A 61783-nucleotide genomic window follows, 5' to 3' on the forward strand; every position below is an offset into this window, starting at 1 on the left:
CGCACACACGCGCGCACGCACACACGCGCGCACACACACACACACACACACACACAAGCACACACACAAGCACACACACAAGCACACACACACACACACACACACACACACACACACACACACAACCATATACACACACACACACACACACAATAAAAAAATTAATAATAATGTATATATATATATCTATATATATATATATATATATATATTTATATATATAAATATATTCAACAAAAAAAGAAAATACACACACACACACACATACATGCATGTTTGGACACACACTTGAATGTACATGGATACACCTAAAACTTCTTTGGATACAAACGTTTTCGAAACACTGTGTGTATCTGTGTGTGCTTGCGTGCGTGTGTGTGTGTGTCTGTCAGGTGGACACCAACGCGAAACTCGAGGAGTATATGAACCGGGTGCGGCAGGAGAACGAGGACTACAGAGCCAGGATGAGCAAGCACGCTGCGCTGTCCAAGTACGTGTGGTATATAGTGTATAACAGTGTGTGGCGCCCCCTACAGGCAGCTGACCAGTGAGCAGTATATAGTGTAAATAACACTGTGGCGCCCCCTACTGGCAGCTGACCAGTGAGCAGTATATCGTGTGAATAACACTGTGGCGCCCCCTACAGGCAGCTGACAAGTGAGCAGTATGTAGTGTAAATAACAGGGTGGCGCCCCCTACAGGCAGCTGACCAGTGAGCAATATATAGTGTATAACACTGTGGCGCCCCCTACAGGCAGCTGACCGGTGAGCAGTATAAAGTGTAAATAACACTGTGGCGCCCCCTACAGGCAACTGACCAGTGAGCAGGCCCTGCTGCAGAAGAACCTACAAAAGGAGTCGAAGGTCAACAAGCGTCTGTCCATGGAGAACGAGGAGTTGCTATGGAAACTGCACCACGGCGACCCGCTGGGCAGCCCCCGCCAGCTCTCGCCTACCTCACCCTGCCACTCGCCGCCGAACTCTCCCCACTTTCCCACGGCCCCGCCTCTGTCCCCAAGATAACCCCGCCCCCCTCTCACACACACACACACACACACAAGCAACACAGTCCCCGTGTGCTGTGCACGTCAGACATTCCCATCGACTTTTTGTCCTTCATCATCATCACGAACCCGCGAGACTGCTGCTTTGCATCCCACGGGAACATTCAGAAACCAGACTGGAATTCACAACAGACTTAACCCTCCCTCTCTCTCTCTCTCCCGCTCTCTCTCTCTCTCTCTCTCTCTCTCTCTCTCTCTCTCTCTCTCTCTCTCTCTCTCTCTCTCTCTCTCTACCAAGCGCCAGGTGTCTCTCGCCCCTCGGCCTACTCAGGGTCTGTACATACGTAGTCTCTCGTCCTCTCCTCTCGGTGTTGATATCTTTACCTCTTGTGTTTTGACTTGCTGCCATTCCCAACATACCTGGGTGTGTGTGTGTGTGTGTGTGTGTGTGTGTGTGTGTGTGTGTGTGTGTGTGTGTGTGTGTGTGTGTGTGTGTGTGTGTGTGTGTGTGTGTGTGTGTGTGTGTGTGACCGACACGGCCTTGGCCAATGGGAGCGGGGCAGCGTGGTATCCATGGCAACCTGTCTGGGCGTGGTTGTCCTCCCTGGGAACGGACAGAGCCTTCCTCTTCCCATGCCGCCCTCAAAGACTTCGTATTTTCTTTTTCTCTTTTTACAAAGAGCGACAGCCAATCAACAGACTCATGGACTGACTGCGTTTTGTCCGTAAATGGGCGAACAGGAAGGACACAACCTTCACGGAGAACAACGAATGTAAAGGCTCTTGCAAAAACCCTGCTTCCCTAACCCTAACAGGGTCAAGACCCCAAACTACCATTAATCCCTCAAGGGACACGACCCCAAACTAACATAAACCATGGAACCCTTGTGGGGTCACGACCCCAAACGACCATGAAACCGAGAACCTTTGTGGGGTCACAACCCCAAACTACCATGAAACCTAGAACCCTTGTGGGGTCACAACCCCAAACTACCATGAAACCTAGAACCCTTGTGGGGTCATTGCCCCAAACTACCATAAATCCTAGTGCCCTTGTGGGGTCACGAACCCATACTACCACAAACCATAGAACCCTTGTGGGGTCTCAACCCCAAACTACCATGAACAATAGAACCCTTCTGGGGTCATTGCCCCAAACTATCATATACCATAGAACCCTTGTGAGTTCACGTCTTACTTTTGGTTTTGCTGAACGCTTGGTTGAACCCTCTTAACTCCCGGGGCGATCAGAGGATGCTGGGCTGTGGGTCCTCCCCTCATGTTAGTGTTGAGCTGATAAAGAAGCCGCTGACGCCCGGCCTGAGATCGAGGTCAGTCCCCGCTCTGTGCCTGTCCGGCCTCGTCTCTTCTCTTGCCTTGGAAACCTCTGCTTTACCCACAATGCCGCAGTCCACCCTGCTCCTGCTCCGATCAATAATAAACGCAGTATACGATCCAACCGGCTGTGTGTCTTTTTTTTTTAATCAGATGGGACATATTTTGAATCTCTTATGGGGTCATGATCCGATTTTTTGTTTTGCGTCATCTGATCGGTTATACTGATCGGCCTTTATAGAGAGCACCGATCAAACACTTTAAAATTAATATCTGCCGATTACGATCGGCGGCTGATCGATGGGAGCATCTCTGATGGTTTTAATCATTAATAATTGAATTATTAATCAGAGAAGGGTTGGGTGTGGATAATGTATACTTCATGTACACTTGGTGTGAAAGCAGATAATACAACTGTGTTGATTAGTTGCGATAACAAATACTGATTTCTTGTTTAGATCAACACAACCACATTGATGGTTGGATGACGGCACGCGTTGATTTGTTTTAAATAAATGATGCTTTCGCAAATAAATACAGAAAAATCCCAAAAGTCATTTAAAGGAAACCTTTATTGAGTGGTTTTCTACTCTAACACATCATCAGCCACGTCTCCAGCCTCCCTCGTCAGCCTCAGAACGCCAGGCTGGACCGCCTGGGGCCTCCTCCACCGTGTTGTCAAGGAGCGGCTGCGGTTGCCACGGCAGCACGGGGGCGTCGCTAGGGGGCGGGGCCTCCATGTCCGCGGCGCGCACCATCATGACCACGGACTTGATGGAGTACCACCAGCCGTGCCAGGTGTACCACACCACCCCGTCCTCGGCCATGGCCTCGTACGGACCCTTGTAGTAGTGGCCGTTCAGGTTCCCCGCCTCACACCTGCACGCCGGAGGACCAGCGAGAGCTGGGGTTAGGTAGTGGTAGGTGGGGTTAGATAGTGGTAGGTGGGGTTACGTAGTGCTAGGTGGGGTAAGGTAGTGCTAGTCGGGGTTAGGTAGTGCTAAGTGGGGTTAGATAGTGCTAGGTGGGGTTAGGTAGTGCTAGGTGGGGTTAGGTAGTGCTAGGTGGGGTTAGGTAGTGCTAGGTGGGGTTAGATAGTGGTAGGTGGGGTTAGATAGTGTTAGGTGGGGTTAGATAGTGGTAGGTGGGGTTGGATAGTGGTAGGTGGGGTTAAATAGTGGTAGGTGGGGTTAGATAGTGGTAGGTGGGGTTAGCTAGTGGTAAGTGGGGTTAGATAGTGGTAGGTGGGGTTAGGTAGTGGTAGGTGGGGTTAGATAGTGGTAGGTGGGGTTAGGTAGTGCCCCACCTAGCGTGGGGTTAGATAGTGGTAGGTGGGGTTAGATAGTGGTAGGTGGGGTTAGATAGTGGTAGGTGGGGTTAGATAGTGGTAGGTGGGGTTAGATAGTGCCCCACCTAGCGTGGGGTTAGATAGTGGTAGGTGGGGTTAGATAGTGGTAGGTGGGGTTAGATAGTCTTAGGTAGGGTTAGGTAGTGCTAGGTGGGGTTAGATAGTGGTAGGTGGGGTTAGATAGTGGTAGGTGGGGTTAGATAGTGCCCCACCTAGCGTGGGGTTAGATAGTGGTAGGTGGGGTTAGATAGTGGTAGGTGGGGTTAGATAGTCTTAGGTAGGGTTAGGTAGTGCTAGGTGGGGTTAGATAGTGGTAGGTGGGGTTAGATAGTGGTAGGTGGGGTTAGATAGTGCCCCACCTAGCGTGGGGTTAGATAGTGGTAGGTGGGGTTAGTTAGTGGTAGGTGGGGTTAGATAGTCTTAGGTAGGGTTAGGTAGTGCTAGGTGGGGTTAGATAGTGGTAGGTGGGGTTAGATAGTGGTAGGTGGGGTTAGATAGTGCCCCACCTAGCGTGGGGTTAGATAGTGCTAGGTTGGGTTAGATAGTGGTAGGTGGGGTTAGATAGTGCTAGGTTGGGTTAGATAGTGCTAGGTGGGGTTAGATAGTGCTAACTCTGAGCACCTTTAAAACAAGACTGGAGACTTTTATGTTTGCTTTAGCTTTCTGCTAAATCTTAAATACATTGCATTACTTTCAGTGTCTTTCACAGTGGCAGGTTGGGTTAAATAGTGGTAGGTAGGGTTAGATAGTGTTGGATAACCATTAAGTAAAGAAGCTAATGTTGCGACGTCGTGACACTATCGACATGACGAGGTCTCTTCCCACCTGCTGGACCACCACCCCGACTTGTCGAGTCTGATGCACTCGGCCTGGTCGTCGTGGTCGTCGTCTCCCAGCCCGTTCAGTCTGGGGGGGGGGGGGGGGCCCGGGCCGGTCCACGGTGCGGAACTTCACCCCTGCTGAGCCTGGCCCCCACTGGCTGGACCCGCCCAGGGCGTCCCCCGCATCCCCCGCAATGTACTCCCCCAGGTGTAGTTGGTACTGGTCCTAGTGGGGGGGGAGTAGCATTACTACCAGCTGGTACTGGTCCCAGTGGGGGGAGTAGTGTTACTACCAGCTGGTACTGGTCCCAGTGGGGGGGAGTAGTGTTACCACCAGCTGGTACTGGTCCTAGTGGGCGGAGTAGTGTTACTACCAGCTGGTACTGGTCCCAGTGGGGGGAGTAGTGTTACTACCAGCTGGTACTGGTCCTAGTGGGCGGAGTAGTGTTACTACCATCTGGCACTGGTCCTAGTGGGGGGAGTAGTGTTACTACCAGCTGGTACTGGTCCTAGTGGGGGGAGTAGTGTTACTACCAGCTGGTACTGGTCCTAGTGGGGGGGAGTAGTGTTACTACCAGCTGGTACTGGTCCTAGTGGGCGGAGTAGTGTTACTACCAGCTGGTACTGGTCCTAGTGGGCGGAGTAGTGTTACTACCAGCTGGTACTGGTCCTAGTGGGGGGGAGTAGTGTTACTACCAGCTGGTACTGGTCCTAGTGGGCGGAGTAGTGTTACTACCAGCTGGTACTGGTCCCAGTGGGGGGAGTAGTGTTACTACCAGCTGGTACTGGTCCCAGTGGGGGGGAGTAGTGTTACTACCAGCTGGTACTGGTCCTAGTGGGCGGAGTAGTGTTACTACCAGCTGGTACTGTTCCCAGTGGGGGGAGTAGTGTTACTACCAGCTGGTACTGGTCCCAGTGGGGGGAGTAGTGTTACTACCAGCTGGTACTACTAGCTGGTTGGGGGTTACTATACATATCATAATCAGTATTACTACAAGTTGGTAGCACTGACTGGAGGAGGTTCTACCTTCTCCTCGTCCACCTTGAAGTTCTTGTACTCGGCAAACCGCTGGTTCCCCTCAAAGTCCTCCATGTTGATCCTTAGCTCGTAGTCGCCTGGAAACGCCCTCTCATCTCGTTACATGTATTTTCATCACGTGACGTCATATTACATTAGCCTACGCTACATAACATGGGATTACATTATGTAACATAATGCTAAGCTACGTTACACTAGGTCCCATTACAATACTCTACACTACATTACATTGTTACTTTATGCTATGCTACGTTACATTAGGTTACATTAGACTACTCCACATTACATTATGTTACGCTATGCTATGCCACGTTACATTACGTTACATGCGATACAATATTCCATTTCATTCCAGTACACTATGTTACGTTTCATTTTATTGGAAGTTTATTGGAAAAATTCACAAAATAAGGAATCCAACTGCTTTTAAATGTTACAACATGCACACACACACACTCACACACACACACTCACCTTGTGAGGTGATGTAGTGCAGGGGGTCGTTCCCGAGCCAAAACTCTCCTTTAGGTGAGAACTGATCTCCAAACCCATTCTTATACTCCACCCAGGCCCTGCACACACGCACGTGTACACACACACACACACACACACACACACACACACACACACACACACAGACAAAGAGTGTGTATGTAATGCGTACTGTATTGCGTATACTATGTACTCTGCGTACTATCCCGTGTACTGTCTGCAGTGCGTTGTACCTGTCGAAGCTCTCCTGTCCGTCCGTCCGTCTCTGGAACACGGTCCAGCCGCCCCCGTTGTTCATGTCACAGAACACGCTGAAGGCGGTCGGAGCGCCGCTGGGACGCACCTGGTAGAGGCCGCTGGCCACGTTCCCCCCCGCAAACACCTCCGAGCAGTCTGTCACACACACACACACACACACACATACACACACACACAGACACACGCACACACACACACACGCACACACACACACACACACACACACACACACACACACACACACAGACACACGCACACAGTAGATGGATACATTTCGAGGTACACACACATGTGTGTAGCTCAGGAGGCAGAGCGGGTTGGCTGGTAACCGAAGGGTTGCTAGTTCCACCGGCTCCTCCTAGCTGTGAGTGTCGAGGTGTCCCTGAGCGAGACACATAAACCTAACTGCTCCCGAAGAGCTGGCCGTCGCCTCGCATGGTCGACTCCGCCGATGGTGTGTGAGTGTGCATGAATGGGTGAGCGTCAGGTAATACTGTGAAGGGCTTTGGATAAAAGCGCTATATAAATGCCGGTCCCTTTACATGTTCACACGTAGACACAGGCATGTCGATGGACGCCCCCCCCCCACCTCGGTACTGGTTCTCCGGGCCCAGGTGGAGGTTGGGGATGTTCTCCAGCTGCCGGGCCTGGCTGGCGTGGAGCTGTTCGATGTAGAGCTGCTGCTCCCGCACCTCCGCCTCCAGCTGGACCACGCGCTGCTCGCAGGGGCCCAACGGGGCCTACTCACACACACACACGCACAAACACACACACGCACAAACACACACACACAGACGCACACACACACCATGTGCATGCATATTTTATAGACCAATAAATATTAACAAAATCGTATAGACACGTGAATAATAGTGGGATGAATCCTTGAATAATTTTGTTATAATCATATAGACCTTTGAATAATAATGCTATAATATTATAGACCCTCTATTAATAATCCAATAATCTTAAAGATCCTTATTAGTATATACATTGGTAAACACTTTGTTCTACAAAGTGAACACTGCAGTATTTTGGGTTACTATATTCATCTTTAGAAAGCGCTGTGCTACAATACGAAAACAAACTGTTGTGGTAATGATCAATGTCTTCTTGAAATAATATAATAATAGATAATACTTAACTAAAAACATTAATACATGCATGAAAAAGTGTATGAATACACTTAGAAAAGGGGGTCTTACCGGCCGACCAAGAGCCAGCTGTAACAGACAGGCCAAATATCTCAGCAGAACTCCTACAGATTTTCCCATCGTGGCGTCTCTGTGATACTGTTTGTAACTGTAAGTAGTTACTGTAGTTACTCTGCGTGAGACTGCTCGTAGTGGTTTATATTCTGACCCACCGTCAGCCGGTCCCACGCAGTCCTTCTGGCTCCCATTTCTCTTCCCCAATAACGGAGGCGCCCTCTACTGGTGGAAATAATAGGTTTGTGGCTGCTCCAATTAAATCGATGCAAAGCTACGACCTTCTGGGACAAGCACACCAAAATATGACGGTAGAGAAACAGCTTTTCAACTTTGTCTCTGCAGTGCAAAATATGCCAGAAACTACGTTTAAGGACGAATACTTCACTGTGAAATAGATTTTCAGTGAAATTGAGGAATTATCAAATAAAATATTTGATGGCACGCGCACCATGCGGCTGCTAATGCTAGACGTGCTAAAATGAGGGCTAATTAAAATCGAAGGCTAACTTAGAGTTTTTTATTGAACATTGCAAAAGTTGTTTTTATGAATTATTCAGTGCTTATTGTGAGTTTTTTTCAATGTATCAACTGAAGCTTTCGTCGTTGAATGTTTATTTAGCTTCTAGCTACAATTAGCAAGGTCACTAATGACTACAGTTCTGCAGTTCACCATTGGGGGAGACAAACTCCGGGCTTTCTCTTAGCCTTTTTACAAATTGCTAACCGGTTGTTGTTGTTTTTACCATAGACATCTTATATGATAGACGGAGCATCGAATGCTACCGCCTACTGGCGCTGACGAGACGCGGGGCCGCCATCTTGGAGTGGTCATCCGCTCCACTCAGCGTAATCCGTTTGGCTGGAGCAATGAACTGTCAGCGCATTTAATTAGGGCTGCAACAACGAATCGATAAAATCGATAAAAATCGATTACTAAATGCCTTGACAACGAATTTGGTCGTCGATTCGTTGTGTCGCGCAATTAATAAGTTACTCGTAGGCGCAGCACTGTTTACAGCCAGCCGCCGACAGGTTGGTTCATGGTTCATGCACGCCCACAGCGAGCTTTAGTGTGCGCGACCACAGCTTGTATTTTGGTCGTATCTTAACACTGGACTGTATGCCTACATAGAAGTGTTGTACCTTCACTGTCTTTGGGTTAAAAAAACTCCTTCAACTCAGTATCCGTCTAGTCCAACCGAAAACTGTCCGCTGCTGCTGCTGCAGACGTGGTGCAGAGGGATGTTAAACGACTCGTTTTCTGTGAGTCGACGTGTAGGAGGGATAAATCGAAAAATCGATCGATTTCTTCTCTTTTTTTCGGCCCGAAAAAATAAAATAAAAAATAATAATTTGTTTTTAAATAAATATTTGTAAACGAAAATTCATGTTTTGGTGTATTTTGGCAGAGGTATTTTTGCAGTACTTGAGAAGGTGCACCTGGAGACTGTGGGCGCACTCCTGTCTGCATGGTGCGGTCACTGATTGAGATTCCGCACAGTAAATAAATATTTTAAATAAATATTTTATATTTTCGAGCAAGTTGCTAGTAGGCAACCGCAGTGTTTTGCGATCTGGGAAGGGTCTGGCTGCACGCGCCTCCAGCCGTTAATTCATCGGCTGTGCGTGCTGAATTACAAAAAGAAACATTTTTGGGACCACAACTGCTGTTTAGAATTAAAATGTTGCACCCAAACCCTAGTGATAATAAAAATGAGAAAATGTAAACGGCGGCTTGCAAGACGTGAGCCATGTTCTCAGCAGTGTGCCTCTCTGTCATTGAGCGGGTCTGGAGGATCGCACTCTGCAGAACCCAGTCGCTGAAAAAGTGAACGTCACCGTCACGTACGACTCAGTCGTCAAAGCTGTCCAGGCATCAGTGGTGATGGCAACTTTGTCAGCTGAGGACAGGATCTCGCGGAGGGAGGCTGCTGCTTCGCAGAACATTTTCTCCAGCCTCACAGTAATCGTTTGGCGACATGGCACTGTGTAGGTTGGCTCGAGAAATGAAATAAGATTGCGTAACCCAGTCCCCTCTACTACGCTCATGGGCAGCATATCTCCGGCTATCATCTTGGCTAGCAACCCGCTGATTCTTTCAGCCCGGCGGCTATCACAGGATCTCACCGTGAAGTTTGCGATGCTGAATTGCTGGCTGGAAGGCTTGGGATGCCTCCTTGCCAGGTGATTCAACATCACGGTTGTGGACGAATGGTACGCAAACTTCATGAGGCATAATTTACATTTAACTGTTCTGTCTTCAATCTTTGTGAAACTATCCCACACCGGTCTTTTAAGTGAAGCCATTGTCATGAAAGGACAAAGGAAGAGATCGCTTTTGGGAGACGTAGCGGTGTAGCAGAACAGAAGTGACCGTTAGAACCAGGGCCGTCGGACTGCGAGGACAAAGGGGACAGTTGTGGGGGGGCCCAAGGCAGAGGGGGGGCCCTTCCGGCCAGTCCCCCCCCCCCCCCCCCCGTCAACAATCGCTCCGGACCCCCCCCCCCCCCGTCATCAATCACTACGGACCCCCCCCCCCCCTCCGTCGTCAACAATCGCTCCGGACCCCCCCGTCAACAACCTGGCGCAGGGGGGCCCATCAGTACCTATAGTATAGGGGCCCAGGATTTGGTGCTACGGCCCTGGTTAGAACAACAACACAGCTACGTCTCCCATTTGAAAAAAAAGAGAAGGATTTATTATATTTTGATTCATGGTTATTTTGAAAGCAGAAATGGGTTACAATGTTTTGTAAAGGACATTGAAGCAGTTTGTATGCAAAAAAAAAAAAAAAAGTAAAAAAAACCCGATTAATCGATTTCTATTTTTAGAGTCGTTTAGAGCACGAGTCGAGAATCGACCGTTGAGTCGACACATTCTTCACATCCCTAGTGCAGACGGGCTCGGAGTCGGCACCGCGTGCATCAACAGTCATTCAAAGCAGCGGTAGTAATCACACAACCGGACGGTGTAGAAAGTCCCATCAGTTAAAAATAGTAATGCAGTTTTTAAATCCATGTTAAAATCGGCAGGATATAGAGCTAGTTAACTTAAAAAAATAAACTGACCAATGGTCACAAACAATGTCAAATGTGATGTGTTCAGGTCGGCTCAGTAATATGATTGATGCGTTCAAATGCAACAGAAAAAATAAATAAAAAATTGAGATTTTTGTGAAAACTTGTTTTCCCAGTAATATAAAATAGATAGTAAAGATTGAATTATGACCTGTTTAATGTCCTATCTTGAACTATCATCATCTTATCAGCAATTAAAGCAATATTACAAGTTCTATTTCAAGGAGTCTCGAAAATGGTATCAATAGGTTTGACCGGTTAACCATGGACATCCCTTATATACATATAAAAGTATATCATACATTGTATGTTTTTATTGTGTTATCCCAGTTATGTTATTTTAATTGTTTTATTATTTAATATTACTTTTACTAGTTCTGGGACGTTGGAGCAATAACCTGGTGTTTTAAAAAAAAAAAAAATTATCCGATTCATTGATTAATCGAAAAAATAATCGACAGATTAATCGATTATTCAAATAATCGTTATTTGCAGCCCTACAGTTTTTTTGTCATACGTGTAGCTATGATAAAGGCCACATGGTTTGGCGTGTTTTATTATTCAATACCAATTATACCAATAGTACGGTAATGTTAAATCCGTACTATTGGTAATCCCCCGATTCCTTGTGAAAAGTAATCCCCCGATTCCTATTGTGGATGGTCCGTCGATTTGAGCAGGAATATGCTGAACAACAGCCCGGCATCCTGTTTCTGCTGCTGTTGCTGCTCCCGGTTGACCACTCCAAGATGGCGGCCGTATTTCTCGCGTCCCAGCAGCCAATGCTCTGTCTATTGCTATAAGATGTCTATGGTTTTTACCGATATTAGTGAGATGCTAACAAGCCTCGTTCTGTTCGTTAAATGCTGTTCTAATGCACAGTATCGAAAGAAAAAGGTGCGACTCCGGTGGGACTCGAACCCACAACCTTTGAATCACATCTCAGTGTTTGACTAGAAGTCCAATGCGCTATCCATTGCGCCACGGAGCCACCTGTTGAGGATATACCAGAGCTGTTATATATCCCAACAGCTCTGGGAATTTCGGTTGATGATTTTCGATCTTACCAGAGCATAAAACCAACTCATAGCCGTTTATAAAGTTGTATCATTTATACGGTTTATTTATATCCAAAGTAGCACAGGAAACACAGGGAACACACCAAAACACGACAAGGAACAGACAGACCATGACAGTAATTATGGAAATAATAATTATATATGATAAACCACACTATCTTCATTTTGATTATATTGAAGTATGCTAAATTCTAATTTGTATTCATGATTGTAATATCCTCATGTAATGACATACATATCTTTTTTTTACAGCAAGAGGAGTGAGAGAGAGAGAGAGAGAGAGAGAGAGAGAGAGAGAGAGAGAGAGAGAGAGAGAGAGAGAGAGAGAGAGAGAGAGAGAGAGAGAGAGAGACCGAGAGAGAGAGAGAGAGAGAGAGAGAGAGAGAGAGAGAGAGAGAGAGAGAGAGAGAGAGAGAGAGAGAGAGAGAGAGAGAGACCGAGAGAGGGGCTGTGTCCATAAAATAAAAACACTTACGCGATGTGTCGGGGTCCACTTCTGCGGCAGCCTGCATGAGCTCGCTGTCAGTTGGTTCCGTTTTTACTGTTACTGCAGATGATGCCTCAATGGATCCAGCGCGTGGCAGGGCAGGAATAGCTAAAAAATAATGAGATCAATATGGTGTACATTAAAAATATGAAAACATGTAAAACTCAGTATAGCGCAAAAGATTAATTGTATTGTTGCATACTTACATGGCTGAAACCTTGGTGTTGTAAAGAGGCTCTTTACATTTTTGGAGATAGCCTGGGGAGACTGGTCTCTCCTTGACAACAGGCCGCGTAGGGAGGATACAGGCACTACGGATGATCGTGGAGAGAAGGCGGGTGCTACATTGACAGCACCCTGCAAGGAGGCTGAAGGCTGTTGGGATGTGGAGGCGGCCTGTGTAGAGGCAGAAGCTGTAGTGGCAGGTTGGGAGCTCAGTACTTCCTTCTTCACCCGAATGGCATAGCGGCCAGCAGGAAAATGAGAGACGTACTTCTCCAAAAGTCTCTTATTTATCAGATTGTTGGTTGAATCAGAGCGACCTGACTCCACCGACATGGATGCCACCACATAGCCAGCATACCCCAGAGCGTTCTCAGCCAGCCATTTAAATGTTTGATCCCTGAAGGCCCCAAACTGTAATTTATGCTGGCCAAAAACATGCTCCTTGTTGTTGGGATCCCCCCACCTTTATGCTCAACAGCTTCCCTTGCAGACTCTTTCACCTCATCTGATGAAAGAGCTCTGGTCCATGGCCGTTTCTCCGCCTTGACCTTCTTGGCATCCTCAGAGTCAAAAAGGCAGATACAGCCATCCTTCTTCCTAAATTTAGGATCCAGTTTGTATTCTGAAAGTGGAGGAAATATCAATAATAAAGTAAGAAATCTCCCATTACAGAGACACAGTCAACAATCAACATCAATCTTCTCAGTTCATAAAAGTGTTATACTTATGACATAATCCAGTAGTACTGTGTAAAGTTATATAGCCTACCACTTAATATCTTAGAACAAAGAAAGGAAATACAACAAATACTTGAACACATTACTTAAGGCAGCTGTGAATATTATATTACTAACGGTTATATTCAGTCATGATCACCTCGTAATGTTGCTTTAATATTCTGCTCTCTGTATACTTGTCACTATGGGTTAGTTAGGGTGACCACCTCATTATGGCCCATTTGCAGGACAGCAGACTATTATTAGGCTCTTGGAATAGTGATTTTATATTACATGACTATTTTGAGGTAGAGTTGGATGTTAACCTGCTTTAAATCGCGGTGGGCTTTATGAAATGATCATTTTAACGGCACTGGACCTATTCAATCTAATACATATATAATGAATGAATTTAATATAATAGGCTAACGTGTTTTAAGAATAGTAAACGAGAGAAACAGATCAATATTACGAGTAAAGACTAGGCAGCTCTCCATAGGCTGTGTAACATATATAAGCTGTGTATCATATATAAGCGATGTAACATATAAGCTGTAACATATATAGGCCATGTAACGGAAATATAAACTGCGTTATTATTACTGACGGACGAGGCAGTGAATTAAGTATTGATTACACAGCGATTTTTTTGATAGAATTAGATACTTAACAAACCGTATTGTAATGACCACGGAAGAGGCATTGAATGAAGTACTGATTACACAGCGATTTATTAGATACCTAACAAGTTACTGCTTATTCACTGTACTAGTTGTTGCTTGGTAGTAACGGGCCTTCTGACTTGTGTTTACTGCGCAGCTATGTTTACTGGTCTTGCGTGTTCCAACGGTAACGGATTTTTTTGAAAATTTAAAACTAATACAACTAACGTTACCTTTTCGATAAAATGCATTACTGAACATACACATTACCTTATACGTCGAATTCATACACGTTACAATGATTAACGACGACCTATCGTCGAAGCAGACTTTTGGCATTTGTCGGATATGTTAACGTGATATTTGCCAATTTATTTGTATTGAAAATAGCTAGAAAGGACTGACTTACCTCGGAAATGTTCATAAGAAGTGAAGTGAAGTGAAGTAATCAAACGAAAGGTGTGAAGATTTTCGTAAATTTCTAATGTCACTCGCAAATCGAAAAATACTGAAGTGAAGTAATTTTTGGGTAGCAATACGAGCGCTGATTGACGCTCGAAAGGCCACGATGTCATTCTTCGTAGTAACAGCGAAATACGATCGCTGATTGGCCAATTTTTGGTAGATGATACGAGCGCTGATTGGCCAATTCTTGGTAGATGATACGAGCGCTGAATGGCCAATGCTTGGTAGATGATACGAGTGCTGATTGGCCAATTCTTGGTAGATGATACGAGCGCTGATTGGCCAATTCTTGGTAGATTCGACCTCGACCCACAGGCGACGGGGAGCGCCAGTTGATGGTACTGGGCCGCAGGATATACAGGTGCTGGTCAAATTATTAGAATATCATGAAAAAGTTGATTTATTTCAGTAATTATATTCAGAACGTGAAACTTACATATTATATCAATTCATTACACACAGAGTGATATATTTGAAATGTTTATTTCTTTTAATTTGGATGATTAGTACTGACAATTACTGAAAATCCCAAATTCAGTATCTCAGAAAATTAGAATATTAGTTACGACTAGTACAAAAAATGATTTTTTAGAAATGTGGGCCAACTGAAAAGTATGAACATGGAAAGTTTCAGCATGTATGGCAATCAATACTTAGTTGCAGCTCCTTTTGCCTGAATTGCTGCAGCAATACGGCGTGGCATGGAGTCGACCAGTCTGTTGCACTCCTCAGGTGTTATGAGAGCCCAGGTTACTTTAATAGTGGCCTTCAGCTCTTCAGCATTGTTGGGTCTGGCATCTCGCATCTTCCGCTTCACAATACCCCATAGGTTTTCTATGGGGTTAAGGTCAGGTGAGTTTGCAGGCCAATCAAGAAGAGGGATACCATGGTCCTTAAACCAGGTACTGGTAGATTTGGCACTGTGTGCAGGTGCCAAGTCATGTTGGAAAATGAAATCGTCACCTCCATAAAGTTGGTCCGCGGCAGGCAGCATAAAGTGTTCTAAAACTTCCTGGTAGACTGCTGCATTGACCCTGGACCTCAGGAAACACAGTGGACCAACAGCAGCAGATGACATGGCACCCCAGACCATTACTGACTGTGGAAATTTTACACTGGACTTCAGGCAACGTGGATTCTGTGCCTCTCCTGTCTTCCTCCAGACTCTGGGACCTTGATTTCCAAAGGAGATACAAAATTTACTTTCATCTGAAAACATAACTTTGGACCACTCAGCAGCAGTCCAGTCCTTTTTGTCTTGAGCCCAGGCGAGACGCTTTTGACGTTGTCTCTTATTCAAGAGTGGCTTTACACGAGGAATGCGACAGCTGAAGCCCATATCTTGCATACGTCGGTGTGTGGTGCTTCTTGAAGCACTGACTCCAGCTACAGTCCACTCTTTGTGGATCTCCCCCACATTTTTGAATCGGTTTTGTTTGACAATCCTCTCCAGGGCGCGTTTATCCCTCTTGCTTGTACACTCTTTTCTACCACATCTTTTTCTTCCCTTCGCCTCTCTATTAATGTGCTTGGACACAGAGCTCTGGGAACATCCAACCTCTTTGGCAATGACCTTTTGTGTCTTGCCCTCCTTCTTTAAAGTATCAATGGTCATCTTTTGGACAGTTGTCAAGTCAGCAGTCTTCCCCATGATTGTGTGTCATACAGAATCAAAACGAGAGACCATTTAAAGGCTTTTCCAGGTGTTTTGAGTTAGTTAGCTAATTAGAGTGTGGCACCAGGTGTCTTCAATATCTGACCTTTTCACCATATTCTAATTTTCTGAGATGTTGAATTTAGGGTTTTCATTGGTTGTCAGCTATAATCATATTCTTTTTGGCAAAAAACACTTATAATGTATCAGTCTGTTTGGAATGAATGTATACATTCTACAGGGTTGACTTTCTAAATGGAATTAATGAAATAAATCAACTTTTTCATGATATTCTAATAATATGACCAGCACCTGTATATCCCAACAGCTCTGGGTACGAACACGCCGGCATCCAAGTCGATATTTTTCGTAAGGCTTCTGCGAGCAGAGTCCGAGACGAATCATGAATGTGAAATTTCGGTTGATGATTTTCGATCTTACCAGAGCATAAAACCAACTCATAGCCGTTTATAAAGTTGTATCATTTATACGGTTTATTTATATTCAAGCGTTCCGTTTTACCTTTAAGTTTCCGCTGCTTAGCGTAATCAAATTAACGTTGACCTCATATCTTGTTTTCTGCATTTAAGTAACCCAAAAAAAGCCATGCTTGTCGGTCTCTGGAACCACGGTGGCGGTGTTGAGCAGGAGGGTAGGGCTGCTGTTGGCGTTATAACATGCTTTGTTTTGTACCGATCCGACGCGATCTAACATTATTAAACCATTAAGGCGACACCGTCTAAACGGTTATGTGAAATACAAAGGATATCAAATAGCTTTTAAAGTGGTTTATGGAAGTAATCGCTGACATAGCAATATCCATTTTTCAAAATGAATGTTGTATTCTGAGCCCTTCAGAGCCCGGATAGCTCAGTCGGTAGAGCATCAGACTTTTAATCTGAGGGTCCAGGGTTCAAGTCCCTGTTCGGGCGGTAGTTCTTTTTCGTCCTTGCCCGATTATTAAAGCTCCGCCATGACTAGGTAGACTATATATCGTATGATTTGACCTCAATTAAAAGAGTGGTCTACCGTTACTCAAATCTGTAATAAAACAACAAAATCCACAACAACCTCCAGATGGGCCAGTTCAGGACCATCTGGGAGGACGTGATTGTGGAGGGAAGGATGAGAAGGAAGCCGATGCTATCCTGGAGAAGCCTCAAATGCCCCCTCTGTGAGGAGCTAGTGAAGATCAGGAGCTAGTGACGATGAGTAGCTAGTGAATATGAGGTGGAGGTCCCTCCTCCACCCCTTGGAGGAGGGCCTTGGCCAGGCCTTTGGGTCGGTAACCATCAGGCCCCAAGGCTTGAGCTTACAAGAGAACTCTAAGACCGGAACCGTGTTGCTACGTTGGACCGTGAACTACTGCATCCTGCTTGGATATGAATTAATATCAGTAAGTATAGCGAGGTGTGCAGGGCAGAGTGCGCGCAGTTAGCTGGCTAGCTAGGTAGACGGACAGGAAGGGAGACCAATCTCATCCTTCGAGCATTTTGATTTATTGATTACTGACAATTTAATGACAATTTCATCCAAAATGACAAACATTGCTTCGGAAATAAATGGCCTACCCTAGTTTCAAAAGGCTACAGTAACTGTGGTGAACAAATGTTTCCATATATTGACTTTGTACCGGCACTCACTTGTTTTGCTTGTGCGTGCAGTTTTAGGGGCCGGGGTCGTGACCCTGTGTGTGTGTGTCCCTCTGATGAAGCAAGTCGGTTTGTTTGTACAACTGAGTTGCTCAAACCCACCCAGAAAAACCCTAAACGGTAAGCCTGCGGGGTTGATGCTGCAGGCGGGGGCCACATATTGGACGTGGATCACATTCAGCGTGCGTGGCCCAGTCAGTCAGCCGTGGGCGGGGCTTTATATCCATGGGCGAGTATATAAACCAAGCAGATCTTCTCGTGGGTTAGGATGTTCTGTTTGAGGCCAGCAGCCCAGAGTGGTATTGATCAGGCCTCCTGAACCGTGTGGCGCCTGGTGTGTTGACTGAGCAGGGTCCAGAGGAGAGCAGGCCAGGACACGATGTGTATAGCCCGGGCCTGGAGCCTGGCTCTGGCTCTGTTGGTTTCACCCTTGGAGACGTGGAGTACTACAGCAGAGCCTGAGCAGGTGCAAGGTGGGGCTGCTCGATTATGGAAGAAATCATAATCACGATTATTTTGGTCAATATTGAAATCACGATTATTCAAACGATTATTTTTTGAGTTCGAAAACACGATGTATTGTCTCTCACAAAAAACACTTTGTAACTAAGAACTTAAATGATGTACAGATATGTTTTCAGCTGTTCTGCCCTTTCTATTAAGCATTTTATTTAAAAAAAATGAAGTTTAAACTCGTTTCCATTAGTTTTGTGATAAAAATAAATAATAAATAAATAGAAATCGCGATCAAAATTAGATTAAACGCCCATCCTAGTGAAAGGTAGGACTACTACATATATACTATGGTTCCCCGTCTCATAGTTGTATTTAGTTTTTAGGTAAAATAAAGAAATAAAATAAATTCCCAACCTACCCATGACCTCAACTGACAACCAACAGGAACCAAACTTTTTTTTTTTTTTTAGGCCTTGCCTCATTATGATTGTTGTTGTTGTTGTTGTTGTTGTTGTTCAGCGGCTCAAGTATATCTCACAACCACACTTCCAGTTAGGGTTTACCCCTCTCTCTCTCTCTTCCTGCCCCAGAACCGCAGGGTGGCGGCCCCCCGGGGTCCGGTGGGGCGGGGCCCGTGCTGCGTCTGGCTGGCCGGGGGGCAGGCCGCTGCTCGGGGCGGGTGGAGGTCCTTGCGGGGGGGTCCTGGCGGTCGGTGGATCCGCACAGTCTGGATCCGGACGACCGGCTGGTGGTCTGTAGGGCACTGGGCTGCGGCTTCTACGCGCAGCATTACTCCAAGCCGCGTCCGACCGCCTCTGGTCCCGTCTGGTCCGTCAAGTTCAGCTGCCACGGCAACGCCAGCAACCACGCCGACTGTCCCGCCGCACCCCTGCCCAGCAACACGTCGGCCCGGGACCAGCAGGCTCTGTACCTCGACTGCACCTGTAAGGCGCCTCCGAAATGGATCCTGATCCTGGTCCACATGTCAGTCTGAAGAACGCAGGATCAAATATAACTTGTCCCTCTACAGGTGAAGCGCGTGCTACCGCAAGCGGTCCCTGCGATTGGTCGGTTTTAAAATAGATCGTTCACGTGCCGGGTGTAGACGGGTCAGTCGTTACCTCTGAGTGTAGACAGCGTTCGCCTCAAGGGGCCAGCAGACGCGTCACACTGCTGCAACCCATTCCTCATTCCTGTTGTCCCCCCCACCGTGTACCATGTGACCCATCTCCAGATCGTCTGGCGGAGCCGTTCATCAGCCTGACCTCCACCTCCTCCTCCACCTCGACCTCCACCTCCACCTCCTCCTTGGAGAGCGACAGCAGCAGTGCTCCCAATGTGCTCGGAGGCCACGCCTTCCTCATCTCCTGCTTCACCCACACTGCGTACACCGTCAAAACCTTCCGTCTGCAGGCCTGCGGCGAGTGGTTCCTGCCCGCCGTGAACCGCTCCGCCCACTTCCTGTTCCCGGCCGCGGACCAGAGCCACCGGGGGGTCTACAGATGTTCCTACAGTGTGGAGGAGGCCCCCGGCCTCTTCCACGCTGCTGCGTCCCTCACCATACTCACTGTGGAGGGTAACCTCACCCTCTCACCCCATACCCTACACACACTGGAGGGTAACCTCACCCTCTCACCATACTCACTGTGGAGGGTAACCTCACCCTCTCACCATACACACTGTGGAGGGTAACCTCACCCTCTCACCATACACACTGTGGAGGGTAACCTCACCCTCTCACCATACACACTGTTGAGGGTAACCTCACCCTCTCACCATACACACTGTTGAGGGTAACCTCACCCTCTCACCCCACACACTGTGGAGGGTAACCTCACCCTCTCACCATACTCGCTGTGGAGGGTAACCTCACCCTCTCACCCCACACACTGTGGAGGGTAACCTCACCCTCTCACCATACACACTGTTGAGGGTAACCTCACCCTCTCACCATACTCGCTGTGGAGGGTAACCTCACCCTCTCACCCCACACACTGTGGAGGGTAACCTCACCCTCTCACCATACACACTGTGGAGGCTAACCTCACCCTCTCACCATGCACACTATGGGGTAACCTCACCCCACACCCTATACACTGGAGGCTAACCTCACCCTCTCACCCCACACCCTATACACTGGAGGCTAACCTCACCCTCACCCCACACCCTATACACTGGAGGCTAACCTCACCCTCTCACCCCACACCCTATACACTGGAGGCTAACCTCACCCTCTCACCCTACACCCTATACACTGGAGGCTAACCTCACCCCCTCACCCCACACCCTATACACTGGAGGCTAACCTCACCCTCTCATCACTAAATTCCTCATGTGTCATGTGTTCCAGAGCCGCGTGACGTGCGGCTGGTGGGCGGCGCCAGCGGCTGTGAGGGCGACCTGCAGGTGAGGCACCAGGGCCAGTGGCGGCCGGTCGTCCACGGGAGCGGGCGCGGGGGCTGGCGTGGGAGCGTGGGCGGCGTGGTGTGCCGGCAGCTGGGCTGCGGTGCGCTTGTGGCCGTGGGACGCGCCCCGGCGAGCCCCCGGCCGGGGCGCGTCCCGCGGCCCGCCTGGCGCCTCCTGTCCGACTGCGGGGGGGAGGAGGCGGCGCTGACGGACTGCGGTGTCGTACGGCCGCTGCACACCGCAGACCCCCCCGCCCAGGTGGTCTGCTCAGGTACCACCGGCTCCCCGTTGGCTGAGAATGGAGGTTGAATCAATAGTTTAATAAACGTCGCTCGTCGCGTGTGTGTGTGTGTGTGTGTTTCCAAAGACATGAGGGCCCACGTGTTGGGGGTTGTGTGTGTGTGTGTGTGTGTGTGTGTGTGTGTGTGTGTGTGTGTGTGTGTGTGTGTGTGTGTGTGTGTTTGTGTTTCCAAAGACATGAGGTCCCACGTGTTGGGGGTTGTGGTTGTGTGTGGTGTGTGTGTGTGTGTGTGTGTGTGTGTGTGTGTGTGTGTGTGTGTGTGTGTGTGTGTGTGTGTGTGTGTGTGTGTGTGTGTTTCCAAAGACATGAGGGCCCTCGTGTTGGGGGGGGTCTTATGTGTGAGTAGTACCCTCTCCTCTGCAGACCTCCTGGTGAGTCCCAACATCTCCGTGTCCTCCATGATGGACCCCTGGCGCCAGGGCCGGGACAGGCCCTCGGTGCTGAAGGGCCACAGCTTCACCGTCACCTGCTCCGTCCGGCCCAGGTACCCCGGAGGGTCCCTGCTCCTGCTCTTCAGCGGCGCCAACGGCACCGCCCTCAGCGAGCCCACCGTGAACAGAACCGCCCACTTCCGGTTTCCCGCTGCCGTCTCCGCCCAGCAGGGGAACTACACCTGCGTGTACCGGGTCACGCACCGCTCCAGACTGTTCACCTCCAGGAGCTCCGTCCTCTCCATCTCCATCTGGAAACGTGAGCGCCCCCCTTTCCTCCAGACTAGGGGTTCTCAGACCAGCGCCGTGTTCCAGTATCCATACTGTCCGTACTTACTGGCCTAAGTTTGAGTACTTGGGGCGTTCCGATTCAGATCTGGCGAAAATATGTGTACTGAAACGACCCGGATGGTGTGCTCAAAACGGTCAAATCGCGAAGTGTGGATCGCCGTACACTTTTCGTACTCAACGGCAGCCATCTTAGCTATGTAGCGGAAGAGGGCGGAGCCGGGCTGAGCCAACATCGGCGCTTTTTCCACATAGCCCACATTAATAGTCATTTTGTAGTTTTTTATAGCAGCTAGGGGTAAAGAGTTCACCGCTCAAAGCGGGATGTTTATTGCGGGGGAGGAGCCGCGGCGGCAGTCGTGATCGTAATTTCCGGTTAGCGCACGGGGTAATCTACCTAATTACTGTTTCCGTCGTTATCGTTACTGTACGTTAAAGGGGATGCGTTACTATGAATTGATTGAATAAACTGCTTAATCCTAACACTAACCCTGGCTCACGCAAATAGTTACTTTCCCTTGTAACTAGTTACTTTTATCATAGAGTAATTCAGTTACTTTTTGGAACAAGTAGTGAGTAACTATAACTAATTACTTTTTTAAAGTAACGTTCCCAACACCGGTTGCAAGGTTCCAGCAGCTCCCCAGGCTGAAGGTAGGCTCTGCTCCCCAGACTACGAGGAGGTGATGCTGGTGTGGGGCTCGTCTCCGTGCGACGGCCGGCTCATGGTCAACGTCCAGGACGAGTGGGAGATGCTGGCGAGTGAGTCGGCGGGCTGGGGCCTGCAGCACGCCACCGTCGTGTGCCGACAGCTCCGCTGCGGCGCGGCGGTCTCCACGCGCCGGGTGGTCGGGCGCCACCGCACACGCTCCGTGCGCTACTTCTCAGACTGCCAGGGGTCGGAGGGCGCGCTGCTCGACTGTGGCACCGTGATCCCCTGGCCTTCCGACAGCAGCGTGGAGGTCGTCTGTGAGGGTGAGGTTCTAGACCAGTGTACCCCACATTGAGACCAGAGCACCTCACTTCTAGACCAGTGGTCCTCACCTCTAGACCAGTGTACCCCACCTTTAGACCAGAGCACCTCACTTCTAGACGAGTGGACCCCCTAATGTCACGACATTAAGCATCATTTATTGCAGGAATATGAACAGGTTAAATGATTTCAGCCTAATTAGTGCGAGATGCATCCTTAAAGGTGACATTATACCAGGTGTGAGTGATTAGCCGTTACAAGGCGTAGACAAGATAGACGAGCACCGTTTGCTATAGACCAGGTTGGAAGTCTGATCCATCACGCTTACATCTAGGTTAGGGGTTCTCAGAGTTTTGACTGCTGAGGGCCAATTTAGGAACCCAAAATTTGAGAGAGGGTCGCCAAACGTCAGCATCCCAGTGGTGAAAAAAAATATTGCACCGTGGACCTCTGGGAGTGAGGTCAAAATCACAAAACTGAGGTTCATCCTTTCAAAGTAATGTACAGTCGGATTAAAACTAACAGGATTTAATTGAAAGCTAGAGAGTCGACTTTCACTTTATATTTATTTAATTTATGTTAAATACATTTTGTTATCAAGAAAAGCAAGAAAAAAAATCTATACGTCACTGCGGGCCGCCAGGAATGTTTCTGCGGGCCACCATCGGCCCGCGGGCCGCACTTTGAGAACCAATGATCTAGGCGCCCACTTGGGATGTCAGAAGAGGCCGATTTCCAAAACGGCTTGTAGCGGCTAATCACACTCACACCTGGCGGTATGATATGGGACCTTCCAACTAAAGGTACTATGACGGGGTTCAGGTCTGAACACGTGGTCAGGATGAATCTTGCTGTTTTTCTTTCCCAGCCCGCCAGAGGGAGAAGAGTGAGGATGACTACAGCAGTGAGGACCAGTAAGTCTCTCCTCTGGTCCACAGCACATCATCTCGTTCCCTCGCTACCAGGAGCAAGTTGGCATTTGAAGAGAAAAGTAGGAGACTGTATATGTACAATAGAAATACTTTTAATTGGATGTTCAGCACAGGCATAGTTGACAACAAAATTAAAAAAAGATTTAATCTTTCCCAGGGTCTCTCTCTCTGTCTCTGTACACCATGCTACACATGATGGTCCTGGAGATTTAGCTGGCTTAAAAATCAAAAGAACCAACTCTCTCACACACACACACACATACATACACATTCTCTCTCTCTCGGCCACATATAGGTGGGGGGTGGGGGCATGTCTGCAATCACTTCTAGCTGGTCAGCGTGGAGATCCTGAAAGACAAACATCACATGGTGGTGTTGGCGTGGATTTACTTTCACACACAATGTCTCAAGTCTTCACACAGGTTACTGTCCTCTACTGTTATCATGAACTAGCCAACTCAAGAACTACCAGCTGTCGTGCCGTTACCATTTCCCTCCCGAGGAATATTAAATAAAACATGTTTTGGCGAGAAACAGAGGAACGGCCTGTCCTACTGCTGGATAAGCCCTGGCTATGTCATGGGTACAATAACTTTTGTCAGTCACTGCTGACATGCATAACGTACGTCTTAGAGAGGAGCAAAATGCAGCAGAGGACAGCGTTATCGTGTTTGGGCTGTTTCAACATGGCTAGCCTCCTGTAGTCGGTTTCAGTCGCTTACATTTTATGTATTTTTATGTATGAAAGTCTTGCACCCATTTCCTTTTTTTTAACTAATTGGAAATTTCTTGATTTGAAAAAAGTGAGCAAAAAGTTCTGATTTGTGTTTCAAGGGTCCTGGTGTGATGCATGAGGTGGGCGGGGCTTAGCCACAATGGGGCCACGCCTTCTTGGTGGAAGAACTTTGGTTTTCAATGAATGATCGCATTTTATGTTGATGGAGTTTTGTGCAGTCGACCACTTGTTGGTCGACGGTAACCGTTTGATCAAAGCCATATGCCACTTGAGGCCGCGTTCACATCTAGCGTTTTTTTTAATCTGCCAGCGCTTGTTTTACATTATATTCCTATGGAGCAGAGCGTTTCTGGAAAAAGTCACGGCCGCTTTTTTAAACGTCTCTCCCAGCGTTTTTTTTCTGCCATACGGAGCGTTGAAAAAAGTTCAACTTTCAGGAAGAAAGCGGCCGACGTCAGGCGTCTTTTGGGCAACTAACCAATCACAAGCGGAACATTGACACTTTGTCACGAAGGAAACTCTCAACTGTCAAAACAAGAAACAATGGCAGACAAATCACTCGGGAAAGTGCCGGTGGAGCGATTAATAGTTTTAATTACAGAACATGTCGAGATCTACAACATGTCTAATGGGCTCTATCCTGGATATAGTAGGCGGGTAACGTCGGGTCTAGAATGGGTTCGTTGCTAGGCGATAGAAAAAACGCTCTCGGCGCTTTTAGGGCCAAAAACGCTGCCAGCTTTTCTTTTTGTTGAAAAAAAAATAGGCTCAACTTTTCCCTATTACAAAAAACGCTAGATGTGAACGTGGCCTGAGATCGTAACTGCCAGGAGTTTAAGAACAGCTGGGGCGCGCTGGTGCCTTATTGCTCCAGTACAGACGCACACTGCCAGCTGTGTGTGATAAGAGTGTGAGTCTGTGTGTGATAGTTACTGTAGCTTCTCCTGCAGCTGCTCTAGACTCTGGCGGTCGACGTAGCGGGCGAAGAGTCCCAGCAGGTTGGGTGGGGTGAAGAGAGGCGGGGCCAGGGTTGAGGAGGGTGCGGCTAGCAGCTCCCGGGCCACCGAGAACACCAGCTCCGTCCTGGACACACACAACACACGTCACAACACACACGTACACACACACGTCACGTCACACACACATCATACACGTACACACACACACAACACAACACACGTCACATCACACGCGTACACACACACACACACACAACACACGTCACACACACACACGCAAATCACATCATACACCATTGGTTCTCAAACTGCGGCCCGCGGGCCAATGGCGGCCCGCAGAGACATTACTGGCGGCCCGCAATGACATACAGATGCAAGTAAAAAAAATAAATAAAAAAAAAAGATTTTTTATTGTCTTTTTAATTCAATATTAATATAAATAAATATAAAGAGAAAAGTCGACTCTAGCTTTCAATTAAATCCTGTTACATTTGTTAGGTTTCATCCGACTGTACATTACTTTGAAAGGATGAATCTCAGTTTTGTGATTTAGACCTCACTTGCCCTCCACTCCCAGTGGTCCATCCAGATGTTTTTTTTTCACCACTGGGATGCTGACGGCGTTTCCCTCATTTTTTTCCTTTGGCGGCCCTCAGTCAAATTCTGGGTCCTAAATTGGCCCTCAGCTGTCATAACTTTGAGAACCACTGTCATACACGTATACACAGACAAACAAATATCTCTAACACACACACACTTTAGCACTCACCAGCGGTTGTCGTCCATGAGCTGGCAGTTTGGGTCAGAGCTCTGCATCCTGTCGCCCTCACTCAGCACCAGGTACAGCAGCGTCACACCCAGCTACACACACGCATTACACACACACACACGCATGGGAGAGACACTAGTATACAAGTACTGATAGTATTGTTTAGAGGTACCAGTAGTTCTAGTAGTATAAGTATAAAAAGTAGCAGTACCAGTAGAAGGAGCAATACCTTGTTTTGTAAAACGGAGGCCAGGTTGCCCTCCCTGCCCTGGATTTCCTGCAGTAGATCTGTGAGGGCGGCGCTTGATAGGGACTGGATCACCACGGCAACGGGCTCCACCAACCAGCACAGCACCTGCACAGGTAGAGGTCAGAGGTCAGGGTGATGCTCCCCCAGGTGGCTACACATATATATATATATATATATATATATATATATATATATATATATATATATATATATATATATATATATATATATATATATATATAAGAGCTGTAAGTTAAACGCGTTATTAACGGCGTTAACGCAAACCAATTTTAACGGCGTTGAATTTTTTATCGCGCGATTAACGCAATTCTTAAAAAAAAAAAAAAGATTTTTTTTTTTTTTTCTTTGGCTCAAAACAAAGAAGCAGTAGCCTGACTGCTATGTTCAAATGACATTTGTTCAAAGCAGTCGTTTAATTGCACTATAGGCTCTTTTTTTGTATCGTCCTGTTTTGATCATTGTATATGCCAATGTTGTTATCAATAAAAAATCATTTGCACAAGGCAAGCCGATGCACTTCACCATGTTGATAAGAGAATTAAAATGAGAAGAATTATGGGACAAAAAAATCAAGGGATATTTAGCTTAGAAAAATTTGCGATTAATTAGAGTTAACTATGACATCAATGCGATTAATCACGATTAAATATTTTAATCGCTTGACAGCTCTAATATATATATATATATATATATATATATATATATATATATATATATATATATATATATATATATATATATATATATATATATATATAGTGTTCATACGCCCAGGTTAGCATCCACAACAGCAGCCTGCAACCTTCCTAATATTTAGTCCATGAAATCAGTGTGTGAGCACACGTGCGTGCGTGAGTGCGTGCGCTTGTGTGTATCCTTCACCTGGTCCTGTTTGTCCTTCTTGGCCAGGGCCGGGAGGTTGCGGGCGATCGCCATGACAACGGCGGCGGCCTGCTGCGCGGGCAGGAAGGGGAGGAGCCTGGAGATGAGCCGTTTCCCCTTCCTCACGGACATGATCGTCACACACTGCTCGTCACTCACCCTGCAGAGACACACACACACACAGTCTTTGGTCTTTGTGTGTAGGGTCTTAACGAGTGTGTGTGTGCGCGCACACACACACACACTTGAAACGGTTTCAACAATCATTCCCCGTAGTATAAAATGGTAAAGAATGGTATTTTTCTAAAGGATTGTAATGAAGTTAGAAAATTCCAGTGCGGACCAACATTAGTGCAGGGTAAAGAGGGCCTCTGTGTCTCTCTCTCTGTGTGTGTGTGTGTGTGTGTGTGTGTGTGTGTGTGTGTGTGTGTGTGTGTGTGTGTGTGTGTGTGTGTGTGTGTGTGTGTGTGTGTGTGTGTGTGTGTGTGTGTGTGTGTGTGTGTGTGTGTGTGTGTGTGTGTGTGTGCGCGTGCGTCTCTCTGACCTGCCGGCCTGCTCAGTGTGTGTGAGCAGAGTACAGAGGGTCTCCGTGTGGGTCTTGTGTCGCTCCAGCAGAGCGCCCCTCTCCTCCTCGGCAGCGTGGACGAAGCGCTTCTCAAAGTCCTGCACCTCCAGCAGAGAGCTGTACATCTGTGCACACACACACACAGGGGGTCAGGGTTGGTCTTCAGACCACCACGCAGCCCCTGGTGGGTCCTGACATCAGAGCAGGAGGAGGATCAGTACAACCATCGCTCACCTTCTCCACCGTGTAGAGGATCTGCCTCCGCTTGTTCCAAACCTGCTTCTCCCTCTTCTCCTGCACACACACACACACACACACACACACACACACACACACACACACACACACACACACACACACACACACACACACACACACACACACACACACACACACGTCAGGTTAACTGGCCAGCGCACCCACCCATCGTCGCCTGTCGTAACATTTTCCGATGAGAGGAAATGCCGATATTATTCGATGAGGGCTCTAGTGGGGCTTATGGAGACGCACTGAATGGCATGACAGGATACCAAGCATCTAAAGTAACCATCGGCAAAGAGGCCAACAGAGACCTGACACAACAGAGCCACGTGCCTGTTGCCATGGCCACAGCTGCCTCCATGCTGCCAAGCCAGCTCAGCGGTCATTAGATCTGCGTCACATGCATAGCTCTCAGTTTAAAACCCGCCACCATCACAAGAGCACAGAGAGAGAGGGAGATGGCAGACCTCGTCGTCGGAGCGGCTGGTCACCACGGCGTCGATCATCTTACGAGGGTTGTTGACGCTGGACACGGTCAGCTTCCCCAGGGAGCCCGCAAACTGAACTGGAACACACACAGACACACGCACAGTCAATGTGTGCACTTAGCTGGTCGCTAGGCATAGTCACCTGGTCGCTAGGTGTGGTCACCTGGTCGCTAGGTGTGGTCACCTGGTCGCTAGGTGTGGTCACCTGGTCGCTAGGTGTGGTCACCTGGTCGCTAGGTGTGGTCCCCTGGTCGCTAGGTGTGGTCCCCTGGTCGCTAGGTGTGGTCCCCTGGTCGCTAGGTGTGGTCCCCTGGTCGCTAGGTGTGGTCACCTGGTCGCTAGGTGTGGTCACCTGGTCGGTAGGGGTGGTCACCTGGTCGCTAGGTGTGGTCACCTGGTCGATAGGGGTGGTCACCTGGTCGCTAGGTGTGGTCTCCTGGTCGCTAGGTGAGGTCACCTGGTCGCTAGGTGAGGTCACCTGGTCGCTAGGTGAGGTCACCTGGTCGCTAGGTGAGGTCACCTGGTCGCTAGGTGAGGTCACCTGGTCGCTAGGTGTGGTCACCTGGTCGCTAGGTGTGGTCACCTGGTCGCTAGGTGTGGTCACCTGGTCGGTAGGTGTGGTTACCTGGTCACTAGGTTACCTGGTCGCTAGGTGTGGTCACCTGGTCGGTAGGTGTGGTCACCTGGTCGGTAGGTGTGGTCACCTGGTCGGTAGGTGTGGTCACCTGGTCGGTAGGTGTGGTCACCTGGTCGGTAGGTGTGGTCACCTGGTCGGTAGGTGTGGTCACCTGGTCGGTAGGTGTGGTTACCTGGTCGGTAGGTGTGCTCCACCTTGGCCACCTGTGGAGTGATCAGCCGGGTGGTGTGTTCCTTCTTGCTGCTGTCCCGCTCTCTCTCCTGCCGCTTCTCCAGCTTCTCATAGTAGTTCTACACACACACACACACACACACACACACACACACACACACACAATATTAATCATACTTCATAACTCATTGGGCAACGGAAAACCACTTCAGAAATAAGAGAAGGAAGTGACAGCCTAAGAAACTAACCTGGTAGTAGTAGTAGTACTAACCTGGTAGTAGTATTAATACTAACCTGGCAGTAGTATTAGTACTAACCTGGCAGTGATATCAGTATAAGTACTAACCTGGTAGTAGTAGTAGGACTAACCTGGTAGTAGTATTAGTTTAAGTACTAACCTGGTAGTAGCAGTAGTATTAGTACTAACCTGGCAGTAATAGTAGTAGGAGTAACCTGGTAGTAATAGTACTAACCTGGTAGTAATATTAGTATTAACCTGGTAGTAGTAGTAGGACTAACCAGGTAGTAATAGTACTAACCTGGTAGTAATATTAGTATTAACCTGGTAGTAGTAATAGGACTAACCTGGTAGTAATAGTACTAACCTGGTAGTAATATTAGTATTAACCTGGTAGTAGTAGGACTAACCTGGTAGTAATAGTACTAATCTGGCAGTAGTTTTAGTATTAGCACTAACCTGGTAGTAGCAGTAGTATTAGTACTAACCTGGTAGTAGCAGTAGTATTAGTACTAACCTGGCAGTAATAGTAGTAGGAGTAACCTGGTAGTAATAGTACTAACCTGGTAGTAATAGTAGTATTAACCTGGTAGTAGTAGTAGGACTAACCTGGTAGTAATAGTACTAACCTGGTAGTAATATTAGTATTAACCTGGTAGTAGTAATAGGACTAACCTGGTAGTAATAGTACTAACCTGGTAGTAATATTAGTATTAACCTGGTAGTAATATTAGTATTAACCTGGTAGTAATAGTACTAATCTGGCAGTAGTTTTAGTATTAGCACTAACCTGGTAGTAGCAGTAGTATTAGTACTAACCTGGTAGTAGCAGTAGTATTAGTACTAACCTGGTAGTAGCAGTAGTATTAGTACTAACCTGGTAGTAGTATTAGTACTAACCTGGTAGTAGCAGTAGTATTAGTACTAACCTGGTAGTAGTATTAGTACTAACCTGGTAGTAGTATTATACTAACCTGGTAGTAGCAGTAGTAGTATTAGTACTAACCTGGTAGTAGCAGTAGTAGTATTAGTACTAACCTGGTAGTAGCAGTAGTAGTATTAGTACTAACCTGGTAGTAGCAGTAGTAGTACTAACCTGGTAGTTGCAGTAGTATTAGTACTAACCTGGTAGTAGCAGTAGTATTAGTACTAACCTGGTAGTAGCAGTAGCATTAGTACTAACCTGGTAGTAGTATTAGCACTAACCTGGTAGTAGCAGTAGTATTAGCACTAACCTGGTAGTAGCAGTAGTATTAGTACTAACCTGGTAGTAGCAGTAGTATTAGTACTAACCTGGTAGTAGCAGTAGTATTAGTACTAACCTGGTAGTAGCAGTAGTATTAGTACAAACCTGGTAGTAGCAGTAGTATTGGTACTAACCTGGTAGTAGTATTAGTACTAACCTGGTAGTAGCAGTAGTATTAGTACTAACCTGGTAGTAGCAGTAGTATTAGTACTAACCTGGTAGTAGTATTAGTACTAACCTGGTAGTAGCAGTAGTATTAGCACTAACCTGGTAGTAGCAGTAGTATTAGTACTAACCTGGTAGTAGCAGTAGTATTAGCACTAACCTGGTAGTAGCAGTAGTATTAGTACTAACCTGGTAGTAGCAGTAGTATTAGTACTAACCTGGTAGTAGCAGTAGTATTAGTACTAACCTGGTAGTAGTAGTCATCCAGGTAGGGGTCGGTACTCTGCAGCTGCATCATCTGGATCTTTGCGACCCACTCCTTCTCCCTCTGGGTCATCAGGTTACTGTAGGGGTCCCTGCTCCGCCGGTCCAGCCCCACTCTGTTACACACAGGTTACACACAGGTTACTGTAGGGGTCCCTGCTCCGCCGGTCCAGCCCCACTCTGTTACACACAGGTTACACACAGGTTACTGTAGGGGTCCCTGCTGAGGACACACGGGTTACACACAGGTTACACACAGGTTACTGTAGGGGTCCCTGCTGAGGACACACGGGTTACACACAGGTTACACACAGGTTACTGTAGGCGTCCCTGCTGAGGACACAGGTTACACACAGGTTACACCCTGCACTGGGACTATAAAATAGTGAAGTGTCAATTGATAAGTGGTGGTCCTCTTAGTGATTAGCAGTAACTCACTTAATGATTAGTAGTAGTCCACCAAGTGCTTATTAGAAGTCCACTTAGTGATAAGTAGTAGGACACTATGTTATTATTAGTTGTCCACTTAGTGGTCGTCCACCAAGTGGTTAGTGGTCGTCCACCGAGTGGTTAGTGGACGTCCACCGAGTGGTTAGTGGACGTCCACCGAGTGGTTAGTGGACGTCCACAGAGTGGTTAGTGGACGTCCACCGAGTGGTTAGTGGTCGTCCACCGAGTGGTTAGCGGTCGTCCACCGAGTGGTTAGCGGTCTTCCACAAAGTGGTTAGCGGTCTTCCACAAAGTGGTTAGTGGTCGTGCACCGAGTGGTTAGTAGTCGTGCACCGAGTGGTTAGTGGTCGTCCACCAAGTGGTTAGTGGTCGTCCACCGAGTGGTTAGTAGTAGTCCACCGAGTGGTTAGTGGTCGTCCACCGAGTGGTTAGTGGTCGTCCACTTAGTGGTTAGTGGTCGTCCACCGAGTGGTTAGTGGTCGTCCACTAAGTGGTTAGTGGTAGTCGACCAAGTGGTAAGTGGTCGTCCACCAAGTGGTAAGTGGTCGTCCACCAAGTGGTTAGTGGTCGTCCACTGAGTGGTTTGTGGTCGTCCACCGAGTGGTTAGTGGTCGTGCACCGAGTGGTTAGTGGTCGTGCACCAAGTGGTTAGTGGTCGTCCACCGAGTGGTTAGCGGTCGTCCACCGAGTGGTTAGCGGTCGTGCACCGAGTGGTTAGTGGTCGTCCACCGAGTGGTTAGTGGTCGTCCACCAAGTGGTTAGTGGTCGTCCACCAAGTGGTTAGTGGTCGTCCCAGTGCTCAGGGGGAGCGACCCCGCGGTGCTGGGGGGGCGGATTAGGCTTCGGTCGGAGGCCCTGCGTACCCCATTGGTCTGCTCTGCATCCTCTGGGTGAGCATGCGGCGGTGCTGGGGGTGGAGGTGGGTGGTGTGGTAGATGGGCGGCCCGTGGAGCGGCGGGGGGGGCATCCGGTGGTGAGGCGGGGGAGGGGGGCCCCCGAAGAAGGGCCTAAAACCACCGCCGCCCGGCAGCATGGGAGGGGGGCCGACGCCGCGAGGGAACCCTGCCACCTGGGGGGAGAGAGAGAGAGAGAGAGGGGGGGGTGGGGGGGAGAGAGGGGGGGGGTGGGGGGGAGGGGGGGAGAGAGAGGGGAGGCGAAGGGAGACAGAGACATTATGGCCTTTGCGATCCACAGCGAACAGGCTCATCCCTCTTGATATTTGACACGCCCTTCTCTGATTGGTCTAATGTACGTTGTGTGTCACGCTCGGAAGAACTCACCTGAGAGTTCAGCATCTGAGCTCGTTGCAGCTGGGAAAGAACGGGACCAACGCCAGGAGGGAACGGACCACGACACATTGGGTTGTTCTGCACGCACACCAAAAGGAATAAGGTAATAGATAGCAATAGTGAACAGAGTGATAGCTATAGTGAACAGAGTGATAGCAATAGTGAACAGAGTGAGAGCTACAGTGAACAGAGTGATAGCTATAGTGAACAGAGTGAGAGCTAGAGTGATGAGCTCCACGGTGAGCAGATATTGAGACTCACAGCGAGGTTGAGCAGGGTGTTGGGGGAGAGGCGGTCGGGGAACGGCGGAGGGTATCTGTGCTGGAGGGGAGCTCTCACGTGGACCGCCGTCGGGTGGTGGATCTACACACACAGTTTACACCATCACTACTTACAGCTCCGTGTACAACTGAAATCACACAGGTTCATCCCCATCCACCCGCCCCATCATACGTAGCGATACATCGCAATGAAATGTCCCAATGTTGAGAATATGGAGTCTCGCCTGGAACAGGCTACCCTTGGGATGAAACTAGTGCTGTCAAGCGATTAAAATATGTAATCGCGATTAAAATATTTAATATTAATGTCATAGTTAACTCACGATTTTTTTTCTACGATAAATATCCCTTGATTTCTTTGTCCCATTAATATTTTTCATTTTAATGCTCTTATCAACATGGAGACGTGCATCGGCTTGCCTTGTGCAAATGTTTTTTTATTGATTTCAACATTGGCATATACGGATCAAAACAGGACGATACAAAAAAAAAAGAAGCCTATAGTGCAATTAAACAATGAACATACAAACATACTGCCTTGAACATAGCAGTCAGGCTACTGCTTCTTTGCTTTGAGCCAAAGAAAAAAGAAAAAAAGTTGTTTTTTTTTAATAAATAAATAAATTGCGTTAATCGTGCGATAAAAAGATTAACGCCGTTAAAATTGGTTTGCGATAACGCCGTTAATAACGCATTTAACTGACAGCACTAGATGAAACATCACAGCCAGGTGACTCGGACGCCTACCTGGTGGTTGAGGCTCATCGGCTGCTTGGGCGGGGTTCCGATGGGCACCGCCCTCACGGGAGGGGAACCAATCACAGGGGAGGTGGAACGAGGAGGCAGGACCCTCTCCGACAGGTCGCGTGGGTCCTCTCCCCTGAGTGGATGAGGCTGCTTCGGTAGACCCACCTCCTTAATGATTGACATGAGTGGGCTATCCTGCAGGAGACAGAGAAAACAGGTGAGGACAAAGCGAGGGATGTAGTGAACACAGGAACAGCTTTAGTTACCAAAGTGATAGTGAAGAGAATGGAAGATATAGTAAAGTGACAGCTATAGTAAACAGATTGGCGGCCAGTTAACAGATTGACAGCTACAGGGAAAATAGGAATAGCAATAGTTACCGAAGTGATAGTGAATAGAGTGAAGGCTATAGTAAACACAGCGACAGCTGTAGTGAACAGAGTGATAGCTAGCACAGTGTTAGCTTAAGTAAATAGTGATAGCTAGAGCGAACAGAGTAAAAGCTATAGTGAACAGAGTGACAGTAAACAGTGATTGTACAGGGTGATATTGATTAGTGATAGGGGGCCGAGTGTTAGTAGAGACAGGACTGTATTGTAGTACGGACGGACGGACACAAACACACACACACAGGGAGTAACCCATCTTCCCTTTTAAAAGGAATAAATCACACTAATAGTAACAATTTCATTTTCTGATATCCGAATAAACGTACCCTAGTATAATAACATTTAACAATCGTTGAATATTTGACAAAGATCTGTACGCCCTCAATTTCAGACTCTAATCCCAAACGGCCTGGCATGGATCAATCCGATAAGAGGCTGTCTCCTGCACCAGCTCAATAGCGGTCAATAGTTATTTTACAGGCCATCTTTGATATTGATAGCGCGATAAAGATAATTTGCAGTGATTTACAGCACAGGTGCTTTCATTTTAGTTCCAAAATCCAACACCTGGAAGTATAGCGCTTTAACCATGTTTCAACCCATCACAGATAAAAATTCACTAAAGCAAAGTATTCCTTTAAGTCAGTGGTTTTCAAACTGTGGGGCGCGCCCCCCCTGGGGGGCGCCAGAGTTCTTCAGGGGGGGCGCGACGTGAGAAAAAAATAAACCCGAAAAAACCCCTGAAAGTCGATGATTCAAATCAGTCGTACTTCAACTGTAGAAGTAACATAACTAAATCAATTTTCAACCGTTTATCTTCGTGCAAACCATTTAACAAATCTACACACTTGTATCTTCAATAATATCTAAACAGAATTTCGATATCATGTAAAATTTCTTCAGAATCACAGTTTTAGTTTCACACCGCTTCGTTTTCATGTTTTCATTGAAGACGTCAGCCCATTCTGATACACCTACTTCTAGACATCGTAACTCATTCCTTTTTTTCAACCGTTTACCATCGTTCAAACCATTAAACAAATCTACACACTTGTATCTTCAATAAAATCTAAACGGAATTTTGATAGCATTTATACTTTTTTCAGAATCACAGTTTTAGTTTCAAACCGGCATCGTTTTCAGTTGCTTATAATAATTTAGGTCACCATAGCAACGCCGGTAAACAAACCCCGCCGAATAGTCGAATCTCTTGGCTGAAAAGGCAGCTCTTATTCGACTCAGAAAATTCAGAGTCCGGGACCCTGAATGGCAGAACCAAACTGGCAGTTTACACAGATTAAGATGTTCAAATGTATTTAAAAAAGGTTAAGCTAAAACATGCTTAGATAAAGTTGTTAAATTGTGTTAAGAAATGTGTTTAAAAACGCACAAAGGTGATGTAATGTTTCAGAAATATGTTTAAAATGTTTCAAAAATATGTTTCAAATGTTTCAAAAATATGTTCCAAATGTTTTAAAATTATGATCGGAGATGTTTCAAATGTGTAAAATAATTAAAATGGCTTTCAAAACACAGGTGTTTAGAACTTTTGGGGGGGGGGGGGGCTCAGCTGAATTTTTTTTCTCTGAGGGGGGGGCTCACTCTCTCACACTTTGAAAACCCCTGCTTTAAGTAATTCAAATGTTGACCTACTGCCACCTGCTGGGAAGAGTTGGTAACATTTCCGTGAACATGCACCGAAACACTAGCCTGCCCTGGCTATTGCCAGACCAAGCTCAATCGTAGATTGCACGTTGGTCTGGGGAAGCTGCCGTCATTTCCTCAGCACAAGAGGCGTGATCAGTGGGCCTAGTTCAAATTACTCTCTACACAATTGGCTGCTTGCCGTTGCTTCCCTGTCGTCATTTTGTTAAACCAGCCAATAGCGCACCAGGGGAAAAGCAAGCTTGGTGATTGGCTCCCGCAAAAATGTATCGAAAGCAGGAAGAAATGTCTTGCTCTTCTCCAGACCCTTCTGAAGGACGAACTCAAATCGCCGGCAGAATGGACGGGGCTATCCAGTCTACTGAAACTCCCGATTGATTTTACTAGCAGATCCATGTAAACGATGGACCCAACACTGTGGTAAACAATAGACCCAGCACTGTGGTAAACAACAGACCCAGCACTGTGGTAAACAACAGACCCAGCACCGTGGTAAACAACAGACCCAGCACTGTGGTAAACAACAGACCCAGCACCGTGTTAAACAACAGACCCAGCACTGTTGTAAACAATAGACCCAGCACTGTTGTAAACAATAGACCCAGCACTGTTGTAAACAATAGACCCAGCACTGTTGTAAACAATAGACCCAGCACTGTGGCAAACAACAGACCCAGCACTGTTGTAATCAATAGACCCAGCACTGTTGTAAACAATAGACCCAGCATTACCTCCATGTGGGGGATGAGCCCAGGAGAGCGGCTGACTGGACCAAAGCCCATACTGTTCTCCCAGATACTGGGAGAGGCCATCTGAGAAAGAGAGAGAGAGAGAGAGTAAAAAGAGAGAAAAGAAAAATACACATATGGAGTGTTGTAGATAGGACCTCTTGCTGGATGCATTGCAGTTTAGAGGCTTCATACTAGATCTGGTTCTACAGGTAATACAAGATAGTCCTGGACTGTGTTATGATTCTGACCTGGCCCATGGGCCCGGAGCCACGGCACAGCATCTGCTGCTGCTGCTGGTAGCTCATCATGGAGGAGGGATGCATGCCTGCAGGGGGAAGAGGAGAGCACAGTGTCACCATGACAACCCCCAGTATTCTGGCCTCTCCCTCTCACCATGACAACCATTACAACCCTTTCCAAACGTCCAAGCACAGACCTCACCGTCACAAGCTCTGTACCAAAAAAAATCACAGCGCACATTGCCATGGCGACCGCATCCTACCTGAGGAAGAGGAGTTCCCGCCGGGCAATTGATTGGGGGGGTGATGGAGGTGGGGCCGTAGCGACGGGGGAGGCAGCAACCGGGAGAAGTCCAGGGCGGAGCCAGGGGGCCCGGGCTGGGGGTGGGAGGGGCTCTGGGCCGCACCCAGCCCAGCGATGGCCGGGTCGGCCCCCAGGATGAACCGAGCCAGGGACTCTGCGAGGCCCCCTCCTCCTCGCCCGTCCTCTAGACCTGGGCACACACACGCACGGAGGAGGAAAATGGTGGCGTGTGAGTTGGAGAGGGGTGGGGGTGTGCGTGTGAGTTGGAGGAGTGTGTGTGTGTGAGTTGGAGGAGTGTGTGTGTGTGTTGGAGGAGTGTGTGTGAGTTGGAGGAGTGTGTGTGTGTGTTGGAGGAGTGTGTGTGTGTGTTGGAGGAGTGTGTGTGTGTGTGTGTTGGAGGAGTGTGTGTGTGTGTGTGTTGGAGGAGTGTGTGTGTGTGTGTTGGAGGAGTGTGTGTGTGTGTGTTGGAGGAGTGTGCGTGTGTTGGAGGAGTGTGCGTGTGTTGGAGGAGTGTGCGTGTGTGCGCGTGTGTGTGTGTGTGTGTGTGTGTGTGTGTGTGCTTACCAGGTGGGGGTAACCCTGAGGGGGCGTGGGGAAGGTGGAGGGGAGGAAGGGAGGAGGGGAGAGGTAGGTGGGAAGCAGGTGGGGGGTCAACTGCTCCACCTATCTCCGTTGCTCTTCCCCCGGCCACGCCCCTGCCTGCGGCACGCCCTTCCATCCCCGCCAGGCGCTGGTGTTCCTCCTGCCAATCATCATCTGGAGGGGGGGGGGGGTCAAACAAACAGCGCTATCAGGCATCACGTCAACATGACCCCAACTACCCTTCACCGCGCTGGCCATCAGCTGTAGCCGGTTTGGAGGATTTCAAAATGCTTGACTTGAAAACGTAGAACCGGAGCAAGACAGACTCTGGTTCATGTTGGGCGGTTATGGAAGAAGTTAAAACCGAAGGTTTGAATCTGTTTCATCTGGCATCTGCAGAAGACTTAAGCTTAGGCCGACGGCTCGAAGCCGCCTTACAGTAGTTAGCTGAACAGACCAACAACACTGGCAGGTTACAGTGGTTAGACAACCTTACCAGCATTAGCATGTAGCTACAATAATGTTAAAACACCAGCAAATGAGAAAGTAACAACCAGGGAATAATACACAAAACCATGTCGAAACGTAATCTAAGATGGCATTATGAAGGGTTGCGGAAAAACTGTTGGTGTCGAGACTTAGACACAAATATAGGCACTCATCTTCTGCAGTTGGACACCACTTGGTTACAATATAAGCTATACATTTTGGGCAGTATCCTGTGTATCTTTGTGACTTGCACAAATATGCTAAATTGGGGTAAATGGGGACTAGATAGCACTGGCTATTTGGTCGTTAGATTCTTTAGGCAGGGGAGTTTTCCAGGGCTGAAAAACAGACAAGCAGAAACAACCCACTTACCAATGGCCCCTGCGCCAAAAGTGTCATCATTGAACTGATCAATATCATCTTCCTCCTCTACCGGGGCCTCCTCTTCCTCCTCCAGTGTGCAGTCTTCATCAGGGGTCTGGGAGGAGTCCGACAGGATGACGACATAACGAGCGGGAACAGAGGGGCCAAATACGGCTCCCAAAGGTAAGAGTTATGCGGCACAACACTGCATACAGGCATGCATAACAAACCAGTTTACAGCTTAACAAGACGATGAGACGAGCGTGGGGTCTACCCCTTCTTAAGACATAATGATCACAGGGGTGGCGGCTACAGATGGGTTGTGCGACGGAAACACCGCAACCATAAACTGATTTTTAAATTTCAGTAGAAAAAACAGTCAGTGTGTTTCGGAGGTCTAAATGATTAAAAATACAGTTAAATTACTTACAGCTTCAATCGTTTAGATGAATGCAAAAACCGACAACTTTAAACCTGCTAACATTGACACTCAAACAAGAAACCCTGCGTGTAGCCTTCTAGATAAAGTGAGGATGAACCGGCACCGATTTCTAATGCTAATCGTTAGCACAGATGCTAACCACAGGTGACGTAACAACACAACGGGAAATTATCATCTAAACATGCATCTCTACATCTGACCAGCCAACCTCTGGCGACCACAATAACCCAACACGGGACGACTGCCACCACGGGGTCTAGGCAAACCATGGGGCACGACCGCCCGTGAGTCGCCTCACCCCGCTCCATGTGACTAGGACAGCCCGGTGCTTGGCAGGCCGCGGGCCGAAACCATTTCTTTTTTCGTAGATCATGTAAACAATGGGGCACTACCTGCCGATATAATCACACGAATGGCCCGCGTTCCACTGGCTACTATCATGCACTGCTCAGAAACACTCCAGAGAGAGAGGTGGGCTGGGCTTTAATAGGTTACACTCACCTGAAATCGGAACATCTATCTTCAGGCTTTTCGCTACTATCTGTAGCGAGGACGCGCGCAAATGACGCAGCAGCGGTGCTCACGTGGACGCGGAGGAGGGAAACGTGAACGAGCACGCAGTTTCTTCTTCTTCGTCTTCTTGCAGGCGTGCGTGGAATATCAGAAGTCAGAGGGATGAATCGGGATCGGACCTGATTGTGATGGAGCTTGATACGTTTAGCATTGGTATAATAGCGTCCCAGAGTGTGAGATTGGATATAAACGAAGGAACGAAATAAACCAAGTAATTAATAAAATAATGATCTAAATATCATATTCGGAAAAACAAATAACATACAGCTGTATGAAGATATCTTTCACTCTACTACCCTACTCTTCCTCTAACTCCCTCAAGTTATTGGTTAAACCTATATTTCATCGAATGTACCTTTTTCTTCAATATCTATGCAGTCATGCATCTTTGTTTATTTGTAGGCCATTTTCTGCGATATAAGCAGATTTGAAAGTATAGTGAGCATAGCCAGGGCCGTTGCACCAAATCCTGGGCCCTGTATACAAGAGGTGCTGATGGGAATTCCCCCTACCATCCCCCTGCGCTGAATTGTTGAGGGGGGGGGGGGAGGTAGGAGACGTGGCCGTGTGCGACTCCTAATACTATGGGCTGGTGGATAATTCATGTAAAATATTAAAAAAAAGATTTTTTTTTTATATATATATTTTTTTTATTGCCATGGGCCCCCCCAGGACTGCCTCACTTTCCCCCGCAGTCCGTCGGCCCTGAGCATAGCTTAGCTAAAGAGTAAATGACAGCCAAATCTATATATAGAAAGTGATATAGCCTAACAGCTATATAGAAAAGTACAGAGTATATATATATATATATATATATATATATATATATATATATATATATATATATATATATATATATATACTCTGTACTTTTCTATGTAAGCTTCACATCACTCACACCCGTGGTCCCTTGTCGTGTGCACACACTTGCTCGAAAATGTAGACATGGGAAACAAAACACCGCGTTTCTCTTTGAGCAACCACATAGCCATTATTTCTTTTCATACCATGCTGGGGCGAAAGTTATGTTTCACGATTTCCCCCTATCCTTCGTATGTTGGATAATGTTTATGTCCGGTCTGTCTGGGCCAAGTTGTTTGAATTCTATCTTCTCTTCCAATTTTAGCCTCTCAAATGTTTGAAAAGAAACTCAAAACTGTTAACCACATGTGCATCACCACTTGCCATATCTGCATCTGATATAGAAACGACGAAAGATACGCGATTAATATGAGTTAAAACATATTATGAGTTAATTTACGACCGCGTCTTTTAGCGCGGATTGCCATTCTTATTGCAACCTGCAGGGTATGCGACACACAGAAACGCGGTCGGTGAGCTGTCCTGCCCCATTGCATGACCCGTTAAACTCAACTAGAATCGCCATTATCATTAAAATTGTGATGTCAACAGACCAAAATAGTCGGACAGCCTACAGAAACTAGATAGTTAATGTGAAATTCACATTATTAAAAATAGACTTGGAGCCACGCATGCGAAAAAGGTACAGAACATGTTCTGCAAACTTTGAATTTATTCAGTTTTATCCATTCTTTGGCAGGACGGAGTTTGCAAGAAGGGTTTGTTAGTTGCAATGTGTTTACCGATCTTATTTCGAAAAAATAAAGACTTAACTAGTCTGCAAAGCCAAGATAAATACAATGCAACACGGAGATTATTTTGACTGCTGAAGAAATGTGTTCTCTTGCCACCAGGTGGCACAGTCGGCCTATCTTTGAATGAAGAAAGCCTTGGTCCAGCTGCCTACCCTCACATAATTACAGGCTAATGTCATGACTACAGACCTTAGGGTGGGAGGTTATAAGTGCTGTACAATGCGTGTGTACATTGCTGATGTGTATCATTTCATAAAAAAAAATCAGTGTTTTAATACCAATATTTCTGCAGACCGCGGAACCGGCCGGGCCAGGGGGGCCGTGGCCCGGGTAACTTTTTGAAATGATTATTAAAAAAAGAAATGAATGTTGGCCTGCAAGTTTTTTTTTCAACTCAAAACCTGTCGACAAGATCAAACTTAAACACAACCCATGCTGTAATAATTTAATCAATGGTATTTCTAAACCAATATTGTTCACGTCACACGTCATGCATGAATATTGCAAAATGTAGACCTATAACTGCGCAGCACTGATCACTAATCGCGCGAAAGAAGTAGAGCGTTCGTTTTCCACACTTCGTCGACTGAAATCATACCTCCGATCCACAGTGACACAAAAAAGACTGAATGACTTGATGAACTGCCATATTCACCGTGACATTCTGGAGGACATCGACATGACAGCCATCGCTAAGGAGTTCGTGCAGGCCAATGACAGACGCAGGCAGGCCTTTGGGAAGTTTTAAGCGTAGGTCAATGGTTTTATTAGCACCGCCGTGTGCACTCTTCTTTGTTCAATGTTTTTATACTGCATTGTACTGATACAAGTGAGTTTATGTTGAGTTAACATCTTACTGTGGTGCTTTTGTTGTGTATTGTTGGCTGATTGAGCATTTTATTCTGCACAGTTATGTGCTGGCATGTTGTGGGCATAAGTCATGACCATTGATTCATCTATGTAGGCTAGCCTTCGGTGCTGTGTTGACTGTTTTGGCAATTTGCGCACTTCTGTGCTGGCATATTTTGGACTTGGGTTATTAGTTTTGTTGGCTGTTTGGACATTTAAAGTAAAATCATCCTGGCAAAGTGATGTGCTCTCTCTCTCTCTCTCTCTCTCTCTCTCTCTCTCTCTCTCTCTCTCTCTCTCTCTCTCTTTAGTACTGGTACAAGCAAGCAGTTTCAGTTGCGTTACCACCGACCACCGAGGTATCTTTCTTGTGCATTTTATTCTGCGCTGTTCTGTGCTGGCTGACGTGACTGATGGCATTACGTGCGTGTCCTCGTATACCGTGCATAGCCTTGGCTATGGATAATGTCGGACCTAAAATGTTGGTAAAATGTTGGTGACCCCCTCTTGCGATTGTGGCCCCCCCTTGTTCAAACACGTTCCGCGGTCTATGCTGGTAATCTCGTCCCCATTGAACCAGAGTGTCCCTTGAAATCGGGCTCAGCCTAATCAATGTCTCCCAAACAGGGGGTAGGTCCTTCTTGTGATCGATCATTTACCTTTAAATCAAGGTTATTTGAGTATTTGAGTATAACTTAAAGGCCAAAACTCTCAAAATGTTCATTGATGTGTTGTGTTATAACATGACGTCCATTTAACGTCTCCCTGGACCTTACGTTTTTTTACTGTCAATCTTAGTATATAATATCCACATAACCAAGTTAAATTTATAGCATTGGTCGCATTCTGACGTGACGTCCAGCGACTAGTTTTAAAGAATGGATCTTACACCATGCTCATCAAAAGGTTTGGGTTAGTAATGACAAAAATCATTTTCAGGTTCTCATACTTAAATACTTAACAGCCCACCCTCTATCGTTAATTCATATTTTTATTTAGTGAAATCAAATGTAGACCCACAGCTTGGGAGCAGGTGAGCATGCAAACATTGTGATTAAAGATGAGAACTCTTCACCCCTATTCAAATGCATTTCTTCAACAAAGAGCTCATTATATAAAGGTAAAAACGTTAGATACAAAACAATGTAAAATAAGCAAAGTCTTCATCCGTTTAAATATTACAGTGCATCAGGTCAATGAAGCTGAAAGCGTATTTAAACGACAATACCGCTCAGTGATCCACCCATGTTTCTCCTGGATGACTGAAACATCGTTACCAACCTCATTTGACAACATAATTTCGTTGCGCTGATTCGGCTGAAGAGAATTTAGTGGGCTTCCGTCTGCAGTGAATGCTGGCAATACAGCACTTAAGTTTTTGTGATAAGATTACTATGGATTGACTGTACATGTATGGTGATTCACTGTACTTGTAGTGATTCACTGTACTGGTAGGGTGATTCACTGGACTTGTAAGGTGATTGACTGTACTTGTAAGGTGATTGACTGTTATTGTAGGGTGATTCACTGTCCTTGCATGGGTCCATATGGGCTTGGGGGGGGGGGGCTCTAAACGCTCCTCTCCATGCCAAATGTGGTTGGTAACGGATGTTTGGCTGACACCAGGAGAGACAGCTACGATGGTTTGATCCCAGAGCGTTTAGTCCTTTAGGTTCTTGTTGCCTCATGCGCGCTCTGCGGCGGTCGGGGCAGCGATGCAATGAACCTGCAGCGGGTTGTATAGTGAACACACACACACACACACACACACACACACACACACACACACACACACACACACACACACACACACACACACACACACACACACACACACACACACACACACGACACCGGGTTGTAGTGATATTGACTAGACTGTAGGCTAGATATATTATTTATATGTATGAATAATACAGGTTCACAAAAAGCTACGGCGTACAGAAACCTTGAAGTGTTGACCAAGCACCACTATAAGTCATGCAGGGAAAGGTTCCGCTGTACAGAAAGGATTTCCATATTCCTTTCCTTCCTGCTATACACTTCCATGGGAAGCGTGCGGACACTCAATCTATTTAATATCCATAAAGGGAAGCTCAGGCATCATGGCTGTTTCTACTATGAGAGACTGCTGCTTCATGTGTGCGTTGGTTGAATAAACACAGTCAGTGTGAAAAGATTGCAGGCAATTTACGTAATTTTTCTACATCAAACCACTGGGGACGGAAACGTTTCTGCCACCTTTTAACGGACAGAGAGTGAGTGTTGCAGATCACAATGTTTTCACACGTAGGCCTATACTCTTATTATAGAATGAGCAGAGAGACAGTCTTTCTTCAGGCTCCTGGATGCGCCAAGAAGTTGTTCAACAAGTTATCAATGTAAAATATCATATTCCAAAATTAAATAATACAGTTAATAGTTACCGAATCCATTTGATTGCCAACATTTAATGGTAATGCATTAGTGTGGCCTGTCAGGCCACACTAATGCATTTTTCATAACTGATTGTTATGAGGTAGCTGGTGCGACAACAATTACACATCTGACAGGAAACATTAATCTCTGGAGGTAAACATCTAGCCACAATGATATGTTAAGCCTCCAGACCATTGTCTATAACCAACAAATTTTTTTTTAAGAAAAAACGCCTTGCCTTTGAGATGTCTGTAAACATAGGATATGATTACAGAAACGGATAGGATGATTGTAACACGACAGACGATCGGAATCACAATCGGGAACAGCCTTATGGAATCTTCATCACCTGTACAGAAGAGTCACACTCACGTCACTAAAAGCTCCACAACATGAGCAGCGCCTTTGAGCTTTTTTTTTCTTAATGTTATGTGTATTTCGTTTTTAAGATAAAACAAGAGAAACCTAAACATATCTTATGGTCTCGTATTTATGTAAATGTTTCATGTATTTATGTGTTTTGTTCATGTTGTGACTGAGTTTGTGTTGCGAGTCTTTGTTCCATGTTCCCACTCTTGGCCTGCACCTGATGTGGTAAGTGGGCTTTAAACTAAGACTTAGTTTTATTTTTTTGTTTGTTATTGATTGTCAGTCTAGCTTATTAATTATACAAGGCCTTAACTAAAACCCCTTCTCTTCTGTTTGCAGAAACTGGAAACTTCTGAGTATATTTTATCTTAAGTTAGAAAATCTTTGTTTCCTCATCAGATCCCAGTCCATCATGCTCCCCTACTTGTCTGCCGTGCCACCATCATGCCTCATGCATCACCTCTCAGCGCCCTGCCCAGCTGCATCTTATTCCGTTACTCCAGCTCTTTCCCATAAGTGACAAACACGCCTCACCCAAGTGTTTATAATATTTTATTAATTATGCATGTAAGGTGTGCTTAAGTGGCCTGAAAGGTGCCCATCAATAAAATGCTTATGAATATAACATTATGGCTCCATCAAAAGCAAAGTACACCTGCCATTTACAGTTATCATTTGTACTATCCTAGACCTCTGCCCTCTCCCTGTACAATATTTCATGTTAAATACATTTCAGGATCAAGTTTGAGATTCAGTTTCAGTATTACTTGTTTTTGAAACCTGACGTGGGGCTGGCACCGCCACCATCATATCTGTCTTATTTATTGCACCCACACATAATAGGTCCATGATACCATGTGGGGTCATTTCAGACTCCTTTGCTTCCTAACACCTTGTGAGTTCCCTGGGTGCACCAGCTGATGGGTCTGTGTATATATTGGGCATTTGATTCTCGTTTCAGAAACCGAAATATATTAAAAAACGAGCGGTAATTATTTCTGTTTCAACATTCAAAAAGTATGGTGCTTTTCTTAGAAAGTCAAAAAGTGGCAAACTAATCTAAAATAATAATTGTTAAACATATAGAGAATCATCGGGGGATTACTTCCATGGTCGGTAGCAATGCGACTGCTATCGCTCCCCTCTTACGCTGACGCTTCCTATTTACATCTATGCAAAAATCGTCATGTTGCGTCATCTTAAACAGGAAGTGTTGGAGATCGATACAGTTCTCTCCAGTCTCCAGAAAATAAGGTAATGATGCACGACCATTCAAAAATATGTATGAGGGGCCGTATGGGACATTATTCAGAATAAGCATGCACATACACATATGAAACCAAACTCATTCACATACTATACTGAAAAAACTCGCACACATACAAGTGAAAAGCTTTTACATACACAACTGAAACACCCTCACACAAACTGAACAATTATACGCTCACATACACAACAGAAAAGCTCGCATAAAACCTAGTGAAACCTTTTACATGAACTACTGAAATGCTTTCACACATAGGCCTACTGGTAAAATATTCTCGTATACACAGCTGAAAAATGTCCTCTCACACACATGAAACCATTCACATACTATACTGAAAACCTCACACATACACAAGTGAAAGCTTTTACATACACAACTGAAACACCTTCACTCAAACAACTGAAAAGCTCTCGTAACAACTAGTGAAACCTTTTACATGAACTACTAAAATGCTTTCACACATGCTAGTAAAATGTGCTCATATACACAGAAAAAAGATAGATATTAAAAAAAGATATTAAAACACAATTGATTAAGCCTAGGCCGACATATATATCAGTCCTAATCCTGAGCGCACGATCGGGAGGTGGAAGTTGCGCTTTAGATGCCTTCACAAATCCAGCGGAGGGCTCCAGTTTTCGCTGGCCAAGTCATACCCCAGCCTTAGCTGGGGTAGCTTTGGTTGAACCGGAGGACATTGAGGAAGATGACGACGAGGAAGATCGGTGTGAGGACGGCCTCCCTCATAACTACACGGCTGGTTTTCATGCACGTCGAAGAGCAAGAGTGATTGAGACTTTTTTTTAACCCCCTCCACCCTCCCACATGTCACTAAACCTGCTCTTTTGCATTTTTTAAATATTTTTATAATTAATATTTTTATTATTATTATTTTACATTATTTTAGGCTACGTTTTATGAGTAGCCTATGTCAGTCTGCACAAATCCCCCCCACTTTCTCTCACACATTTTAAGTGCCCTGCCTGCTCAAACATTTCCTGGACTGTCTCTCTCAAACTTATCCCGCTTTTCCACTGCATGGTACCAGCTCGACACGACTCACACATTGCGTTTCCACCGCGAAAACATGGTATCTGGTACCTGATCTGGCTGCTTTTTCTAGTACCGCCTCGCTCTAGGTTCCAAGCGAGCTGAGCCGATGCTAAAAGGTGACGTCGGCAGACGGCCGGCCACTGATTGGCCAGAGAGTGTGACGAAGTCACGAGAGCGACATGGCAACCATGCTGGTAACAGCCATAGCAGCGCCGCAGCCAACATATTCCACTTCTTCAACATGCCAGCTAATAATACGAACACGAATACCATCGCATCGATGTCCTCCATTGTTATGTGGGTTCTGTCCATGTGTGGGTTGCGTAGGTGTTGTTTGCGTCGCGTACAAAAATACGTCACGGCCCTTTCGCGCAGCCGACCCCGCCCACGTCCAGGAGGTACTATTTGCGGTGGAAAAGGACCCGTGCTGCTACCGTGTCGAGTCGTGTCGTGTCGTGTCGTGTCGAGCTACATGTGCGGTGGAAAAGCGGCATAAAAGGAACAACTGGACAGCAGAACGTAAGGTCCCACTTAGGCTACGTTGAACGTAAATCACCCAAACGTTTGCAATGTACTTCTTGGAAAGAGGGGTCGAATCCAAAGGAATAGCTTTAACGAGACTTTATTTGTATAAAGTATTTTCGGTATGGTAAACTGATGCTCTGAAGTAAAGAGAGATTGGAGATGTGCCTTAGCACGTGCGAGAGTGTTCTCCTAGCTGATCCTAACCACAAACCCACGTATGGTAATCGCTGCCGGGAGAGTTCTAAGGTTTTCATGGCCAGGGGGGTATACCACGAACCTCGCTGAACATACCCAGGCTTTCTTGGGAAAACCTGGCTCGGCAGAGCCGCAACTCGCAATCAGAGTTAAATGGTACCACGAATTCAATTAGTTGAACCAGGTTTTCCGCTTTAGGTTCAGTGCGCGTTCACGTGAAAGGGGCGTTTTTTGCGTCATTTTTCTCACCTTTACGATAGATCAAGCAGTCTATATGCGTGGAAGTGAAAAGATTCTGCATATTGTCTATAAAATAACAATTCCAAATGCAGAATTGTTCGCCATTAATCCAAATAGAATGATGATTTAAAAATGCATAAGCAACGTCCATCCTGCCTTATTCTATCATTTAGGGAATTCACTTTAAATACACTCAATTTAAGAAATGTATAGCATGTTTTCAACCGCTGAGATGTAGCGGCTGTAGCGTAGTGGATTAGTATAAGACCCGAACGCCAGCGACCGGGGTTCAAATTCGCCGGTCTATCATCATGCATTTTACCCCCATAGATGTGGTGCCAGCACGGCCTTGAAAATATGGGTTCAAGTTCGAAATAAGCACAAAAATATAATTCCATAAGCTTTAGTGAATAAGTATTCCATATGCATGAGAATTGGGACTTTTTAAGCTTCACATAATTTCGCGTCACTTAGGAGTCGAACCCCCCGCGCAGAAATTCAAGAGTGACGCGCTACCTCCACTCTAGCACTCTGTCACGGAGACACAATGCGCAACAGTAATCATTGTCTACATAAGGTCCAAAAGGACGATAAAATAACGAACACCCTCTGATGAGAATCTGTATCTCTCATGAAGAACCCCAATTTCGTTGTTTGCACAATGACAATAAAGTCTGAAATCTGAATATCGTCAGACAATGCCAAGGGATCGGTTCTGTCCCGTAAAACCCTCTGTCTCCGGAAAGACGCCTGTACGAGAAGTGCGCTAAGGTCCACGGGAACACCCTCAAATGGTGACGACATTGTCAGAGGAGGGGCTAGGAAGCTGCGCACGCCGATTTAAGTAGCCGATCTCCGGCTAGACTAAGCCGAAAAACTGCTCCCGACCAGGTTTGGTTGCGAGCATAAGTCACCATGGTGATACAGCGACGCTAAAAGAGATCGACTTTCGTGGTACAACTAACCCAGGCTTTGAGCTCAACATACCTCGCTAACCCTCTAAGCGAGCTTCGTGGTACAGGCCCCAGGTGGACTTCTTTATGGACTCAGCGAGGACCGGAAGACTTGGAGAGGAACCGGTGTGACGTAATCCTCGGTTTTCCTCGCCTGGTCTGTGATGCTGCCCTCTGTGGCTAAAGTATCTATTGCAGCCTTCAGTAATGTCCTGCTTTCCCTTGTGGCTATGTGTAGTATTTACGGCTTATATATTTGGTCCTACCCCCTATTGGTTAAGTGAGGGAAATACAGCTTGTGTTCCTAAAATACGTAACAGTCCCTCCTTGGTCATCTTAGATGACCATACAATAATATTTTAGATCATAAACACCATTTACCACACCGAAAACATAGTCAAAGTAGAATCTATCATCAACACCATCAACCGTCGCGGAAAGACCTCTTGAAGAGAGGGGAAAAACCACTACGCGTCCCCATAATACTGAGACGGCATTCACGTTGTGGGTCTTGTTGAAAATACACAAACAAAACTATCAATAGAAATCCTGAGCTAATACTTTTGGTCATGTGCTACAAGGTCATAAAATATTCAACAGGTGCAAAAGTAACGTAAAAATTGGTGGTCATAATACAATTTTAAAATTTCAAAAGGATTGATAAGCTAACATGTATTTGGGGGGTTCAGGTGATCTTCGTGTATTGGTGCGCCGGTTCATGTGGGTGGTTTGGGCATGGATTTGGGGAGTTCAAGTGATCTTCGTGTATTGGTGCGCCGGTTCCTGTGGGTGGTTTTGGGCGATGTTATTATTGTAGTCGTTTCTTTTTTGTTTTTTTTCGCCGTCGGGTCTGTAATTCATGAACCCAAGACTCGTCCCTCCTTGTCAAGGGCTCATCTCAGAGAGGTTACTCCTACACCATGGGAGCCTCCACACAGGTTCTCCGTCGTCGTCGTGTCAGCAACAGGTGGCCTGTAAAACAATCGTCTCAAGGAAGATCAACAGTACCATTATCAATGCAGCGATTCAGAAATAACGAGTTGTACTCGCAACCAAACAATACTATATTATAACAAACACAACTCGTCTTGGTGGTTCAATAATTAATTATTCAAGTAAATCCAGGATATTGATTATCTTAGACACAGGTGCTACAAATGGTGGCATTTTATTCTATATATTGTAACTGGATAGGTTCGGGTTCCTCAGGTGGTATCTCATTCAAGTTCAACTGATTATATCTGATTCCTACGTAAGCATGAATGTCGCCTGGCACTTGTGTAGCGCCCACTGCTGTGGGGATCAGCAGATGCAGTAGCCCTCGTGCACAGGGAATACAACGGCAGCCGGTGACAATTAACACGGTCTCTGCATTTATTCCCGCAACGGGCACTTACTGGATCATGCTTTTCCACCTCCCAAACATATTCTCCATCCAACCTGTGAAAGGGTCATTAATGCCGGAGTTCTCTGCCAATTCTAACCTGAGGGATTGTAATTATGCCAGCAACCCATCCAGAGCTGCGTTATTGGGGATAAAGTACAACACGTTGTGCCTATCATCGCATTTATCCCTCCTTGCTCTGTCAATAACATTTCCATATCTATATATATATTCCTTTTAACTTTATGTGTTAAACTGAACAAAGTGTTGCTGATTATGATACATGTAATTTATCTAAACAATATATATATACATAATTTTTATATGGTGGACAAGCAAAACAGAACCAATTCAACTCCTGCCGTTATTTGATCTCCTCATGTGACTGCTCCTTGCTCGTCGGAGGCAGTTTATCGGCTCCGGGTGTGTCTGCATCTGGTTCTGGAACTTTTGTTTCTATTGTAGAAATACAAACTCATGTACAGCAGTTAGTTGTTCAAAAACATTTCCTATAATTCTATTTTTAATTGTTCTAATGGAAGTCCATTATGGGACCCTAGAAATGTAAGTGTAAGCATGAATCTAACCGTAAGCATTACGTGCAAAGTTAGCTGTGTCAGAGTGATACACTATACTCACCTTGCTTCTGGAAACATAGGACCTGAAAATTGTATGCGTTTTAAACATGTTTGTATTATAACTGATCTATTTAGTGCTTGTGCGGATTTTAAATTTTTGTTTTGAGTGTCCCATTCCTTATTCTGAGCTGATTTCAACCTTCAACCTTGATTTAATATTCACACTACATCCCTCCTTGCGCATTGCTTCAGCCATGCGCATTAGAATTAACCAATCCTAACAACGGTGTAGTGCAACCAAGTTGAAGTTCCTTTCCTTAATCATCTGTACCTAAACCAATCCATTATGAATATATATGAAGACCAGTACATACAAAACCAAAGGTCGATAGTTGTGGGTCTATGCAGCCGTCTTGAGACCACGCTGTAGTTAAATGCAGTAAACCGTAAATGTTTCATGAGTCAGATGCGCCGTAACTTATCAGATTAAAAATAAATATCAGACTATGAGACGCTGACGTTGTATCCAAGCGTTACAGCAGTAGCAGTGGCATTTGAAAGGTTAACCTACTACTTCTGAATCTAAATTGAGCCTATATTGTCCCTGGCGAGCAGATGTATTGCTAACTCATTTCTTATCTTATAAACCCAAAATGATGAAAAAAAAAAGAAAAAAAAAAAGGGAAATTACAATGTCAAAATTTGTATGTTCAATATCACTTCTTTGTAACCGTATCTGGTTCCAACAGCTACCTTTATTATACTACCCGATTGTCCTACACTATATGCACATCTGGGCATTAAATATAGGCTGATATTCTAAAACAAAACAAAACCTGAACCTAAAATAAAAATTCAGAAGTTATTGGATAAAGCAAAGTTATTGAAAGTTAATTATAATGAACCATTTTCTAATTATCTTAGTTTTATATGTGGTATGCTTTCAATATCCCCTCAGTCGAGTAACCTCCATTATTTTGGTGGCTCTGGCACACACAAGAGGACATTTACACATGGTATATGAATCCACCATTTGTTTTCATTCTATGTTTTTACTTATTTTTATTTTTATCTATATACACATTCGTAAGAAAAGCACGAACGAAGATGCATCATAACATGCATCAACAGACCTAAAAATAAGCATATTATTCAACAATTTGAGACCTCAGATGGGATTTCCTCCTGCGGAGCCCATCATTTTCTAAAGGGTCCGCAGAGAGGTCTGCTGAGTGGCCAGGAGTTCTTACACATTCAGAAGTGTTGCTGAGGACAGCTGCCTCACAACAAACCAAAAGCCTTTGTTAACCATATGGTCATCTAAGTCATCATTCCTTAAGATGTCATAAATATGGGGTTGGCCGTTCCTTATCACTTGCGTCTCTGCGCTTCTCTGGGGATCAAGGATAACGGGCCCAAACCAACACAGGACAACAAAGGAACAGAGTGAGAACTGATTTCCACTAACCTCAAAGGATTTTGAACGACCCTGCAGAATAACAGGGTGACAAGACCACATGGGAAAATACAAACATACAAAACTTAAATTTGAACATTATCAAATATATCTTAATATTAAAAATCTGCATTTCAATATTAGGCATCATACTTCTGTTGTTACCGTAACGTTTTTTATAGTTTGTAATGAAATATATATTTTAATCGTTCTTATTTTGGTATTTTTGGACCTCGTCAGGTTTGTTGAACTATGCATTTCTACCGCTTGTCCTCAGGATCCTCTATTGGGGGGGACTCTTCTGCTCTCCTATGAGGCAGGTTATCCCAAAACTCTTCTAATAAGAATTCCCAGGCCTGGTTAATCCCCGGACTTCTGTGGACGAGCGGTATGCATGCTATGGACAACTTTAAAGGCTAACCGTTCATGATGCGGAGTTTAGATAATTATTCCTATCTTAAGATCACCGTGTAACTGTCGTATAGGGATCTGGTTTGATGCAAGACCCCTGGGTTGGTGTCCTTTTGTAGGACTTCTTTCGGTTCTGGAATCCGGCATTCCTAATTGTTGAATACAAGATATTGCATGCATATTGGTGGTATGATATTATATCTATTGCAATCGCTCCAATGGAAGCAAAAGTTGACCTTTGAACACCTCACGCAGTGTTATTCAGTCTATTCGTATGTAGTAGCTGATTATAGTAGAATTTAACCCATGTACCTTTAATATTCGCAAAAAACGTATTGTAATTGTGTCTACCGCAGTTGAGCTAACTCCCTCCTTGGGCACCGTTTAAAACCATGTGCACCATTTATTAATTAGACATATTATTCTAGCAGTTGAACCCCGTGTCTATTTGAACCAGCCTGGTTCTCTACCTGTCTTGCTACACAAAACGCATGTTGAATAGAGAGAAGCGCTCAGCAACCTGAAAAAAATAATAATAATTACTGTCCGTGTTTGGCATTCGTTCTTATACTGCCATTTCCTGGAGAGAGAAAGAAAGATGAGTGTTTGGCAACTATAATGCTTGTGTTGCCACCTTGTGTTGCTTGTGTTGCCACCTCCTAAAGAGAAAAGAGAATTAATATTTTATGCACAGAAGTAAAATGATGATCGTGGGCAACTGATCGTTGTGTTGCCACTCCCTGATTAGAAAAGAGAATATTTGTAGTAATGTTAACGATTAAAAATGATGAATGTCGGGCATCCATTACTGCTCGGGTTGCCAAGGCCTGACGAGAAAAGAGAACAAATTTAGTACGAATGCAAGAGATCGGCTACTTGGAAAGCTGGGGGTCGTCTAGTTGGGACTCATAATAGTTATATATTTGTGGTACATTTGGAGATGTTGAGATGTAATTGGGAATAATCTCGTGTTAACGAGTAGGGGGCACTACCAAGAACTACAAATATGGCTGCGGTGCATACTACATACGTATCAGCCGACTACAGAAACTTCTTTGAGTTCTATCTGTCCGGCTGAAAATTGTGGTACCTTATAACATAAGGCTACCACTTAACCGCACTTTGTGTTCTCAATATACTATGGCTCTGCGCTGTGTGTACATTTATATGTACACAAGTTATCGTTGCTAAAAATAGCGACAGAGAGAGATATGTGTCGTGGGAGAGGCTGGGGGGTGGTCTTTATGATGAGGGTTTAGAGGGAGGAAGATTGGTGGTGGGGGATGGGGTTCATTAAGACAGTGGAGGAGGAGACGCGGAGAAAGACGGGGTTGGAGTGAGAGAGAGATGGAAGGCCAGTGAGGGGACGGGGTGTTAGACTGGGCTGAATTGGGAGTTACAAGATTGTACAACGTTAATTACTTTTCAAAATTCCATATTGAAACTGTGGAACAACCTTCCTGGTTGCCCAAAAGCAATATGTCTGTACAAACAAAGTGGATTTACAGATTTATCACATGTATACATAAATATTGTTCTCCCATAGATGTTGAATTCTATTAGTTACAAAACTATAGCCAAAATATTATGCGTCAGAAACTATTGCTTTACCGATGGTTTTCAACTTGCTATGGATTTATTGATTCGTAGAGGATGAGGGCACTTAATGAGCGTGCGGAATACCTCAAATATTGGAATGAAATATACAATATAATACTTCCAGCTATTGACTAGTGAAATGTGACAATTATATACCATTGGCTGAATAAGTAACTGCCAAAACATTGTTATCATTTGAAACAGATGGATTTTTAAGGGAATATTTTTATGGAGAGAGAACATATTTCTAGAGACAGACAGACAGACAGACAGAGCACACCGGGGGTCCCTTTGTGCAGGCTACCATTGCCTTATCAAAACACCCAGGTCAAAAATGACACTTGTTGTCTTCAATAAGTGTGTGCTTGGAGAGAGATAGAACATATCTCGAGAGAGAGAGATAGAACATATCTCGAGAGAGAGAGAGAGCGAGAGCGAGAGCGAGAGCGAGAGAGAGAGAGAGAATGTAACACTTAAGTCGAGGCCCCCTGTTGCTCTTGAGCAATGGCGTTTGTTTCAAAAAGGGCTCCGACTACAAAGACTGTGGAGGTACGAACAAAGGAAACGCACGTTTCCAAGACGCGTTGTCCCTTTAAATCGTACACCACGTGGTACATCCAAAATGCTGCAGAAACAAACTAGTTTTGGATCTCTATAAGAAGTACGAGATTCCAGCAAGTTTGTCCCCACGGCGGGTTAGCGAGGGACTTGATAGCAGATGGGTTGTACTGCGTAAGTTCCTTCTCTACGGCTGCGTTTTATACTAACCAAAATTGCACATTAGATGATACATGAACCGGGCTGTGAGGAATCAATTAGATTTGAACTCCTTGGCTAACGCCGGCCAAGCCTCCGGTTCAATATGCAACTAATTTAGATTAACGTTAAAAACCTGACCTTTCCTCGCCCCGCCGTAAGAGTTCAGAAGTTTATGGTCGGTAATAAATATACCTTATGGTGGCCCGGCTGAACTCGAAGCTTATCACCAAATAAATAACACTTAACCACAGGTAATACGTCTCCCACGTTGGTACAAACATTTAGATCTAATCAGGATTGGATACAGTCTATCTACAAACCCATATAAAACACACTCCCAGCCCTTTACTTCGTGAGCTCGTTATTCAATTTCAATCTGTTAGCGTATCCTAGGCCGTTCGTCTAACCGGCTGTATGAATTTAAACCAGTCCGAGATTACACGTCCCCGCAACCAGTCGAAGGCAGTACAAGCTATTCATCTAATGTTATTAATCTAACTATACAGAGTTTAGTCATGGACAACAGGTTCTGTTTACCTTTCTTGTGGCGCCTGTAAGTAGCTTGTACTGCTCCCGACGGCCCCGCGGTCGCAAGTCTCGGTCCGGAACTTTCCAATCACGTCAGGGCGTCACCAAATTGCAATGTACTTCTTGGAAAGAGGGGTCGAATCCAAAGGAATAGCTTTAACGAGACTTTATTTGTATAAAGTATTTTCGGTATGGTAAACTGATGCTCTGAAGTAAAGAGAGATTGGAGATGTGCCTTAGCACGTGCGAGAGTGTTCTCCTAGCTGATCCTAACCACAAACCCACGTATGGTAATCGCTGCCGGGAGAGTTCTAAGGTTTTCATGGCCAGGTGGACTTCTTTATGGACTCAGCGAGGACCGGAAGACTTGGAGAGGAACCGGTGTGACGTAATCCTCGGTTTTCCTCGCCTGGTCTGTGATGCTGCCCTCTGTGGCTAAAGTATCTATTGCAGCCTTCAGTAATGTCCTGCTTTCCCTTGTGGCTATGTGTAGTATTTACGGCTTATATATTTGGTCCTACCCCCTATTGGTTAAGTGAGGGAAATACAGCTTGTGTTCCTAAAATACGTAACACGTTCGACTTTACACTCTACTAAAAAAATAGCAGTTGCACCAAGCAGATAGTTTCAACGTAACACTAAGTTATAACTTATCTTTTACACCTCCCCTCTAGCTGGTGTAAGTTCCATACTAACGATAAAGAACCGTTAAAAGAAAAAAACGTAAAAAGATTTAAACACTAACGCAGGGTAAAGATGGCTATTCGTTTTGAGCAATGGGAAGAGGAGTTTCAATGCGATTTGCGCCGGGAACGGATTGTCCGTGACCGTATCGATCCATTTCTTTATTATGACGATGTTGAATTATACGCGCGATTTCGGTTTTGCCGGGCCGAATATTATATTTATTTATTTATTATAAAATCCGCCATCAAATAGCTTAACCTCACGCCTATACCGTCCAAGCAAAGAGAATAAATGACTGAAACTGTTTTGTTTGCCCTCTCATTTGGGTGCTAACGCGTCTTCACTCGGGTAAGGTGGAAACTTGCCGGTATTTCCTGTTTACATTGTTATCTGTCAATGATTGGCTTGAAATTATCTTAACGTCATTAAAAGCGACACTGGTACACTTTATGCACTACTAGTAACGTTACAACTTAAGTTATGGTGGTGCAACCAAAATTTAGAACACCTTTAGTTTGGCACTAGCTACGTCGAGCGTAGGGTTAAGGCAGACTTTACACCCGAACTTATGATCGGCTTTACGTTCTGCTGGTGCAACCGACTGCAGATCCAGCCTTGTGTGGTTGCTATAGAAACGAGTTACCTACAGCTGAGCTAACGTTATTCACCGTAGCTCTAAAGGGAACTACTTTTCGAGGGAGATGAACTTAAACAGAGTATACATTTAGTAAGCATGCAATACGAATAAGAAAAAGGCTAATTATTAAAGTATTTGAATTGTTTTATTATGTTGGCCGGCGCGAAGTAGAATAAACGGAATAATCACCTCAAGGCAGGGCAATAAACAGTTTGATATGCCCGGCTCGCGGAAGGTTACCGCGAGCTGGACAGTAAGCCGTCCACGAGCCGGGCATATCAAACTGTTTATTGCCCGGCCTCTCGGTGATTATTCCTAACTTTAAAGTAAATAATCAATCATTATTCCACCATGTGAACTTACCATAACTGGTTGGGGGCCTGAACACTATAGACCCTTCGGTGTATAGCATGACGACGTCTAAATGAACGCCCAATGGGATCCACTTGATGCAGGCTCTGTCTGACCCGCCAACGCTGAACCCGTATACCACGTGATCTTAGGCTTCCAAGTACATATGCTTCACCTGCATTTGGAGTGTTCTGAAGTATGTTGGTCGCAAGGCTGTTCAGTTCTTCATTTGACATTACTGCATATCTTAATGGCTCAATTCTCAGAGTTTGCCTGTGTCGGAAGAGGGTTCTACGACTGATTCCAAAGCATGATGCAATTCTCTGCCATGTCATGCCAATGGACACACAGTGCAAAATCTGTTCGGCGGCTATGGTGTATCGGGGCCGACCTGGATGGCCAGTCAAGGTTGTTGGGGGTATCAGATGGTTGGTCACATTGGTGGACACCTGTCTGGCCTCATGTCCCTGCAGCAAGTTGCGAAAGCATCTATACAATGATCCGAGTAGGTTACTGACATCCCTATCATGAGGATCATATCTGGACACAGCAGCAAGAAATGCAGATTGACTTCGTGTATGATCATCAAGCACTCTATAAAGTCTCTCCTGACCACAATTGTTGGACTGTTCTCTCTGCAGTGACTCAATGCAGTGCAGAGCATCAGTAAAAAAAACTTGCTACATCATCTCCAATGCCTCTCACCTCAAAAAATAAACTTTGGACTTGAAAAACAAAGAGGATCAGATGAGCATACATTGTAGTTTAAGTTCCTGATCTTCACACTTCAGTACACTAGTACCCGATCTTCTCATGCAGCTGCTTCGGTAAGGCTACCTGTAGGCTGTTGAGCAGACATCAGTGATTTTCCAACCAGCTTCCTGTTCAACTGAAACGCCTTCCTGTTCAACTGAAACGCCTTCCTGTTCAACTGAAACGCTTTCCTGTTCAACTGAAATGCCTTCCTGTTCAACTGAAATGCCTTCCTCTTCAAACGCCTTCCATTTTCACTGAAATCCTCACACGCACATTTTACTAGTATGTGTGAAAGCATTTTAGTAGTTCATGTAAAAGGTTTCACCAGTTGTTACGAGAGCTTTTCAGTTGTTTGAGTGAAGATGTTTCAGTTGTGTATGTAAAAGCTTTCACTTGTGTATGTGTGAGGTTTTCAGTATAGTATGTGAATGGTTTCATGTGTGTGTCAGAGGACATTTTTCAGCTGTGTATACGAGAACATTTTACCAGCAGGCCTATGTGTGAAAGCATTTCAGTAGTTCATGTAAAAGGTTTCACTAGTTTTTATGCGAGCTTTTCAGTTGTGTATGTGAGCGTATCATTTTTCAGTTGTTTGTGTGAGAGTGTTTCAGTTGTGTATGTCAATGCTTTTCACTAGTACGTGTGTGAGGATTTCAGTGAAAACGGAAGGCGTTTCAGTGAAAACATGCATTCGGGCGTATTATATCATATCACACGCGTAGATATTAATTGCGAGCGCGTGCGGCGTGCCTCAACGACGTCCGCATTTCGCAGATATAGTCGGGCGCCGGCGGACGTTCTGCTACCAATAAACAGCTTTTCTTCAGCTATTTAAAGGACAATGGGGCCGACACTTAAAAGGCTGCGCCTATACTCATAGAATCTAGAGTTACTTGTCTCGAGGTTTTCAGTAGCTGTGTATATGAGTACATTTTACTAGTAGGCCTATGTGTGAAAGCATTTTAGTAGTTCATGTAAAAGGTTTCACTAGTTGTTACGAGAGCTTTTCAGGCCCCGTTCACACGAAGCCGAAACGGGCGAAACCGTTACGGTTTCGATCTATCCGGTTTCGAAGTATCTCCGTAAAGACGAAGCCAAGCGAAACCGGGTAGATCTGTAGAAACGCTGTAGTACACATTCCAGGCCCATAAGGGGCGCCTCTTCTGGTACAGAAATCCAGAAGAAATGAAATAAGAAGAAGAGGCGAGCATGCGCATAAAGGCTGCCCTTATGCGCATGCTCGCATGTGATTTCTGAGACTCCGCGGGCTTAAGAGCCATTGGCTAGGAGGTCGAGGGGTGGGGCGATGACGTCATGGTTTGCGGTTTCAGTCGGTTTCAGGCGTACACACGAATCCAAAACGAAACCGGGTAGATTTGAAACCACCTCCGAGGGTGGTTTCAGAAGTTTGCGGTTTCGGTCAGCGGATTCGCCGGCTTCGTGTGTACGGAAGGCCGAACCGTACAAGACCTTTGCGGTTTCGCCATGAAATCGGCTTCATGTGAACGTTGCCTCAGGCCCCGTCCACACGAAGCCGAAACGGGCGAAACCGTTACGGTTTCGATCTATCCGGTTTCGAAGTATCTCCGTAAAGACGAAGCCAAGCGAAACCGGATAGATCTGTAGAAACGCTGTAGTAAACATTCCAGGCCCATAAGGGGCGCTGCTTCTGGTACACAAATCCAGAAGAAGAAGAGGCGAGCATGCGCAAAAAGGCTGCCCCCCGAACCACTAACAACACAAACAAACAGCTCTTCTACGAAGGCGAACTAGATCTCAATAAATAATGTCTTAGCAACCCAACAAGGGACATGATATGCTGCAGAACGATTACAAGCTTGTTGTCCGCCATCATCTTTTTTGTTGTGATTTCTGAGACTCCGCGGGCTTAAGAGCCATTGGCTAGGACGTCGAGGGGTGGGGCGATTACGTCATGGTTTGCGGTTTCAGTCGGTTTCAGGCGTCCACACGAAACCAAAACGAAACCGGATAGATTTGAAACCACCTCCGAGGGTGGTTTCAGAAGTTTGCGGTTTCGGTCAGCGGATTCGCCGGCTTCGTGTGGACGGAAGGCCGAACCGTACAAGACCTTTGCGGTTTCGCCATGAAATCGGCTTCGTGTGGACGGGGCCTCAGTTTGAGTGAAGGTGTTTCAGTTGTGCATGTAAAAGCTTTCACTTTTGTATGTGTGAGGTTTTCAGTATAGTAGGCCTATGTGAATGGTTTCATATGTGTGTGAGAGAACATTTTTCAGCTGTGTTTATGAGAACATTTAACCAGTTTTTCAGTAGTCCATGTAAAAGGTTTCACTAGGTTTTATGCAAGCTTTTCAGTTGTGTATGTGAGCGTATAATTTTTCAGTTGTTTGTGTGAGAGTGTTTCAGTTGTGTATGTAAAAGCTTTTCACTTGTATGTGTGCGAGCTTTTCAGTATAGTATGTGAATGAGTTTGGTTTCATATGTGTAGGCCTATGTGCATGCTTATTCTGAATAATGTCCCATACGGCCCCTCATAAATATGAGTGGGTTTCTAACGATACAAAGCTTAATGGAAATGGGTGAAGTTTCCCTTTAAGTGCTTTATTGCCATAATTCGCTGCAGACTGAAGTCCACTAAATGCTCTTCGGCACAAGGAGCGTGATGTTAATGTAGAATGATGTTGGTAACGATGTTTCAGTGATCCAGGAGAAACAGTTACCATGGTTTGATCTCAGAGTGGTATTGTCTTTTAAATACGCGTTCAGCTATTTTACTGCTTCCTCTATTTTTTCCTATTAATTTGCAGAAATTATCCTGCATAATCTCAATAGCTTCTATTCCATGTGACCAAGTGACTCCAAACCAGTATAGCACTGTAATACCAAACCCTTTCTAAACAGGCATCTGTTACCCGAGTGGTGCTTTTGAGTCCTATTTCCCCTGCAAGTCACCCAGCCGTTACACCAGTACTAGCATGTAATCTTAACGTTCATATCTAATAAAATATTTTCGGTTTCATCTAGTCTTTGGTGTGAGTTTGCGAAACGGTTGTTATTTGTAATGTGTTAACTGATCTAATATAGTAAAAAATAGAAGTCCTCTTCATTTTATATAGTCTTTCCTCTTCTGCAAAGCCAAGTGAAAACTAATGCTGTATTATTGCTTTTTTGCCACCTGGTGGCACAGTCGCCCAATCCTTAAAATAAGAAAGCGTTGGACCAGCCTCACCCTCCGATAATTATTAGCCTGGAGCCTTGCATGATCACGTTACCAGGATGTTATGCAGGATACCAACTTAAAAGGTTACCAAAACGGTACGCTGCTTGTTTCTGCAGGTCCACTCGGTGTCTGAATCGTTCAGCTTTTGTGCTCCTCAGTCGTGGAATGAACTACAAAACACTAACATGAACTATGTGAACTGTACATTGTGGGTGTACATTGCTTATGTGTCATGTGTATTATATAATTTTCGACTGTCTTATAATGTCAATATTTCTGTTGGTCCTCTCGTCCCCATTGAACAAGTACAGTTAAATGTTAAAGTTTTTAAATGTTTTTTCACAATTGTTATTTTGTTATAAGTTTATTCTTGCTGTTTTGCCTTGTTTATGTAATCCTGTTCTTTGCTTGTGCTTGTTGTATGTCTACGTAGCTGTATGTTAACC

The 61783-nt window shown here is 45.7% G+C and overlaps 4 protein-coding genes, 1 long non-coding RNA gene and 2 other non-coding genes across 11 annotated transcripts in view; 4 read left to right on the forward strand and 3 right to left on the reverse strand.

Moving 5' to 3' along the window:
• The window catches only part of LOC115540570 (microtubule-associated tumor suppressor candidate 2 homolog), a 37466-nt gene extending 35003 nt beyond the window's left edge, over window positions 1–2463 (forward strand). For all 4 annotated transcript variants that reach the window (XM_030351993.1, XM_030351992.1, XM_030351989.1 and 1 more), the window contains 2 exons: window positions 393–490; window positions 810–2463. In XM_030351993.1, coding sequence (XP_030207853.1) covers window positions 393–490; window positions 810–1023 — 312 coding nt within the window. In that variant the 3' untranslated portion in view covers window positions 1024–2463. The remainder of the gene's footprint in view (window positions 1–392; window positions 491–809) is intronic.
• A 429-nt stretch (window positions 2464–2892) lies between these two features.
• On the reverse strand, window positions 2893–8334 carry LOC115541025 (fibrinogen-like protein 1). Its single transcript, XM_030352735.1, has 8 exons — window positions 7503–8334; window positions 6887–7037; window positions 6273–6432; window positions 6022–6119; window positions 5536–5624; window positions 4619–4734; window positions 4513–4572; window positions 2893–3218 (listed from the first exon to the last, which is right to left on the reverse strand). Exons 1-8 carry the CDS (start codon window positions 7569–7571, stop codon window positions 2942–2944), a joined length of 1020 nt encoding a protein of 339 aa, XP_030208595.1. The 5' UTR covers window positions 7572–8334; the 3' UTR covers window positions 2893–2941.
• Window positions 8335–11485: 3151 nt separating this feature from the next.
• trnar-ucu (transfer RNA arginine (anticodon UCU)) lies at window positions 11486–11576 on the reverse strand. Its single transcript is given in 2 exon segments — window positions 11486–11521; window positions 11540–11576. It is a non-coding gene; the product is annotated as a tRNA-Arg (tRNA).
• Window positions 11577–16732: 5156 nt separating this feature from the next.
• On the forward strand, window positions 16733–16805 carry trnak-uuu (transfer RNA lysine (anticodon UUU)). The gene has a single exon. It is a non-coding gene; the product is annotated as a tRNA-Lys (tRNA).
• A 978-nt stretch (window positions 16806–17783) lies between these two features.
• Window positions 17784–23464, forward strand: LOC115540492 (CD5 antigen-like). Of its 2 annotated transcripts, XM_030351835.1 has the most exons (7): window positions 17784–17998; window positions 18572–18925; window positions 19216–19557; window positions 20332–20658; window positions 21052–21378; window positions 22080–22382; window positions 23249–23464. In XM_030351835.1, exons 1-7 carry the CDS (start codon window positions 17905–17907, stop codon window positions 23296–23298), a joined length of 1797 nt encoding a protein of 598 aa, XP_030207695.1. In that variant the 5' UTR covers window positions 17784–17904; the 3' UTR covers window positions 23299–23464. The 2 variants fall into 2 exon arrangements, with proteins under 2 accessions (XP_030207695.1, XP_030207696.1); XM_030351836.1 differs by lacking the exon at window positions 23249–23464 and having other exon boundaries at window positions 22066–22213.
• Window positions 23389–39549, reverse strand: patl1 (PAT1 homolog 1, processing body mRNA decay factor). The gene is made up of 20 exons (XM_030351834.1): window positions 39437–39549; window positions 38503–38608; window positions 37624–37815; window positions 37019–37249; window positions 36765–36841; window positions 36517–36597; window positions 33732–33926; window positions 32965–33066; window positions 32695–32781; window positions 32278–32483; window positions 30948–31080; window positions 29053–29170; window positions 28223–28320; window positions 27729–27788; window positions 27474–27619; window positions 26930–27089; window positions 26006–26131; window positions 25777–25868; window positions 24982–25131; window positions 23389–23660 (listed from the first exon to the last, which is right to left on the reverse strand). The coding sequence occupies exons 1-20, from the start codon at window positions 39449–39451 to the stop codon at window positions 23639–23641; spliced, it is 2397 nt and encodes a 798-aa protein (XP_030207694.1). The 5' UTR covers window positions 39452–39549; the 3' UTR covers window positions 23389–23638.
• A 1879-nt stretch (window positions 39550–41428) lies between these two features.
• Window positions 41429–45385, forward strand: LOC115540370 (uncharacterized). Its single transcript, XR_003976164.1, has 2 exons — window positions 41429–41874; window positions 45160–45385. It is a non-coding gene; the product is annotated as an uncharacterized LOC115540370 (long non-coding RNA).
• Window positions 45386–61783: the final 16398 nt, after the last annotated feature.

Source organism: Gadus morhua, chromosome 3 (assembly GCF_902167405.1).
Source record: "Gadus morhua chromosome 3, gadMor3.0, whole genome shotgun sequence".
NCBI classification, from domain to species: Eukaryota; Metazoa; Chordata; class Actinopteri; order Gadiformes; family Gadidae; genus Gadus; species Gadus morhua.

What these genes read in the sequence shown, in the direction of transcription:
- LOC115541025 (XM_030352735.1), bottom strand. Translation starts at nt 7,571, where the DNA reads ATGGGAAAATCTGTAGGAGTTCTGCTGAGATATTTGGCCTGTCTGTTA. An exon ending in GGACAGGAGAGCTTCGACAG is followed by an intron (nt 6,120 to 6,272) that starts GTACAACGCACT and finishes GCGTGTGTGCAG; the next exon opens with GGCCTGGGTGGAGTATAAGA. An exon ending in TCGGGGTGGTGGTCCAGCAG is followed by an intron (nt 3,219 to 4,512) that starts GTGGGAAGAGAC and finishes TCCGGCGTGCAG; the next exon opens with GTGTGAGGCGGGGAACCTGA.
- LOC115540492 (XM_030351835.1), top strand. Translation starts at nt 17,905, where the DNA reads ATGTGTATAGCCCGGGCCTGGAGCCTGGCTCTGGCTCTGTTGGTTTCA. An exon ending in AGAGCCTGAGCAGGTGCAAG is followed by an intron (nt 17,999 to 18,571) that starts GTGGGGCTGCTC and finishes TTCCTGCCCCAG; the next exon opens with AACCGCAGGGTGGCGGCCCC. An exon ending in CTCCATCTCCATCTGGAAAC is followed by an intron (nt 21,379 to 22,079) that starts GTGAGCGCCCCC and finishes TCTGCTCCCCAG; the next exon opens with ACTACGAGGAGGTGATGCTG.
- patl1 (XM_030351834.1), bottom strand. An exon ending in GCTCCGGGCCCATGGGCCAG is followed by an intron (nt 36,598 to 36,764) that starts GTCAGAATCATA and finishes TCTCTTTCTCAG; the next exon opens with ATGGCCTCTCCCAGTATCTG. An exon ending in TCCTCTACACGGTGGAGAAG is followed by an intron (nt 27,620 to 27,728) that starts GTGAGCGATGGT and finishes GTGTGTGCACAG; the next exon opens with ATGTACAGCTCTCTGCTGGA.